This window comes from Oryza glaberrima, chromosome 11, assembly GCF_000147395.1.
Source record: "Oryza glaberrima chromosome 11, OglaRS2, whole genome shotgun sequence".
Classification (NCBI taxonomy): Eukaryota; Viridiplantae; Streptophyta; class Magnoliopsida; order Poales; family Poaceae; genus Oryza; species Oryza glaberrima.
The window spans coordinates 10362501-10423947 of NC_068336.1; the positions used below are offsets into that span (position 1 = coordinate 10362501).

At 42.9% G+C, this 61447-nt stretch overlaps 4 protein-coding genes across 6 annotated transcripts; all 4 read left to right on the forward strand.

The window, feature by feature from the left end:
* Positions 1 to 3984: 3984 nt before the first annotated feature.
* On the forward strand, positions 3985 to 4366 carry LOC127755173 (uncharacterized). Its single transcript, XM_052280834.1, has 2 exons — positions 3985 to 4245; positions 4346 to 4366. The coding sequence occupies exons 1-2, from the start codon at positions 3985 to 3987 to the stop codon at positions 4364 to 4366; spliced, it is 282 nt and encodes a 93-aa protein (XP_052136794.1).
* Positions 4367 to 6724: 2358 nt separating this feature from the next.
* Positions 6725 to 8472, forward strand: LOC127755679 (protein FAR1-RELATED SEQUENCE 5-like). Its single transcript, XM_052281359.1, has 3 exons — positions 6725 to 7191; positions 7889 to 8279; positions 8377 to 8472. Exons 1-3 carry the CDS (start codon positions 6725 to 6727, stop codon positions 8470 to 8472), a joined length of 954 nt encoding a protein of 317 aa, XP_052137319.1.
* An 8591-nt stretch (positions 8473 to 17063) lies between these two features.
* LOC127755169 (AP2-like ethylene-responsive transcription factor BBM1) lies at positions 17064 to 22011 on the forward strand. The gene is made up of 8 exons (XM_052280828.1): positions 17064 to 17474; positions 19347 to 19429; positions 19562 to 19570; positions 19674 to 19762; positions 19872 to 19945; positions 20027 to 20077; positions 20382 to 20458; positions 20932 to 22011. Exons 1-8 carry the CDS (start codon positions 17140 to 17142, stop codon positions 21783 to 21785), a joined length of 1572 nt encoding a protein of 523 aa, XP_052136788.1. The 5' UTR covers positions 17064 to 17139; the 3' UTR covers positions 21786 to 22011.
* Positions 22012 to 55001: 32990 nt separating this feature from the next.
* LOC127755171 (uncharacterized) lies at positions 55002 to 60741 on the forward strand. 3 transcript variants are annotated; one of them, XM_052280830.1, is made up of 6 exons: positions 55002 to 55129; positions 56463 to 57706; positions 57938 to 58432; positions 58654 to 58787; positions 59894 to 60064; positions 60394 to 60741. In XM_052280830.1, exon 2 carries the CDS (start codon positions 56463 to 56465, stop codon positions 57699 to 57701), a length of 1239 nt encoding a protein of 412 aa, XP_052136790.1. In that variant the 5' UTR covers positions 55002 to 55129; the 3' UTR covers positions 57702 to 57706; positions 57938 to 58432; positions 58654 to 58787; positions 59894 to 60064; positions 60394 to 60741. The 3 variants fall into 3 exon arrangements, with proteins under 3 accessions (XP_052136790.1, XP_052136791.1, XP_052136789.1); XM_052280831.1 differs by having other exon boundaries at positions 58140 to 58432; XM_052280829.1 differs by having other exon boundaries at positions 56463 to 58432.
* Positions 60742 to 61447: the final 706 nt, after the last annotated feature.

A 61447-nucleotide genomic window follows, 5' to 3' on the forward strand; every position in this document is an offset into this window, starting at 1 on the left:
GAGCTACCATTGGTACTGACCACCCTCCCTTGGTTTTTGCTGCTCGCCATATCTCTTCACTTTGTTATTTACTTTCCTATTTTTATGTTTGTAGCCATCTGAGACAAAGGGTCCTAACCTCACACGCTGTAGCGCCGCTCTAGTGGTGCAGGCTTGTAGAGCGCTATCTACCGTACACCATGAGAAATTGGAGGAGATTGGACTTGATGCGGTAGCGTACAAGTCTCTTGAAAGCCTTGAGCAGCCAGACCTAATACAATGGCTCATGGACAGGACTGATCCCGACACAATGTGCATTTCAATAGATGATGACAGGAAGATACCGATCACCTCTCGCACCGTGAGGCTTGTCCTGGGGACCCTGCTCGGTGGAAATGACATTGTACTCCCATCCCACAAGGTTGTGCGAACCGTTCACAAAAGCATCACCGATGAACTGGGAATTCATAAGAAGGCTAGGTTATCAACAAAACAGTTGATTGAGGTGATCAAGAGCCAGAAAGATGACTCCCGGGCCATTTGATATTTCATCATGGTACTTATGTCAAAGCTCCTAGTTCCAACTACCGATTTTTATGTGCCCAAGGGCGATGTCTGGGTCGCCTCCGACCTCGACCGGGTCACTGCTATTGACTGGTCCAAGGCTGTGTTTCGGGCTGTAAACGACAGCATCAGGTATTGGCGCCAAAACCCGGCATCGTCAATAGCTTCTTTTGTCGTATTCCTCGTAGTAAGCCCTTCCGTTGACATTTCCTTTTTTTATCAAATATTTCTTTACCACCAAATTGTTATTTCAATGCTAATCGCTGGTCTGTTTGCTATTTGTCAACTTTTTTTCTAACTTTGTGCCAACGTACACAGGTTTTATATCTGGACAACATACTGCCACCAAGAGACATTGGGCTGGATTTAACCTTCACCCCACGTATACAGATATTTACCAAGGACATCGTGGATAAGCTCGTTGCTGCTGATCAGGAAGCAAGCGGGGACGGCACGCCGCCTTTTGGCAACCTCCCCGTACGTGTTGTCCCCCCTCTTATTTTATTGATATTTTTTAGCTCAATAGTATGTAGTATAACTACAGTGTGTAGTACAACATCATCTAAAACTCGAGAACAAGGGTCACCATTCTATGGTTTTGCATGTCTTAATTTAAAATATTCGATGTTCTGTATATGTCAGTGTTCCACACACACACACCCGTTTATCGTTGACAATCCCGACAATACTTTTTTTTTGTTCGCCGCTAACCCCATGATTGTCCCTCGCAGCTGCAAGCGTTGGAGAGTACTTGCTACGCCAACAAGCCTGCCGGCAGGGCAAAGGGGCCGATGGTAGAAGATATCATGGCACCGGCATACAACTTCCCCAATATGTCTACTATCCTCGGGCCACACCTCGCGGGGCTGCCCAGCGACCAGAGGCTCGTATTGTTGGAGTCCCTAGCCGAGTATGACAGGCAGGCCAAAGAGAGTGCACTGGAGATCGAGCGCCAATTCAGGCTCGTTGTTGACAAGCAGCACATGCTATGTCAGAGTGTCATTGATGTGTTGCAAGCAAACCGAGCAGCACAACCCCCACCCGTTGTGCCCCAGGCTGCTCAATGCCAAGAAGCCAGTCGTAGGCAGAGTGACGTGCAATTCACTAGCGCCGAAATCAATCCCAACGATAGCGAGGACCAGCAGCAGCAGCAGCATCACGGGTGCAACGGTTCACCGAGTGTGTTCGATCAACACACTATTCACCCTAACGCACCCACGCATGTGAGCCCAAGCATGGAAATTGTGCCCTACATCCCTCCTGTGCGTCTAGAGGTTGCAGATCAGCCCCATCTTGGTAGTGCTCACTCACCGGATCTGACACAGCGGTCACCAATCCCCACGGACAGTGCACCACTCACATCTGAGGAAGTTTCAGCTCAATATTCGGCGCCAGACACTGCGGAAGAGCCACTAGCCATCGAGGTTGGGGGTGTGATCGGTAATGTCCCGGGTGTGTCAACCGCCATACAGACGGAAGATGCTCCTCGCGCCGTTGATCAAGAATCACACGGGACGGAGGTAACAACTGAGCTACCCCACGCCGACGACACCACGCATTGTAAGGATAAATCGTTACCCCTTTATGTCGTTATACTTTCATCAGCAAAGTGATATACTTGTAGTAACATTTCATAACTTCATAGCCTCGCAAATTACACCCGTTGAGCCCACACTGGCACTGTCACTTGTACTCCCACCAGACACGGACATGACCGACACACAAGTGTACGATAAGATCGAGGAGATTTGCAAGGTGGAGGGGGCTCCTACACTGTCAGAGGTTGAACTCCCAACCATCCATTTTTAATGAGTTCACTTGTGCTTCATAGCATTAATTCCTATTCACATAGTTGGGTTTTCCTCTGCACACATTTTTATATGCACCAGCTGGAGCATGTACACTTAGGGTATATCTGCTAGTGTACAATATAACAAATAGTAGAGTAATAAATTATAGTTAGGCGGTCATTTCTTAACTCCACTGACCAAGCAATAACTCAGCAAGTGGTTCAAACAAATACTCTTATTACATATGGATGAGTACTCAACAAGTTTTCACTGTCAGTTAAGTTATAACTATTTCATTTAGTTCATTTATTCTATTAGGATCAACACAAGGGTAAATCTGCTAGTGTACATTTAAGCAAAATTGTAGAGTAAACAAATAACTCCAACTTAAAAAACTCTGTTGTAGACTTATCCCAATGACACAACCGATAGTTAACTCATTACCGAAATGCCCTTTTTCCACCCATGTTTTCAACTATCTGTCTTTTTTTTGTCACATATAAAAGGAGCAGTCAACAATTGTAATGTGATATGCATGTGGAGTCATACAGTGATTCACAGAAAGATGGAAGTTAACATTTGCCTTAGTTCGACCGACAACTACACTGGGTTAACCTTGTTTTTTCCACCTAAAACACTTATTTCTTTCTGCCAGCTATTGGCCGAGACCAATGAGGACACCGATGACGCAAATTCAACACCATGGTCTCAGCCAAAGCGGTTTATTCAAAAGCCTGCAAGATTTGTTTCGCCGGTGGTTGTTGGCCCAAGTATCATGCCATCTGACGTGTCACTGAGCGTCCAGCTCAGGGACTTCTTACTGACCAATGGTGGTTGTATGGACATGTCGGTGTTCATCACCACATTGATTATGTACTTATGGTGCATCATGTTTTAATCCGTTCCCCCCTCCTTTTTTTGGCTTGCTTTCATTTTACGGGGGTTACGTGTTATTTTTTCCTGGTATGCTTGCAGCGTGAAATTGCTAGATATTGACAGCTCCGTTGCGTATGGAAACGATGAACTCAAATCGTTCTCGAACGGGAACCTAACAGAGTGGCTATTCATAGACGCGTTCAGCTCGATTCTCTTCAAGGATGACATGAGGAACATGCCAGATACATTTGGAAAAAGGATTTTCTTTCCGACTTCTGTCTCGGTAACGTGATTTTACGTCAAGCTAAATTGTTTTCCTTCTCTATTCTGTACGGTGCAGCAACATTACTGTTTTCTTCTCCTGTTTTCACAAGATTTTACTCTTTTGGGTCACAACAACAAATGGCCTCACATTTTTTTTGCAGTATCTCCTGAACAGCAACTTTATCAAAATAAATGGAGAGACACATGATTTCTCCCCCGATGCTTTGGCCGAAAACTTGCGCGACTACATCCAAAACGTTCAGACGACGAAGGCTCAGATGGTAACCCCCCTCTTCTTCATTAGTTAGGATTTAGTTTTCGCATCAAGCCTAATGCCATGTATATTTTCCCCCACTGCATAGAGCATCTCTTGAACCCAGCAAATATATTTTGCAATTTTCCGTGCATTTTTACTTTTCAATCCCTGGATGGACAGATAATAGTACCCGTGCTCCACCACAACCACTGGTCTCTGTATGCAATCAACATTGCACACGGGCGGGTTGACATTATGGATTCGAACAACTACAATTTGATTGGAACACTGGAGAGCGACCACCACTGTGCGTTGTCCAAACGCATCGTCAAGCGTCTGAGCAATGCGCTGCATGAGGTAGCACCTAAGAGTTTCTGCAGGTTCGGCGGATTCAGGAAGAACATGATGAAGTGCCCAAAAGTGCAAATCTGCTCCAACGACTGTGTCTTTTACATCATGCGGTTCATGGAGGCTTACGACGGCAACAGGGAGTCTATCGAGACTTTTTCCATCCCGGTAACTACATCAATCACACCCTAGCATCGGTGTAGTGACACATTCATCGCTCAGTTTCACATTATTATATACCAATTCACGATCAACATTCTTTTCGCAGACCGACTCGTCGCTTGTCTGATCAAGCATCCTCCACCAGCTGATGTTCAGCAAGTACAAACAAGCCGCGCCTCTTCATCCTGACATCGAGGAGTTCCGCTGTTCCGATGTTGTCAATCCTGCCACCTAAAAAAATAGTTGTGCTTTTTACCATTTTGGAAAAACTTTCTTCATTGGGATACAGGATGTGTCTTATGCTACAATCTCATGTCTTCAGGCTTTACCACAGTTTACAACTAGTGTGGTACCAATTCATTTTCAGGATACAAGACATGAGATTGTTGTTGGTCATTGTACAGTTCGATCCTTTTGGTCAGAATGACAACCCTCATATATATTATCTCCTGGCATGTCTTTTGTGCAATATGCTGTCATGTATGTTTCTAACTGCCTACTTCTTTCCAAATTCCTAATAAAGCAAACAACATAATTTTTGCGTTTACTCCTTTTGGAGATTTTTTTTAACTTGCTCAGCACAACAAACATGGGTCTATTTGTCGGCAGCAACGTTCATTGTTTTCACCAGAGTCCGGACACACAAGTTACTTTTTAACTGAACAGTTAACAAGTAGACAGTCTGGGACAGGATCAAAATTAGATATCCTACGTGACTAGAGTTAAAAATTAACTTAGCCGTCCAGCACGCCTCGTGTCTATACACATTTGGAAGGTTATTATGCGAAGAGTTAAATAGTTACCCATCCAAAAAGGGCGTAGCATACATCGATGGACTAGCAGAATCTAAGTTAAAAATTTACCCGGTAAAACCATACCAATAACCGAGATCGTCCGGACCCTATGATGAGTTAAAAATTTACTTATTGCTCGAGCAGGGAGCATCCCGTACAACAAACCGTCCAATGCTATGGGCAAGTAGTTACATAATATCTCGCCATCCCCCTCCTGACCGATGATATGATGAGATTAAAAAATGGTTACAAAATCCTATGTGTTATTACTCATACGTATGCATGGGACTAAAGCTAAAAAACAACTCAATAAGCACAACCCACCCAATTAATCACGCAGTAATATAACGCGGCTTCCGTACATAAGTAAATATTTAACTCTCATTGTTACTCGTAGCATCATCTATAATATAACTTTATTCAAATCTACACCATGAAGGTCTCATGTCACATGATTTAAATACAATGTAGTTAAATTATAACTCATTACATCGTAGCAGCGTCCATTATCGCCACATTGTTTGTTACAGAACGTTTCATTCGGTAAAAAAAAAAGAGAAACGGGCTGAGCATTAATCGGACAAGCCGTTATCATATAATTAACCCACGATCCGTTATTTTTGAAAAAAACACCCGAACAACTAGGCGTGCAACACATGCATATCCGTCATTATCGCCACTGCTTACATCCAAGGCGTAACACTACACACAAATAAAAAAAAAAGAATCAGCAACCAAGCTAGCTTCAAGTTAGTGGGGGCTCTCGGAGCACATCCTTCCAGTCACTCCTTTATCTTTCTTGGCTGCTCATGGCATCGCCGGAGATCACCAGCGCCACGTCGTCTTGTCTGCCAGCCACTCGCTCATCAACGGGTTGCCCTCCGGCGAGCCCTCCACACCAACAATGTACCCCAACGCGCCAAGCAGGAGATGTTCCCTCTCGATGGATGCCGCCATGCTTGGATGATAACGACATTGCAACCCCCACGCCGAATAGGGTCTACAGCCATGTAAGTTCCACTACTTCAATCCCACTTTATTCTATGGTGAATATTTTCGACGTCTAGTTTGTGATAGTGTTGCACCAACAACACATTCTTTCGAGCCACGATTATTTTTCTTTTCGTTGCTATCACCGTGTGACGATACTAAGTACTCCCACTAAAAATAGACCATTTTGATATTTTATATATGGTTGCCAATATTTATGAATCACATTCACCGATTTTTTCTTTAAGGACAAGCAGTTCTCATCGCCTTCAATAGTTAAAAACTAACTCAACTCCTATTCCTCGAACAACTAGGTTCAACAAACATCTATGTACGATAACTTCGATCTATAAGTAATTGTTTATCTCTAAACCTACCACTCCTGCTACGTAATTTGGTTGTTTTATATCACTAACTTCATGAATACGTAAGTTATTTTTTAACTATCACAATGATCTCGAACGCACGTTTCTGTTTTATTAACCAAATGAATCCCATACCTAAGGAATACACTAGCAACTGGATACAAGCCATTTTTTAACTGGCAATCCACGTGTTATACTCAGCAGCCACAATAATTTTAGAAATGGTTTCTAATCTTTCATAATGTTTCCACTATTTCGTCGATAATCAATTAACAAAACTTATCTTTGCTATAACAGGGTCCTAGCGTGCCACCGCATATGGTGCCCACCGAAGGCATGGCTTTCCCTACATACGACGACGCATACAACTTCTACCAGAGATATGCATGTCACGCTGGATTTGACATCAAGAAGAGCCGCATGCACAAAGCGTTTCGCGAGGTGTGTTGTACGAGGGAGGGCAAGCACGTGTCGAAGGTCAACAATGGTGATAGACAGTGGAGGAGACCGTCCAAGAAAATGGGGTGCAAGGCTTATGTGAAGCTGAGGCACAACTACGACGGCGGCGCGCTCTCATCGGTGGTGTATGATGTGGTCGAGCTACAGCACAACCACCCTCTAACACCGTCCCCTTCGGCGGTAAAGCACATGCGTGCACATAAGAACCGCGATGACACATTTATGCAATTTATGGACACTATGCAAGAAAGTCACGTGCCGCAAAGTTGTATCATGGGCGTTCTATTTGATCTCCATGGAGGCCAAGAAAATATCCCTTTCACTTCCCACGACGTTGAGAACAGGTGATTTTTTCAAATTATTCCATTTTTTTAATTTGTGATGTTGCTTTCATGAAAGTTTCTTTTCGTGCATTCTTGCACGAAGACACAAATGTGGGTTATAATTAGGACGTTTCCATCTGACCGATGCATGAAAGCAGCCAATGTCCGGAAGGAAAATGCGGATGACATCAACAAGTTTTGGAGTTTTTCAGCGAGTGCACGTTGCAAAACCCTAAGTTCTACTGGGACGCCCAACTCGATGAAAATGGTGTCATTAAGAACTTGTTTTGGAGTCATGCTAGCAGCCAGGATGAATTTGCTGACTTTGGATACGCGGTAACATTTGACACCACTTACAAAACTAATATTTACGAAATGCCCCTTGCAATGTTTGTTGGTGCAAACCACCATATGCAGAGCACACTCTTCGGATGTGCCTTGCTCAGAGACGAAAAGGCAGTCATTTGAGTGGTTATTCAACACCTTCAACAAGTGCATGGCTAATTTCCCGGCTCCGCACTGCATCCTAACAGGCAAGTCTATCTACAAATAACTCCCTATTGCCATCCACCATTAATTTTTTCCGTGTCTCCAATTTATCTACACTTCCTGTACGATAGTTTTTCCACCATTTATAACTTTTTTTTTCAGATCAGGATCCTGCTATGGCAGTCGCTGTCGGGCGGTGCTTCCTTGGGATAATACACTGACTCTGTAGGTGGCATATCCTCAACCGCCACTCTGACCCGTTGAACACCATTTTTGCACGGGACGCTCAAATTGAACCAGACATGATGTTGTGCATCAACCAAACCTACACTCCTTATGAGTTTGAAACATCATGGGATCAATTCATAAAGAGGTATGATTTGGAGGGCTGTCCCACCATGAAAGCTTTATATGATATCAGGGACAAGTGGGTGCCTGCGTTCTCCAGGAAGGAATACTGCGAGAGGATGACGTCGACGCAGCGAAGCGAGAGCATGAACAAGTTGGTGAAGCACAAGTTTGTTGACCACCAAACCACGCTGCACCGTTTTGCTCGGAGAATATTGGAGGTTATAACTGACAGGAAGGAGAAGGAGGCTGCTGAGACAAGAGCATGGTCGGTTAGTGATATTTTTACTATGGGAAACGGTCTGACATCAATCGTATAATTCTACTAAATTTTAACTCACACCAACTAATTATATTTTTGTTGTACAGGGGAAGCCGGTGTTGGCTGTACGGTGGCCATTTGTTATACAGATGTCGAGACTTTACACCAGGGCCGCTTTCAGATTGTTCGAGGACGCGCTTTAGGACAGCACCGACTTCAGGATCACACAAGACGACAATTTCCGCAACGGGTGGTTAGTGTCACACACCAAACTATCCGAAAAACACAACTGGTGTTAGAAGCAATTCAAGCTTATTGCAGATGTGGACGCAGGGGTATTTACATGCGAGTGCAAACAATGGGAGCATACAGGTATTTTTACAGTAGAAACTCGATATCGATGTTTTACGTATGTCTAACACTTTCAGCATTCCGTTATCACACGTCGCAATACGCTGGTTTAAATGCTCTCTCCTTTTTTTTGGATGTAATTTAGGCATGTTCTGCACACACATGCTCTGGGCATTTGTTCATGTACAACTTGAGAAGATACCCGCTGCCTACATCCTAAAGAGGTACACAATGAAAGCAAAGAGCGACGTGCCCTTTGTTAGGCAGGATCGAGAGACAACTGGACCAGATGGTGTTCAAGAAAGTTACAGGACAAATATGATGATGATTGAAGTGTTTGGAGTGGCTAGGGCGGCGTGCAAATCGAAGGTAGCGTTCAACAGGGCTATGGCTGTTTTGAAGGGATTGCGCAGCCATGTATAGGAGATACCGCGTGACTCTATTGCGATTGTTGACACCAATACGCAGAATGGCGTCGCTGGACGAGTTGAAAACGCCGAAATAAGCAGGGAGCCCCCTCCCCCCAAGGTCAAGAACAAAAGGAAGGACCCGTGACCCGGATGAGGAAGTTCAACTTGGAGCCAAGGGCAAAAAGATGTGCACACGGGAATGTGGGTGGTGCCATCTAAGGGATGGGCATTACGCGAATACATGTCTGATGAACCCAACAAATTTCAACAAGGTCATGAAGGCCGCTAATAGGGGTAAGGGAAAGAGGGGCAGGCCACGAGGATCCGGCAGGGGTAGAGGCCGTGGTACCAATGCTGGATGCAAAGTTAGTACTGTAGTCCCTAGAACAACAAGGAGATCAACCAGGGAGGGTCCATCGCTGCGAAGATGTTTGGACAACGAGTGGGCTGAAGATGCGGCTGAATCTGCTAGGTATACAGATGACGATCAAACAAATGCAGACGATGATATCGGGAGTTATGAAAGCGATTCCGCATGATTACAGAATAGACACTTCAATTTTATATAACACAGTCTATATGATACTTGTCTTTTTTTTCATCTATGAAACCATATTTTAAATTCAACAGTGACTAGTTCCATCCTTATTTAATTATATCCATTTTCATTGTTCATCGTCGTATGTTCAGTTTGATCAATGTGGTTCTGGAAACTAAAGTTAAAAACCCATAGCGTGTTTGCGCACGATCGACACCAAAACCGAAGTAATTTTTCAACTTACATACTTGATCAAATCACTCGAGTTCATCTTACAAGAGAACAAGTTAAATTTTAACTCCTTTTTATATATTTTTTCAATACCATGTTGATCACACTCACATATGGACTCTGTGAGTTAAAATATAACTGGCATACCACAACTGACCATATGTGATATTTTTAAAACTCACCCACTGAATCAACTCAGCCAAACCAACAAACATATCATGACTAAACAATTCATTCTTTATTATCTTTTAAAAAGCGGCAGACATATCACCAACATCTAAAAACTTTAACCCTTTTGGACTATGGGTAATGTAATCATAAAAACATATGGTCTATCATATGTAATAGTTTGTTGCAAAAAATAAATAGACATATCAAAACTAATCACGTTTATGGCGCTTGAACCGGGTTGCTGGTGACTGAGCATCATATGAAAGTTGTAAATGTCCTCTTGTATAATATCAAGGTCACCGTCGTCGTCGATGAAAGCTGGGTGCAGAATAATCTTGTTGTTGGGGTCTTCCGGCGGATTTAGATCGTCGACGTCCGAAGGGGGTAAGGGCATGGGGTAGACATGTACCCCAAGTCCTCCGCGTAGATCATGCCATCATCTTCCATCGATGGCGACAGCGGGTAAGGGGGTGGCGACAGTGGAGGAGGGCTTGTCACCCTAAACTCTTCGGGGAGATTACTCTCATGCTCATCCTGTTGCGGCGTGGCATTGGTGGTGGGGTTGTGAGTGGGAACGACAAAATATGTCTTCATGGATTTGGTCTCTTGTTTATCACCCATGGTTGTATTGGCTGCGTAATACAGATGATGAGCTGAGCAGTTTATATAGGGGGAATTATCAGGATGGTTGATTCCTACATATCAGGGAAAACAATCTCAATGATTTTTTTAGCGATTCTTGTTTGCATTCATGCGCGATATTTCTGGAGTAACGTGTGCATGGATAAACAACCATAATGCCACCACAGCATAGCGTCGTAAAGTTATTAAATAACTATATGTACGTCATGTCATGTAAAAAACTAACTTCTATGCAATTGACATTACAAACAATAACAAACCAAAAATAAATAAAACCCGCAAGAAAAAATTAACCTCGGGTACGTCTTTCAGCATCAATAGGCTCATTCCAGTTATTTTTTTAACTTTGCCAATGTTTATTCAAATTCTCCCCATTCCTATCGTACTCCTGAAACAAAGACAAATTATTAACTCCTTACATGCGACATCGAAAGGCAAAACAATTCTCTCAATCAGTTAAAGTATAACTACTCACATTCGGAACGTCTTCATCACCTTTCGGTCTATGCAAGTTAATTTTTAACTATTTGATATCAAATGCATAATCAGCCACCACAACTGAATTTAACCTAAACATGACTCTATCCTACGGGGGAACCACGGTAAAAATTTAACTTTTTATCTGTATCATCTTAACTCATCACCATTATTCAAAACAATTAAATTTTTACAATCACATTCGATCTCCCTTTGACACAGGCGGACTGCAGGTATCGTTTGCGCCACAATTTCCGTCAGTTAATTTTTAACTCCCTACTAGGTTGGTTTGGTTTTGGTGGGCTGACATTCCTCGTTTGTGTGTGGCGCCATTTAAACCGTGGCGCGGAGTGCCTGTGTGTGCCGCTGGGTAGCGCCACCGTGTATATATATATATATACATACACACACGTATATAGACATATCTAGAGGAGGTAAATCAATGGATACGGGTACGCCTGGTTGAAGCAGCCCCTACACTTCTATGGGTTGTTCCAGCCTCTGCTCAGTATTCCGCAATACTATCGCACAATCCTCTAGAATAGTCAGGCCATACTCTTCTAGATTGAACTTGGCCTCGCGATCGAAGTAAAGGGTCTTCCTTTGTGGTGATAAATTGCCTACTTAACTCAGTTGTTAGAGTATTGCTTTCATACGGCGGGAGTCGTTGGTTCAAATCCAATAGTAGGTAGGTAGGACGGGGGGGTCGCCGGTTGTTGGCCTCTCCCGGTCCTTTCGCGTGGTGCTTCGGTGCCGAAGTGTTCGGTGGTGGCGATAGAGATGCTGAGGATTAAGCAACCCCCACTCACTCATCATAAGGACCTGTAGTCCATTGTAGATTCCAGTCGAGAAGACCAGGAAAAGAGAAGGATAAAGAATGTCATATATCTCAGGAGCTAGATCACTTCCCGATTTTCTCGATACCAGGGAGTACAGATCCATAATAGACATATCAAGATTATTGTGCGTCAAGTAACATCAAAAGTGTTGGTCCCCTTTTCTCTCTTATTGAATTAACTAATTCATTTCCTTTTGACTTTTGTTGGATTTTTGGATATTTTTTTGGTGTTGATTTGGCACTATTCAACAAGAATAAAAGAAAAATTTCGATAAATTCCTTTTTTTTAATTATGAGAACCAATCCCATCGGCGCTCTAACAAAAATACTTGTATGCACCAAAAACCTCGGGTTCCGTGGGGTAAATCCATTAAAAAAGGAGAAATTTTAGCGGAGGGGGCTGCTACGGTTAGTGGGGAACTTGCTTTAGGAAAAAACGTATTAGTAGCTTATATGCCATGGGAAGAGAAGTATGCTCATTATAAAGAATAGACTTCTCATCCCCCAATGCTGACACATCCTCTGAGCTCTAATATGTCTCAGTAACACACTCATCAATCACATCAATGGTGAAACACAGGTCTGGACAGTGAGACGGGGTGTGGCATACCTTCCCAAAAGCATACGGGATCCTATCTTTGAAAAAGCAAAGCGTCGGCTAGTTCTATTCTAACCTGACTGACTTCCTCACCACCACCGCTTACGGCTATTTCACGCTTATTTCATTCGTAGGGCCAAAAGCGGCATACCCTCTGAGTTGTGAGTAAGCGGAACCATTCTGTTTTTGTTTTTCTTCAGATTCTGACCGGTAGTAATTTGCCTATGATTTTTCCAACTGATATGTCGATAGTGGGATGTAGGCTTAAGTTGTTTTGGTAATTTTTCACTACGTCTTATGTCTTATATAGATGTCGTGATATAAATAACTATACTCATCCGAGCCACAGGAACATGTACATACGAAATACGAGAATTTCCACCTTGTATATATACGTATGTGTGTGTGTGTGTGTATATATATATATATATATATATATATATATATATATATATATATATATATATATATATATATATATATATATATATATGAATGTGGTAAACGCTAGAAAGTCTTACAATATGAAACGGAGCGACATTTGCACTGGCTATTTATTATTGTATACTTTATGCATATTTTTTTAAGTATTAATAATAAAATATTTCACTTGATTAATATATAATTCAAGAAGTGTATATTTTATAATATGTTTATTTGCTTTTTGGGTGAATACAGTCTATTTTTGGTTTTTTAAGAAATACGTAATATATGCTGTATATATCTATTTTTTTCAAAAAAGTATGGTAGATATATGAGTACCCTTAAATTTGTATTTGGGATTTTTTTTATCAGAAATGAAGCATATGCACATATGGATATAATCATCTAAAACTTTGCAGGGTGTTTTGATCGATACGAAAATACTAAGGTAGACAAAAAGGATTCAAAACACGTATCTGATGTTAAACATGGCATGGATCGAATTTTGGTAGTTTTATAATGGCACTGTTTAATTTAGACAAATTATAATAAAATTCTTTAAAACGGATAAATTTATATTAGTATAGATCGAATTAAGTTTTATTATTTTCTATTATTTTAGGATAGGAAAATATTCACAGGGTGTATTTTTGACTGATACGTTAAGCAGGTACGGGGAATTTAACTATTTGCTGGCCACTTTTAGGTGTGACACTTATCTAAATACCCCTATTAGATTTGCGCTTAATAATTTACCACTTAAGAGAGATGATTTGTTAACTATTTGCTACTTTTGCCTATGTAGTGTGCCATCGTGGCGTGCCCGCGTGCAACGTGGACCCCACCCCATCAGCCCTTCACCTCTCTTCCTCTCCGGCCTCCGACGAGGTGAACAAGGGCCCGATCCATCATGGCGGCGACGGCACACTGCATCATCCTAGTCGCCGCCTTCCTCGTTGCGGCGCCGCGCGTTCGCTCAAAGCCAAGGAAGGCGTGGGGGAGGTCAACACCAACGCCATCGTCGACCTCAACACCACCAACTTCAACGCCTTCCTCAATGCCTCGCCCGAGCCGTGGCCGTTGTCTGCGCTGACTCTCCACTGCCACCGCCAAGAGGAGGGCTGCCGCCACTGAACAGAGGGCCACTAGAGTAGAGCCGGCGAGTGCGGGCACGGCGAGTCCCAAGCTGACGGTCGCGGGGCCGACAGGCGCTGAGCCAAAGGGTGAGGGGCCGGCGAGCGCATGAGCCAATGGGCACAGGGTCAGTGGGGGTCATGGGGCCGATGCGGAGCTGACAGAAGCAGGGCGAGCGGTTGCCGAGCCGACGAGCGCATCGACGAAGCGGGAACGGCGGGTGTCGATGGCGCAGGCCTTGACGGAGATGCAGCCACCCTTTCCTCGTTCACCTCGGACACCGCTGTTGACGGCGCCGCATCGCTGGCCTGCTTCCAGCGGCCGAGATCTGAAGGAGGCTGTAGAGGGAGAAGAAGGAAAGGGGAGGGGCTGACGGGTGGGATCCACATTGCTTTCCACACGGGCATGCCACATAGATAAAAGTGACAAATAGTTAAAAAATTATCTCTCTCTCCAGTAGCAAATTATTAAGCGTGAATCTAAGATGGATATTTGTATAACTGTTTCCCAACATGTACGGTTTGCGAGTTGCGACGCAATGTGGCCAGAATACCAGACCAGACAAGTGAATCATTTGATTCTAGGGTTGTGTTTAGTTCCTTATAAAGTTAGAAGTTTGGGTTGAAATTGGTACGATGTGACTGAAAAATTGTGTATATGACAGGTTGATGTGATGGAAAAAGTTGGAAGTTTAGATCCAGCCTAGATAGCCGTCGGTCGTCCATCCGGAGTGGTGGGCCCCACGTTCAGGCTAGCTTCGGCCAGCGGAGGGCATTTTGGCCGCCGCCGACGCTTCGGCCGGCGTATCAACGGCCTCGCGGTAAAAGAGGTGGCCCAATTCAATTTCGTCTTCTCAACTTTACTGAGCAACTCCTCTCCACCCGTCCCAACTACTCTTCCTTTGTTTCTAACAACAATTTTCAAAGAAGAAATCAGTTGAGAAATAACTAGAATTTCGTATTCTTCGTATGTTTTTGTTCAAGAGTTGGGATTGATCGAGTTGAGTTAAAATGAATGTTTGGTCTAAAGACATGTGAAATAAGATGATTTTTAACTCTTTAATTTTCTCTCTTGCTCACGTTTGAGCCATCCCTTAAAAGTAGAATCATCTTATCCCTCATGCCAAACGAATATACTAGCAGTATGGGTCTAACCCATCTCATTTTATTCCCAAACCAAACATATATGATTAGTTACATCATTTTAAATATAAGGCGTAACCTTTTTTTCTTATGTTTTATAATACGAGGCGTGCATATTTTTAATCTTATTGAATATATGTATTATATTTATTAGAGTGATCTAAGCGTGGAGGTAATAATAATTTTTTTTGTCTTTGCATTAGGTAGACTGATAGTCTGCTTATATTTTGTGATGAAGGCAGTATAATTCATTGGCTTAATTAGATTAAAGCAAGAATTGACACTATCCATTTTTGGAATTAAATTAGCAAGATACTAATTTAACATACTCCAAAATATGCACAACTTCAAATTTATTAATTATGAAGTTTTAAAATATTATAATCTGGAAAACTAAAGCGTAGGCTCGAAGTTTAGTACAACTATGTATATACTAATTTTGGATTCAAACTTTATTTTTTTTCTATCAAAAGATTAAGACTCCACACCAAATACAACAAACTTTATAATTAAAATAATTTAAATAACTCATGAAATACAATAACTGCAAATGGAGTACAAATTTGTATTTATTATTAATTTGAGAAAACAACTAAAACTTAAGATTTGATGAATTTATTACTAATTTGAGAAAACAACTAAAATTAAGATTTGATGAATACATTTTTTACTCGTTAATCATAAATTTCAGAACTGTTATATTATAGGAAACTACGTACTCTCTTGGTCCTAACAAAGATTATTGTTAAACTCGGTTTTTGACTTCTAGTTTACTTTTTAATTTTGCGTCTATGTATTCTTATAATCTAAATATAATCTAAACTATTTAAGCTGAAATTAAGAAAATACAGCTACGAAGCTCCCAAAACATGCTCCGATGCCCGTAGTTTGCGTTGGCCGGTGAAGCAATTAAGGTGGAGTTTGGATATAGGGACTTATCTCTGTATTTGGACACTAATTTAAAGTATTAAATATAGACTACTTATAAAACTAATTACATAAATAAAAGTTAATTTGCGAGACAAATTTTTTAAGCCTATTTAATCTACAATTAGAAAATGTTTAATGTAGCATCATATAGGCTAATCATGGATTAATTAGGCTCAATAAATTTATCTCCTGAATTAGTCTAAGATTATAGATGAGTTTTATTAATAATCTATATTTAATATTTATAATTAGTATCAAAACATATGATGTGATAGGCACTTAAAAAAAGTTTTAGTCCCACCTATAAGCACCTTGCATGGCATGCACTTCAACCTAAAATCGATGTCAATTTTACTTTTAAAAAAACTTGTACTAAAATCAAAGCAGCACGGCGTGTCGCAGGGGCATCAGTAATAATCACCATCCCGCTCGTGTGCGCGCGTTCATACCGCATGCATTTGCATGCACACACACGCGTAGCACTAGTACTCTCTCTCTCTCTCTCTGTGTTGATAACCCCAATACAAATGCAGTGCTTCTCTCTCTACCTCTGCTATTTGCTGAGACTAGAAAGGAAGAGTCTATCTAGGGCTTGCTGCCCATAAAGACGACAAGAACCACCTCTCTCTCTCTCTCACTGTCCACATCTCTCCAACAAGAGAAGAAATACTTTACACACTTGCAGCAACTCTTCCCCAGATGGCCTCCATCACCAACTGGCTCGGCTTCTCCTCCTCCTCCTTCTCCGGCGCCGGCGCCGACCCCGTCCTGCCCCACCCGCCGCTGCAAGGCAAGACCAGCCATCTCATGCACCGTGGCTCAAATCTTTTCCCTTTTCATCATCTTTTTTTCTCTGTATTTTGATTGATGGGAAAATTGATTGTGTTGATGTGCAGAGTGGGGGAGCGCGTATGAGGGCGGCGGCACGGTGGCGGCCGCCGGCGGGGAGGAGACGGCGGCGCCGAAGCTGGAGGACTTCCTCGGCATGCAGGTGCAGCAGGAGACGGCCGCCGCGGCGGCGGGGCACGGCCGTGGAGGCAGCTCGTCGGTCGTTGGGCTGTCCATGATCAAGAACTGGCTACGCAGCCAGCCGCCGCCCGCGGTGGTTGGGGGAGAAGACGCTATGATGGCGCTCGCGGTGTCGACGTCGGCGTCGCCGCCGGTGGACGCGACGGCGCCGGCCTGCATTTCGCCGGATGGGATGGGGTCGAAGGCGGCCGACGGCGGCGGCGCGGCCGAGGCGGCGGCGGCGGCGCAGAGGATGAAGGCGGCCATGGACACGTTCGGGCAGCGGACGTCCATCTACCGGGGTGTCACCAAGTAGGTCGTCTCTCACCATGTATCTTGGTCTCTGTTTTGTGCAGAAAATTAATTGATTAGATTAATCGTTTTGAGCTTTGTAGGGATTGCATTCTTGCTTGTAGTGTTTCTGGTGTGATTTCTTGGATTGCGTGCACTTTAGTTAATTTGGATTGTGATCTTGGGTTGTTCCTCTTGTCGATTGATTCATCGGATTGCTCATTCGATTGGTTTTTCGATGCATTACTGTACTATTATATTTTTTTTCGCTGTGTTTTTTGCATTGTGATATAATAGTATTTGAGTTTTAATGCACATAAGGTGTATATTACATGTTCTTCATTTCTTTCTAGTACGCATCGATTTAGCCCTGACATTTTATCATGAATTTTGCCGAACGTATGTATAGGTATATCATATAGGAGTATGATCGTACTGGGGTTTTTTATTTGATTTGTTATTAGTATTCTTTTTGCCCTATTATTTCACTGTTCATCACCAACTCTATCAGTATTATTGGAGTGACAACTGACAAGATTTTTTGTTTCTCCTTTTTTGTCTTTTGTATCTTTCCCCTTTGTTTACAACTGGCAAGTAATTGCCGCAGATATGCTCTAGCTGCTTATTATATTTGAAGAATATTAGAAAATCTGAGTTCTATAGCTCTAGCTTTTTCTTATTTCTACAGTACGTGTATGCTAGTAATTCATATATATAAGACTTTCGGCCTTATACAAAAGTTCAGTTGCTTGCTTGGATACTTATCTATTCTGAATTTTATCTCAGTAATATTTGCCTTTTCCTGGAACAGATAGTACGAGGCCTTGTTTAGTTTCCTCAATATTCTCAACTTTCCATCACATTATATCACATCAAAAATTTTTCTACACACATAAAATTTTAACTTTTTTTTTAAAACTTTCAACTTACTTCAAACTTTCAACTTTTATCAGGAACTTCTTTATGCTTTCATACTCTGCTACTACTCTCTCCGGTTCCATATTAATTGATGTTTTGAACAAAGTTGAAGTCAAACTTTTATAACTTTAACCATCAATAACTTTAAAAATATTTAGTTTAAAGGAACTAGAACAACATATATAGATTTGTCTTTTAAAATACTATAATAAAAATAAACATGTATTTATTTATTTATTATATATATTATAATAGAAAAGTAAAATTAAAGATGTATCTTATAGACCGTGATATTGTTCAAAACGTCAATTAAAAAAAGAATAGGAGGGAGAGCATATACGAGTTCTCCAGTTGGTGATATTCATTTATCGCGATCAACGATTTAACTAATACACGGGGCCTTTTTTTGTTTAATTGCGGGAGTTGTGCACCTTCATTTGATTTGACTGAACCATTAATGTCTTTCTTGTAAATTGTGTTTTAGCCTCATCATTGTATGCATGTCATATTTATCGGCTCAAGAAGACAAGAACCGCTGCTGTTCTCGTGTTTGACTGGATTAATTAACTGACTAGTATACGTTACCCACTCCAACTAGTACTGTAGTACACTACACTCCCTTTCTCTCAAAGAAACAAAAAAAACAAGTGCACTTCCATAATTTAAAATTTAAGTTAAAGGAGTGCATATATTTTGAGACGAAAGAAGTATTGTTTGTAGTAATATTTGCAAACCATTATACTTCAATAGATTACCAGTAGTTGCTTGTCAGTTGTCACTACTAGTGGTGCTATAGCTTTCATGTTTCCAATTTTCTGGTTAATCAATTTAGTTCTATGATGAATCAAACTGGCCAGGACATCGCATTAAATATCACATATTACTCGTTATTGCTAGTTGTAGTTATATACGGCCCTTATGTTAAATCAATAACCTTTTAAACCTAACTTTGTATCTTTTGTTCCTATTCATTAGGCACAGGTGGACAGGAAGGTATGAAGCCCATCTTTGGGATAACAGCTGCAGAAGAGAAGGTCAGACTCGCAAAGGCAGACAAGGTAAACATCCACATATATATGCTTATTTTTCTACGAACAATTTGCTTCTAATTTGCTGCTTAATTAACTAATTACATTGTTTTCTGTTGTTGCATTGGTTAACTTGGGACTATTTTGTTTTGGATTCCACAGTATATCTTGGTAAGTATATATTTAAGTTTGTTTACGCAAATATATTCGTCATGTTTTCATTTGCGCGTAGTATGTGTAAATTAAATGAGTGGCATATATGCAATCAATGCAGGAGGATATGATAAGGAAGAAAAAGCTGCTAGGGCTTATGATTTGGCTGCCCTTAAATACTGGGGCACTACAACGACGACGAATTTTCCAGTACAAATAATTATTTCTTTCTTAAAATGCAATGCATGTCAACCTTTAATCATATATATAAATATACATGTTTATTAGTATATGATATATTGTCATTGCTGTTAATTAGGTAAGCAACTACGAAAAAGAGTTGGATGAAATGAAGCACATGAATAGGCAGGAATTTGTTGCATCCCTTAGAAGGTACGTGCAATTACAAATTTATACAGAGTAGCATAATGGTTTCTACATTGGTTAAGCTTCACATAAGATAATTTAATGCAGAAAAAGCAGTGGATTTTCACGTGGTGCTTCCATATATCGTGGTGTTACAAGGTACATAGTTTTTTATTGGAGTCGTTTTCTTTTACCTTGTGCACTGTCTAATTTTTCCTGTTGTTATATTTGTCTTAAGAAAAACTTTAGTTTAACAATTTATTAATTTAATATAATTTGTGTTGATCTGTTAATTTTCTAACTGTGCTCATTGAAACTTTTTTAAACTGTTGCACCAAATCTTACATTTGCAAGTGTTGACATCGAACTTTTAAGAATCCCGTGTCAATGAACTTCAAAGCCATTTTCTATATTATATTACATGCCGTTGCTTTGCTAATAGTGAATCAAATATGTGAAACAGACACCATCAGCATGGAAGGTGGCAAGCAAGGATAGGACGGGTGGCAGGAAACAAGGATCTGTATTTGGGCACATTTGGTAAGTCACAAACCTAATATTTTAAGCATCAACCAAATCCATCATCTCTAATGTCCTAAAAAAAGGAAGCAAGAATGAAAAGCACAAAGCAAGCTGCTGGAACATCTTTTCTTTTGTTTTCTTCACATACTCCCTCCATACTCGTAGGTCGTTTAGGACAATGTTTAAGTCAAACCTTGGGAATATAAATTATGAATAACTCTCAAGTTGTTGAGTTTGAAAATGTAAAAATTATATGAATAGATTTGTCTTGAAAAATACTTTCATAATAGTATACATATATCACTTTTCAATAAATATTTTTATATAAACAAGAAGTCAAAGTTGTGTTTTGGAGACCGTGTCGCTGTTCAAAACGACTTCCTTTACGAGTATGGATGGAGTATGTCTCACATCACTGATCACTCAGACCCTTAATTATGATTAAAAATCATTTCAAAGCTGATACTGAGATTAATTAACAAACCTTGCAGGCACCCAAGAGGAAGCTGCAGAGGCATATGATATCGCTGCAATCAAATTCCGTGGTCTCAATGCTGTGACAAACTTTGACATGAGCCGGTACGATGTCAAGAGCATCATTGAAAGCAGCAATCTCCCAATTGGTACTGGAACCACCCGGCGATTGAAGGACTCCTCTGATCACACTGATAATGTCATGGACATCAATGTCAATACCGAACCCAATAATGTGGTATCATCCCACTTCACCAATGGGGTTGGCAACTATGGTTCGCAGCATTATGGTTACAATGGATGGTCGCCAATTAGCATGCAGCCGATCCCCTCGCAGTACGCCAACGGCCAGCCCAGGGCATGGTTGAAACAAGAGCAGGACAGCTCTGTGGTTACAGCGGCGCAGAACCTGCACAACCTACATCATTTTAGTTCCTTGGGCTACACCCACAACTTCTTCCAGCAATCTGATGTTCCAGACGTCACAGGTTTCGTTGATGCGCCTTCGAGGTCCAGTGACTCATACTCCTTCAGGTACAATGGAACAAATGGCTTTCATGGTCTCCCGGGTGGAATCAGCTATGCTATGCCGGTTGCGACAGCGGTGGACCAAGGTCAGGGCATCCATGGCTATGGAGAAGATGGTGTGGCAGGCATTGACACCACACATAACCTGTATGGCAGCCGTAATGTGTACTACCTTTCCGAGGGTTCGCTTGTTGCCGATGTCGAAAAAGAAGGCGACTATGGCCAATCTGTGGGGGGCAACAGCTGGGTTTTGCCGACACCGGAGTCAGAGATGGTGGAGAAGGCTGACAATGTGACGGTTTGCCATGGGATGCCTCTGTTCTCAGTCTGGAATGATGCTTAGCTGGGTGGAGAATTAGCTATAGTAGTTACTGAAAAGGTGATATTAACAGTTGTTGGGCAGATTGATTAACTGGGGGATATATAGTAGTCATACAAAGTCTTGCATGCTTGCTGATTTTGTATTGCTTTCTTATCACCACCATGCATGCAATCTATAGTTTTGCCTTTAGCTAGAAATATTAGCTCTAAATATCTCATGGAGATATGAATTTTATGCTGATGTTACTTAGGGCTCTTGATTATATATATGAGCTGATAATTCAGCCATTATCATCTCTTGCTTTCTGAGCTAGGTGATGTATAAATTTTCGTATGGAAGAGGTTAATGTTGCAGTACTGTTGATAATTCAGTCAGCAGGTTAAATTAAAGCTAAGTGTAACTATTGTGCTGGATCGACTTTGTTTCTTTTTCAAGATTTTACAATGTTGCACTTCGCCTGATGAGTTTCCAGGTTTTATTATTAGCTATTTGCTCTTTGATGAGATTGAGAATAACAGTTGGGGACTTTGATCGAGCACTAGTAGTAGTTTTTCTTGAAACCGTAGGAATTTATGCTGGTCGCTGCTCCATTTGGAATGTGGAATAGTTTCAGGAATGAGCAACCTAGCTAATGGAGTTCAGTGAATGCACATACTATTTGAAGGAAAAAAAATCCTGTTTAATTAAACAGTTCCATTTGCTGTATATATATGTATAGCATGATGAAAATTTGAGTTCTTTTTTTGGGCTTGTCTTAAATTAGTTACATACTACTATACAGTTGACCTGTGAAATTCAGGAGCTAGAGCTAAATTGGTTGAATCTCCAATTGTTGTTAGGATATGCCAAATTAAGCATTGCATGCATGTGGTGTACTAGTGCTCATACAAAGTCAAATTAAACCTACGCACGGTTGCTTCACCTGCAATGCACGGTGCATTGTCTTGATCCTTTCTCCGTGAACAATATAGTAATAGTTATCTAGCTGATGGTAATGTGTTCAGTTTGGACTGGTAAATTTCCCGAATTCACAGTCAAAGTTGTACGGTGTACCAGCTGGACGGTAATTCTAAAACAGGCCGGTCGTCTGTGCAGGTTACTGCTCAGTTGGTGTTTGTTTTATTCATACCAAGCACACCCATATATTACGGTTCTCAAAATGTTCTCGCGATACCTCATCAGAAGATTATTGTCATACATTGTATCCCCTGATGCAGCTGCTAGCTAGATACGCGCGTTCACAGCATATACATGTGTTGATTAATCAAAATAGATTCGCAATAGCTTTATGAAAATCAGATGGTTCACGATGCAAAGAATCCTGTGGTTGTCGCGTGTCGCGTTGTACTTTACTTCCTTTTTCGCTTAGCTCTGTTTTGGGGAAAACAACAACATAATAGCTGTCCCGATGAATGCAGTAGTTATGAAAACGAGTTAACTGTTGGAAGCTCGATCGTGAAGATCATTTCTAAAAGTTTTAAATATTTATGAAAAAATTATTAGAGATAGGTGTAGATATAAAATACATTATCACCAAATCTTTTAAATTCAAACTCAACTTCGTTTTGCAAATTGATCACCAACTAACTTTTCCGTTTCTCTCCTGGAGCTGGCGATCACGGTCGTCATCGCAGCTTCTGCCATCACTGTTGCCGTCCGGCAATGGTGTCTACATGAGGAATTATAGAGGAAACGGCCGGCGTCGACGGCTCACCTTGGCCCTGGGCTGGGCTGCGTCCTCGCCTCGGTCCAGGTCACCGAATGAGTCCAAGAAACAAAGGGATGCACAAGCTCGGTTCAAGTGCAAAACTGGTGGACTTGGCGGCTTCTTCTGCGAATCGGCCTAAGGCTTATGTGCCTTCTAGGTTGCCAACGGGTATTAGAGACCCACTTCTCTAAGCGAAATTGCAACAAATATCGGTACAACTCTTTGTTTGGTGGAGAAAATGAGAAGAAGAAAAGGGATACAAGTTCTAAAAGGGTTCTAGAACTTGTGAAAAATCTATTTGTTGTATTTTGGTATTTTTCTGATCTATTACATCGACCCTCTCATAGAGTATATATAGGAGTACATAGGAGACAGAGACTTGGAGTACAATACAAGTAAGAGTAGATTTATCTCTAGGATTCTATCTCTAGAACTCTATCTTATCTCTAAGATTCTATCTCTAGGATATATCTTATCTCTATAATTTGTATTTAACTCTTATATTTAACTAACATATTATACTTCTAACATTCTCCCTCAGTCGTAACGGGAGCTAAACGAACAATTACGACTGGATTTGAAATCTTCTATTTCTTCATCTTTTTCAAGTCACCATCATCGATTGCATCTCTAATGGACGGTCCTCCACTTGGTGCTTGCATCCACTTATGTGTCGTCCCTTGACTCTCCTCTATTCCCTCCCGCAGTCATAACAGGAGTGTCATGGATGATAGCGATGACACGGACGCTTTGACTGGAGTTTCCGTCAATGATTTTTATTGTAGTCTTGTAGACATTTGTCGATGTAGTCGATCATGAAGTAATAGATCAGAGAAATATCAAAATACAACAAATAGATTTTTTATATAGTATCAGAGCTATAGATCCTTTGGTTCCATCCATCATCTGTCCGCGCTGCCCCGGGGAGACGAGATCAATTCATGTGCTCTCCCTGGGGCACCGCATTCATCGCGTAGCTTAGCTAGCTTTGCCGGCCTATTATCTACAGAAGCAGCGCCGGAGCGGCTCGTTGACGAGGCCGCCGAGAAGCATCTCATCGGCCGCGCGCCAATTCCATTAATTAGCATTAGATTAGATTAGTTCCTTCATTAGCCACATAAAAGCGATCCTCTTGACCTGAAGAAGCAACTACAACCAGCATCAGATCAAGCGCCAAGCCACCAAGCCATCCGCGTCGACCATCACACGTTTGTTATCATCCGCCGACACTGCATCACCAGTGATCTTCAAAACCACCAGTAATCTTCATCAACTTGCCGCCACCAACTCGTTCATATAGATGGACACCTCGCGTCCTCTGACAGATTAATCTGCAAGACGCTCCTCTACGATGGCAACGACCGCATCACCGATGACAGCATCGATCACATCATCTACGACGACAACGGCTGCATCAACATGGCATCACTATTGTGATGACTGCTACACGACGCAGAAGGACCAACCAAAGTGGTGGCCTCATCGCCAACGACGTTCTCTGACATATGTAAGATGTCCTCAATAGCATCCTCTGACATCTATAAGGTGCAAGATGCTAACAATTGCAGTTTCGTCTTCACACCATGACGTAAATTTTTTTCGCCTTCGGCTATATGCGGCTACACCGACAACCACGGCTACTTTATGATCAGCTACATCAACGAACGTCTACAACAAAAATCATTGACGGAAACTCCAGTCAAAAGCGTCCGTGTCGTCGCTATCGTCTATGACACTACCGCTATAACTGCGGGAGGGAATAGAGGAGAGTAAGAGACAACACAAAAGGGGACGCAGGCACCAGGTGGAGGACCGTCCATCTGTTGATGTAAAAACACGAGGCCTGGGAGATCTGCTTAACTCCAGTGCAGGTCCAAAAGCTTGCCTTTAAGTGTATGAGCGTGCCAGTTGATTTGATCCTACAATCAACAAAAAACAAAGACAAAGAAACCGCGGTTAAATCCATAAACGATAGCCGATCGGCTAGTTGCCGATGGCATATCATTTATCCTCGAGCCGATGTCATATGTGGATCGATCGACAGTCATGAATAAATAAGAAAGAACTAAATCTACTCGATCGGCTGTAGATATCAGCAATATATAATCCTTATGTCGATATATACTTACATCAAGTGATTGGGATAGATCGGTCGCCATGCCGAGACAGTATAAATCACTTAGATCGAAATATATAATAACAATGAGACTATATATGTTCATAGCATAGCCGATCAGATAGATCTAGCATGTATCGGCTAATACTCCGATACCACTCTATATTAGGATATTAAAGCAAGTAGAATGTACCAAGCAAAAGCCTAATATACTTAAATGCAACAAGATCTTAATATAAAGGGCAGATTTAACATGTCAATCAAGTACATAAGATCAATGTAGTTAAATCATGTAAGATCGGCTGAAACCCCGATGCTACCCTAATCGGCAACCAAAGACATGCTAGAGATTGAGATTCTAATCACGACTCATAAGATCAAATTCAACTGATGCGGCTATAAGTATGAAAAGAGGGACTATATCTAGACAATCAAGCCGTTGGATGTTTCATAAGGTGGTAGATATCCTATATGATCTAAGTCAACGTCAATATATAACCTAATCGGCCGCCTTCTAGTGACGGACGTTAGCCGATTGTAGGATAAATAGCGATATTGCCAGAGATTATATAAGATATATGATAACTCGACGAATTACATAAACAAGATTAGAGTATCATAAAGATGGAAGCACTAATCACAAGAACGCAAGCCGCCATAACAAGTTTTACCTCTTGTTGAAGATCGAAACCGATGCAGCTCAATCCGAAAGCAAGAACTCGTCGAAACAAAACAAAAGTAAAAGGGTGGCGATGCGCCGAGATTGTATTGAACGTGTGTTAGTTTGATTACATGGGGCTCGGGGTCTATTTATACCCGAGATTACAAAATATGTCCATATCGGACACGACTCTTATCTCTGACAAACTCTAAGATACCATAAGTCTTTGCGGCAGACTTTTGCCCAAACATATCTCTAAGGAAATTACATAAAATATCCTAATTAATACTCCCTCCGTCTACTTTTGATCATCATATTTCATCTTGGCACACAGACCAAGTATAAGTAATTCTACTTATCATCCATTTAAACATGCTACTAGTTATTCCTCGTAAACAAGCGATTCATTAATATTTACATTTCTCGATGCCCATGCAGCCAATCTTGTGTGGAAGAATGGAGAGTGACGCATTAAATCCAAGAAAGCCATTAAGAGGATAGGTTGTTGGATTGAAATATGACTATCAAAAATAAAATTTTCAGATTTGGAAATAGGACTATCAAAAGTAGGTGGAGGGCGTAGATACAATTGCCTTCTCAGAACTCTATCCATGCGTGGCAATCCTCATGAAGCTTATTAACTCAACCCGACAACGTATGCCTTGTCATATTGTCGGATTCGGCTCGATCGGCTAACCCTGTCTAACTCGGACTCTGCCGATCCTGGTCGCAGCTGATTCGGACTTCAGTTGATCCTACTCTGTCTCCGGAGCGATCTCCATCTTGAATTCCACTTCGATTTCATCTCCATCTCCGATACTTGGATTACCAAATTTGGTTGTTAACACATGCCTCCCAAGTCCGGAATATTGGATAATGTTTCGGATTTGCTATACATCGACTCTGAGAGAAATCCACACTTGCCGTTTTCCGACCGTTACTTAGTGCTTTAAATACTAACCGTTATCCCCGAGAAGTTTCACACCATTTCCTCTGTTTTCACCGCTGAAGCAAACTCCGTCCTCTCTCTCTTCGGCAATCCCCTTGGTGCGCAAGGCGATCTCCTCTCCAGCCAAATTTCTGCCCGTGGCGATGTCGACCTCCGTCAGCCCGTCCATCGCGCCATCAGCCGAGTATGCTGAGGTATGTGCCCATCGGCTAGATCCATTTTCCCCGCGCAATAGATCGGTTTTCTTCATCTCATCTTGTTTTCTTCTTCTCTATTCCTTTTGGATTCGTAGCATCTTTCCAATCTAGTCGCAGTTCCAAGTCTGTCGCATGAGAATCACTATTTCCTTGGTCCGATCGGCGATCTTGACCCCACTGATTTCATCATTGCCGAAAACAACAGAATCCCTTTCAGATTGGCCAACCCTAACCTAGGTCATTGGAAAAACACCTTCAAATCTTGGCCATCTCTCGAGAAAACCTCCCCTGAGAAAAGCTGGACCACATGTTATAAGCGCATATCGGCTAGCAAGCAGACACACTGGGATGAAATTGGACTCGGCCAAGCACTCGCCCTCACTATAGCAAATTCGGCTAAAGACGAACCCTTGATGGCTGCTGCCACCTATTTCTGGTCCAATACTATCAACGCCTTTTTGTTCAACCATGGGCCGATGACCCCAACTCTGATCGATATCATCATGATCACTGGATTAGATGTGACCTCATCGACTAATCCTATGAGTTTGAACACCAAGAATCAATTCGATTTCAAGACCAAGAGCATATGTGGTTGGTCTGGTTATGTGGCGGCATATATGGGCAAAGGGCCAGTCACCTCTCGAGAGCATGTAGCATTTCTGCTGATGTGGCTGGAGAAATTTCTCTTCTGTGGATCAAGTTGTGGCCCTACAACCAACTAACAGTTTGTAGCCGAAGCCTTAGAATCAAAAAGACAATTCCCCTTAGGCAAAATCCTCATCGGCTATCTGTACCAAATGTTGAACAATGCATCAGCCAAGATAGCTGTCGGCTCGGTGGTTGGAGCAGGTGGACCATGGTGGCTACTGCAAACTTGGCTAAATCTGATAGTCATGAAGGCTGTCAATCCGCCATCCGTGATAGAAGCAGAATTCCCAAGACTGGAGCCGATCACAGAAGACGATGGAGAAGAACGCATCACAGATGCATGTCTTATGGAGAGTATGCCTCCACACCAGCCGATGCAGGAGCAAAATTAACAGCCGAATTGCTCAAGGACCGGTTCTGTAGCTTTTATGAAGGCTTTCAGAAAGATGCTCGGGTCTGGTTCCCCTATGAAGACTCAGTACATCTGGATCTCCCATCAGATTTTAGATTTGAAGACATCAATCATGAGAGATACCAAAAATCCAGAGAAGTCTTCTCGGCTGCAATCAGCCTATGCATCCTTCCTGTCGACATTCATCAAGAGAGTAACATTCATGTCTCCTATGAATTCTATCATCCGATGAGCTCGGCCAGGCAATTTGGAATGGGCCAACTCCCAATCGGCTTGTTCTTTGCTGACAAAATTCAATGCTGAGGAGAGATTTCATCAACCCTGATGATGGATCGGCTGCTCAACATTCTAGGACCTCCTTTAGGCAGCATTGAGAACATAGAGCTGGCAAGGTTTAGAAGCAGAAACTTTGACAGATAGTGGGGAGAATGGAAGCAACTTATCTTCCATCAGCCAGCCTCCATGTACATGACAGATCTGTTTCCTGATGTTGTCCCTCAGGTACATCTTCACTTTGCTTATTTTGCCTGCACAATTCGTTAGCCGATTTAAACCTTGACTAACTTTTCTTTTATCTTGCAGACAACAGAATCTTCCCCTCCACACCAAAGCAACAATGGCAGCGATATAGAATATGCTCCAGGCCTCTTGCCAAATGGTGGTGGATTAACACCTCCAGTCATTGGCTACCATGCCCCCAAGACCTCAAGCCTACTTCAAGGTCATATGAGAGAACCAGCCGATGTTGGCATGAAAAGAAAGCCTAAGATACCAGCAATTGATCCATCGACCCTGACTCCTAAGAAAAAGGCCAAGAAGCAAAAACCCAAGCCAGCTGATGATCTGCCTGCCTTAGATCCATCCATCGAGCAAGCCTTGGATGAATAAGAGATTGAAGAGGATGTTGACAAAGCTGTAGCCAAAGTAAGTGATACAGAAAGAACTCCATCGACTTCACCTAAGCAAACTCCTCCGACTCCTTCTGCTCCAGCTCATTTCTCCAGGGTAAACAGCTCTCCTTGATTTCCTTTTACAACTATTTTATTCATAGTCGATTGCTCATAGATTTTATAGTTGCAGAAAAAGAAAAACTATTGTGAGGAAGAAATCGGCAGCAACAACTCTCAAACCAGCTCCACCAGTAAGATTTTCTCATAAAAATCCTTTCACTAATCGATCATAACCGATTTTACTTAACACTTGTCCTTTTGCAGCCTCCTCCTCCTCCTTCTTCCCCTGTACAATAAACATCAAGTGATCGAACTCCATCGGCTACAGGAAGTCATCATGTCGAGGAAGAGGAACAACCAGTCGCTCCTGCTATCCCAGTAAGTCTCTTTTAGCACAAAGACTTAGATCGGCTATATCTGTTTGATGTATAACTATCTTCAAATTACTCTTTTGCAGGCCTTAGCCGATCTGTTCTCCTTTGATATCAAAGATTTTGATGAAGAGACAGAAGATGATCCCACCAGCAAAGCTCTAGCTCCCTTGTCTGATGATGTGAAGAAAACTCTTGAAGATATTTCTCATCGGCTAGAGGCATCATCACTAGATAGGTTGGTGGTAGACTGTGGGTCGATCAGAACTCGGCTACATGAAATTCAAGCTCTGATCCCGGATAAGCTAACCAATGTTCTCACTCCAGCTGTCTACCTTGAACAACATCAATTCAAGCTGGAGAAGGCCAAGCAAAGACTAGCCGAACGTCGGGAGTGCTAGGACATCGAAGCCACAATCCAGGTCAATCGGCAGCTTGTTCATAAAGAGAAGGCCAAGCTTGATCAGCTATCTGAGGACCCAATCAAGTCCAATATTGATCGGCTTGAAGCTCGTAAAATTGAGAGCTCTTGGCACAACTTCAAGAATGCAACTCCGAATTGGATTTCGAACACAAAAAGCTAGCTGATCTCCCACAAGCTGTTGAAGAACAAAAGGCAAGGCTGAAATCGGCTATCAAGAATGTCGCTGATCTGACCAAGTCTTTGAAAGTCATCCCTGGAACCGATGCTCAAGATGCCCAAGCCATTGAAGAAGTAGAACAAATTAGGCAAAGAGCTATATCGGCTATCCAGCGTTATTTGTCTATGTGATTCTCTATGTAATAGACCTTAGGAAATTTTTGTAATCGGCTAAGATACTGTGATACTTTATTTAACTGTCTTGATGATCCTTTGTGCCGATTAACATAACTTTTGAATTTGTTCAAAATTTTTCACATTTTACCTCAATTTTGTATATATGTGCCACCCTAATTTTACAATGTCGAAGGCATTGATAAAATTATAAGTTGAACTATTACAATATCGGCCATTGTACATCGGCAAAACACAACCGATTACAATATGAAAACAACTAAGGGTGATATAACAATATCGACCATTGTACATCGGCAAAACACAACTGATTACAATATGAAAACAACTAAGGGCGATATAACAATATCGGCCATTTTAAGGCGATGTGAATACATCGGCTATCATGTATCGGCAACACCAGCCGATCATGCATTAACCCCAACACTTGGGTAATACTTCTTCAAGTATTTTCCATTGAGTGCTCATCCATAAACTTGTCCATCGAGTCCTTGCAACATGTAAGCTCCTTTAGATACAACCTTATAAATCTGAAACGGTCCTTCCCAATTCGGTGACCACTTGCCGAATTTGTTATCTCGAGTCCCTATCAGCAAAATCAATTTCCAAACAAGTTCACCTTTAGAAAAAAGACTTAGGCACCACCTTCTTGTTATAATGTCGAGTGACACGTTCCTTATCCTTGGTAACCTTTGCAAGGGCTCTCAATCTTGATTGAACCAAATCTTCCCCATCAAACATAAGATTATAATACTCATCGGCTGTCAAATCATTTTGCAACTCCGTTCTTCTTGAGCCGATTCTAACTTCCCATGGTAAAACAGCCTCGTGCCCATAAACAAGCTTATAAGGAGGGACTTAGATCGAACCATGACAAGCCATACAATAGGACCACAATGCTTCGGCCAACCGAGTATGCCACTGCCGTGGATAATCAGAAATCTTTCTCTTAATTAATTCGATCAAACTCTTGTTAGATGTCTCGGCCTGCCCATTAGCTTGTGCATAATATGGTGAGGAATTCAACAACTTGATACCCATGCTATCGGCAAACTGAACAAATTCATCGGACACAAAGATCGAGCCTTGATCGGTTGTAATGGTTTGAGGAATACCAAATCGATAGATTATATGCTCTTGAACAAATTGTATGGCATCCGCAGAATTAACTTTCTTCAAAGGAATAGCCTCTACCCACTTGGTAAAATAATCGGTTGCCACCAATATAAACTTGTGTCCTTTACTCGATGGTGGATTAATCATTCCGATCATATCAATTCCCCAACCTCTGAATGGCCATGGTTTTATGATTGGATTCATAGTCAATGCTGGTGCCCTTTGAATTGCTCCAAACTTTTGGCAATCTTGACATCTTTTGTAATACTTGAAACAATCCTCTAGCATTGTCGGCCAAAAATATCCGGCACGTCGAAGCAACCACTTCATCTTATGAGCCGATTGATGAGTTCCACAAATTCCTTCATGCACCTCGCCAATTGCAACCTTGGCCTGATCGACACTCAAACATTTAAGCAGTACTCCATCAATCGTCCGATAATATAGCTCGTCGTCCAACAAGGTATACTTCAAAGCCTTATAACGCAATTTCCGAGATGCCGATTGGGATGGATTTTGCAAATAATGATGCACATCATACCTCCAATCATCGGATGTTAACGTTGCAACCTCTACTTTGACATCCTTAACCATCAGCTTATATCCGATGCCCCTTGGGCCAAATCATTAGCTTCAACATTCTGTTCTCGAGATAGATGCTTCAAAGTCACCAGCCAAAACTCTTTCATCAACTCTCGGCATTTCTCATTGTACACCATTAATGTATCATTTTTGCATTCGTATTTTCCTGCCATTTGACTAATCACCAGCAAAGAATCACCCATAATCTCGACAGCATCGGCTTCAACCTCCTTAAGCAATTGCAATCCTTTGAGAACCGCTTCATACTCAGCTTGATTGTTGGTCGCATAAGTTTTAATAGTATAAGCAAACTCAAAACTTGCCCCCCGAGGAGAAATTATAACCAAGCCGATACCACAACCATGAGTGCATACTGATCCATCGAAAAAAAAGTCCAGGGCACAATCTCAACCGAGCCGATTGAATCATCACGATGATCAACAATAAAATCGGCTATAGCTTGCCCCTTAATTGCCTTCGGTGACTCATACCAAAGATCAAATTCTGTTAAGGAAAATATCCACTTTCCAACCCTTCCTTTCAAAATCGGAGCAGATAACATGTACTTAACCACATCGGCTTTGCATATTAAAATGCATTCATTGGACAATAGATAATGCCTTAACCTTGTACAAGAAAAATACAAGCACAAGCACAACCTTTCCACAGGAGAATATCTCGTTTCTGTCACGCCCGGAAAAATTGCCTTTTCCTGAACGCTAGTGTATTAATCCCCGTCCCAGGAAAAGCCGGGGTACACCATACAAACATGATACAAAAGACACATCTTTATTATATCGATAATATTTACATTATAACAAAGGCACTTAAGGCCTGACAAACAGAAATAAACAGCAGCGGACTAGCGGGCCTACGGCTCCATCTTCACAGGCGCTCAACTGGGGTATAAGCTAGGACTCCACCTAAGACTTCTTCTCCAAAGCTTCTCTTACTGAAGGGGGTGAAGATAGAGCAAGAATGAGTACAACCACAGTACTCAGCAAGCCACACCGGCAGATGCATCATTAATGCAAGGGGGTACAAGGGGATAATAATAGGGGTTAGGTTTTGCAGTAAACAGCATTTAAAAGTCACTTAGTTTCCCAAAGCCATTTTATAAAGACGATTATAGAGCTACACAGTATTATTAATCAAGGCCGTTAACCCGCACGAACCTGCCTTAACCCAAGGCCTACAATGATTCAGACTGAACTGGCAACCCGACCTGGGTCCTAGCTCGTCCCAAGCCAACCCAGGCCAGCCATTCCACATTTTAGTTGTTAAGCAAGTTTTAAGAATTAAAACGCTAACTTGGGTACATTGCTAGGCTTGCCCATAACCGAGGGCGCGGCTATTCGAATAGATTATACTCTGATCAGAGGTGTACATCTTTACCCACAAGATACGTCTTCCCCACGTGTAACCACGCGCCACATACCACCACGGCATACGGACGGAAGACGTGATATAGTTCCCAACCCATCCTAGCCATAAACAAGAGTACCGACCCAACCCTGGCTACGGCCGGGATTCCCGAGACAAGTAACCAAGGTTGAGCCCCTAGCAGCAGGACACCGGCCATGTGCCATGACATCTCGACTACCGGGCCGCAGCTCGTGTAGCCTTCATTTGTCCTAGAGATGTCCATCGAACCCCGACTTCATCCATCTCCATCCGTGTACCTTTGTTTATAACCAGACTGAGCCACAAACTAAGCCTTACCCACTAGACATGTGGAAGTACGGTAGTGCTTTGCAACAGAGCCCGAGCTTAATCCTTATAGTACCCGAGGTACGACTAACAAAACCCAACCATGCACCTCGAGCCCAGCCTAAAACCATTTTGGGGGTTTTGAATAGAGGGGGAGGTGTTTGTCCAATTCCAACATAAGTCAACCATTCCATAGTGTCCAAATGATATGAGAATTCCCAAAGTCTAAAGTTATAAAACCACCTAATGTTGCCTAATTAATCAGCGAAACATCTACTAAATTCATACTAGTGGAACCATGATTAGAGTACCCACTAGTTGGGGTTTTGTTTATCCTAGGGTGAACAAGGTAATAATAACAATAGCAATAATAATAAGGTCATAACAAAGGTAAATAGGCTTGGTTAAATAAAACAGTGATAACGCGGGAATTTAAATAAAGCGATAATGCGTTAATTTAAATCAAAATAATTTTATAAATTGGGATTCTCAAGGATGATGCGACTTGCCTTGCTCAGAGAGAACGGCCTTCCGAACCTTCAGCGACGACCGCGAACCACGCTTCGGGAACCTCCGGAACGACAGAAGCTACGCGAAGCACACAAGCAAAGCTACAAGCCTATAAAGAAGCAATAACAATACATAAAAAGAAAGCATAGGGTTCTTTAGGTTATTACAAACATTAGGAGACTTGAACGGGTCGATTCAGAGTTCGTATGACCAAGACATGGTCATCCGAAGTTTAATGCTGTTATATGGAGATTTGCAGATTATTATAATTAAGCTTTGCAACTATAAAACATGTGTAAGCGCTAGCCTGGAAAAGATAGGAAGGCTGCGCTTGTTGACATGCGGACCCCACATGTCAACCTAAAGGACCACGGTAGACCAAGTGCACAGAGACGGTCCACGGGTCGACGGAAGCGGACCCCGTGCGTCAACCGAGGCAAGGGGCCGACAAACAGACTCCACTAGACACGTGGAAACCATGCAGCTACTGAGCGGGCACACAAACACGGCCACCACACGCACAAGCGAACGACTACCGACATTGGTACACGGGTACCGGGGTCGACAACCGCACAACGGGCACGGGCGACACCGAAAAGACGAGGACGGGGGCAGCGAGAGGACGGATCCTTACCACCACACGACGAGGCGTGGGAACGACGACGACGAACGGGCACAGCGGAGACGACTCGGGGACGACGGAGGCGGACGGCGAGGGAACGACTTCTGTGGCGATCCTTGCACGAACGCGAGACGCGGCCGGCGCAACGCTTGACGACGCGGAGCCGAGGACGAAGATGACGACGGGGCTGCAGTCGCTCACTTGACGGAACACGGACGACGGACGAGAACGGCTTGATGGAGGGAAGAACGCCACGATGACCAGGAACGATGAGAGGACGACGATGGGAACCGGTGAGGAGGCGACGACGAACGCCGGCGGGGTTCGGGTGGAGGGGAGGCGAGGCCGAGGGCGACCTTGCCGCTGTGATGCCGGAGATGGAGGAGGCACGGCCGACCGGTGCACAAGCGAGGAGGAACGGGCGGCCAAATGACTCCGGCGAGGCGGGTGGAGGGGTTGGCGGCGACTTGCAGCGGTTTCCGGGCAAAATAGAGGAGCAGCCGGAGGAGAGGACGACGATGCGACATCGATGGAGGAAACGGCGACGTCGGCTGGCTCACCAGCGAGGAACAGTAGCCGCCCGGAGGAGGGGAGGTACTGGACGCCGACGAGGAGACCACTCCGGCGAGCTTCGGGCGAGGAGGAGGTGAGGCCGAAGATGAGGACGGCGTCGCGGAGCCGAGGGAGGTGGTGGCGACGTCGGCCGGTGCATAGGCGAGGTGGCACAGGCGGCTGGAGGCGGCCGGCGCCGGGGAAAGAGAAGCAGGAGGCGGGGAGAGGTGGTGTGGCCGCAGGGAGACGCAGGAGGAGGCTAAAACAGGAGAACGGAGGATGGGGATTCCATTTTATAGGTGAGGGGAGGGAGCCGGCCACGGGAGGAGCGAAACGGAGGCGGGAATGGTGGCCGGCGGCCATGGAAAGCGGCCGAGGAAGGCGCGGCCGTTCCGGGCGGTGGAGGGCACGAATCCATGGAGAATTAAGGGGGAACTGAAGAGGAAGGAAAGGGGATTAATTCCCCCTAATCAATTTTGGAATCCCATGCTTGAATCACGCGGATTTGAGGGAGGAATGGCGCTAGGGTTCATGGGAGAGAGAGGAAAGAGGCCGGCGGCTGAAGGTCGGGGATGCGCCTGACAGGCGGGACCCACGCGGGAGGCGCGGTCAATGCGCGTGTGGCGCGCGTGCGTGGGAGGGGAGCGGCTCAGCTTGGGCCGGGGCAGGCCCAGGCGGGAGGAGGAGAGGAGGGAGGGGCGGCCCGAGAGAAGGAAGGGAGGGGGAGGGAGCTGGGCCGAGGGGAGAGGAGGCCCGAGAGAGAAGGGAAAAGGGAGGGAGGACAGAGGGACTTTGGGCTGGACTCGGACCAAAGGACGAAGGAGGATTATTTTTAGGTTTTTCTTTTTAATAAACTTTGATAAAGGTTGTTGTTGCTTAATAAAAAATTCCGTTGCTCTGAAAATTCAAGTAAAATTTGAGGGCTCCTTTTAGACCAAGGAGAATTTAACAAAAATTCTCCGGGCCACATTCGAATTTTTCTTGTACGCATTTTAAGGTTTGCCAATTTCTTTTCGAATTTTAATTAATTATATTATTCCTTTTAGAGAGTGATTTTTATTTCGGGATGAATTTATCAGGACGTGATAGTTTCTGCATCCAAGAGCCGACGACTTAAATAGAACACAACTCTCTCTTTCCCCTAGAGCTCTTGAATCAAGACCGAGCCAATTGATTTCTCACTGGCTGATAGAGATAATCAAAACTGAAGGAGAGCTAAGATACTCCTTAATACTATCCAAAGACTTCTGCTGCTCTTCCCCCCAAGTAAACTCTTGATCGGTTTCAATCTCAACAATGGTGTAAAAGGTTCTAACCGTCTAGACAAATTAGAGATAAAACTTCTAACAAAATTTATCTTCCCGATCATCTCCTGCAATTCTGTCTTGTTCTCCGGAGGCTGAATCTTCTTGATCGCATTAACGCTCCTTTGAGTTATCTCAATCCCCCTTTCATGAACAAGAAATCCCAAAATTGGCCAGCTGATACGCCAAAAGCACACTTTGTCGGATTTATCTTTAGGCCATATTTCCTAGTCCTCTCAAAAACCTTCCTTAAATTGGCTATGTGGTCCTCTATTTCCTTGGACTTAACAACCACATCATCAATATAGACTTCAACCAACCAGCCAATTAAGTCATGGTATATGTAATTCATGGCCCGTTGATATGTAGCTCCAGCACTTTTAGGCCGAAAGTCATCACAACCCACTCAAACAAGCCGATTGCACCAGGACATCTAAATGCTGTCTTATGGATATCTTCTTTTACCATAAAGATCTGATTGTACCCTGCATTACCATCCATAAAACTCAAAATCTCGTGCCCTAAAGCAGCATCAACTAGCTGATCGGCTACTGGCGTTGGATATTCATCCTTTGGGGTAGCTTTGTTTAAGTCTCGGAAATCAATGCACACCCTGACTTTGCCGTTTTTCTTGATAACAGGAACTATGCTGGAAACCCACTCGGCATATCGACAAGGACGAATAAAACCAGCGTTATACAAACGTTTAATCTCAGCCTTAACAGGTTCAAGCATATCGGCTTTGCATCTTCTCGGAGGCTGCTGGTGCGGTCTAACCCCCAGTTTGATAGGTAGCCGATGTTCAACAATCGATCGGCTGAGTCCTGGTATCTCATAATACTTCCAAGCGAAGCAATCTCTGAATTCTTTTAAAGGCTCTATCAACTTGGTTCTAAATTCCGAAGATAAATTCTTACTGATAAATGTCGGCCTTGGTTGATCACCTGGACCTATATCAATTTCTTCGAAATCATCGGCCGACATGAAACCCTGTCATTGCTTGTCATCGGGATCATCTAATGTGTCCATAGTGTAGATGTTTGAACCCTCCACGACGCCCTCAAAATAATAGCTTGGGTTCTCCATCTTCAATTGGCTGTATATCACAATCGGACACCTTTAGAAAATCTCCTTCCCAAACCTTTCCAGACAAGCAATCAATACCATCCATCTCCCAAAGAGCTAAATCGGCATTGGCAACGTTAACTGACCTATCGGCTGGAACGATTTCAATCTTGTCGCCTTGCCATTGAATCAAGCATTGATGGATGGTTGAAGAAATACAACAATTAGCATGAATCCAATCCCTTCCAAGCAACAAGCTGTAGGAACCATTCCCATCGATGACAAAAAATGTTGTAAGGATGGTCTTGTTGCCGACTGTCAGCTCTACATTTAAAACCCCTTTGGTTTCTGATGGATTGCCACCAAAGTCTTTGAGCACCATGTTTGTCTTGATGAGGTCTTCAGCATTCCTGCCTAGCTTCCTGAATGTGGCGTATGGCATTAAATTCACAGCAACCCCACCATCAACCATCATCTTGGACATCGGCTTACCATTGACATAGCCGTTTATATACAATGGTTTAAGATGCCGATTCTATGTCCCCTATGGTTTCTCAAACGCTGCTTGTTCTGGTGACAAAACCAATCTAGCCGATGCTTCCTCAACTTCATCAACATAGGCTTGTCTGGCTCCAAATTTTGTAGGGAGTGTGAACCATGTTAACCGATGCAGTCACAACACTCTTCCCCTTAGCCAATCTTTTTGCTTCATCGGCTTTGGGTTCATTGGCTACAGCAGCTGGATTCTTAACATGCCACTCTTGCCTCGTCTTTGCTTTCTTCAGCCGATGGTTAATTTCTTGGTCAACCTCCTGAAAGCGTTCTTTATTCCTCAACCTTTGAACCCTTCTCTTTTGATCCTTTGTAAAGATACCAGAAGTACACCATTGAGTTTTCCTGCCCTTAGCTCGACGAATTACATAAACAAGATTAGAGTATCATAAAGATGGAAGCACTAATCCCGAAAACGCAAGCCGCCATAACAAGTTTTACCTCTTGTTGAAGATCGAAACCGATGCAGCTCAACCCGAAAGCAAGAACTCATCGAAACAAAACAAAAGTAAAAGGGTGGTGATGCACCGAGATTGTATTGAACGTGTGTTAGTTTGATTACATGGGGCTTGGGGTCTGTTTATACTCGAGATTACAAAATATATCCATATCGGACACAACTCTTATCTCTAACAAACACTAAGATACCATAAGTCTTTGCGGCAGACTTTTGCCCAAACATATCTCTAAGGAAATTACATAAAATATCCTAATTAATAGATACAATTGCCTTCTCAGGACTCTATCCATGCATGGCAATCCTCATGAAGCTTATTAACTCAACCCGACAACGTATGCCTTGTCATATTGTCGGATTCGGCTCGATCGGCTAACCCTGTCCAACTCGGACTCTGTCGATCCTGGTTGCAGCCGATTCGGACTTCAGCCAATCCTACTCTGTCTCCGGAGCGATCTCCATCTCGAATTCCACTTCGATTCCATCTCCATCTCCGATACTTGGATTACCAAATTTGGTCGCTAACACCATCAGAGATGCAATCGATGATGGTGAGTCGAAGGAGATGAAGAAATAGAAGATTTAAAATCCAGTCGCTGTCGTTCGCTTCACTCCCGTTATGACTAAGGGGGAACGTTAGAAGTATAATATGTTAGTTAGAGATAAGAGTTAAATACAAATATAGAGATAAGATATATCCTAGAGATAGAATCCTAGAGATAAGAATAGAGTCCTACGGATAAATCTGCTCTTACTTGTATTGTACTCTAAGTGTCTATCCCCTATCTACTCCTATATATACCCTATGAGAGGATCGATATAATAGATGAGAAAACACCAAAATACAACAAATAGAATTTTCCACATGGTATCAGAGACTTGGAGTATAATACAAGTAAGAGTAGATTTATCTCTAGGATTCTATCTCTAGGACTTTATCTTATCTCTAGGATTCTATCTCTAGGATATATCTTATCTCTATAATTTGTATTTGACTCTTATCTCTAACTAACATATTATACTTCTAACAGAACTAACACTACATGATATGCAACCTTTGCCGACAGTGATTTTACCGTCGGTAATCCCCGAAAACCGTAGGGAATGCTGTAGCCGACTGTTTACGGTCGAGAATTATCGGTCGGGAATAGGGATGGCAATTGTGCCCGTTTGCCCGTTTACCCGCGGGTAAAAACCCTATTAGGGTTGGGTTTGTTCTCCACTTTATACCCATGGGTATCTTATTGGGTCAAAAGCTATGCCCGATGGGTAAATGGGCATGGGTATGGGTAATCACTACCCATGCCCGCTTTGCCCGTTTACCCGCGAAATCTAACTTACATGTAGGCTAGGAGCAAAATCCACTAGAATACATAAGCCACGTTCTTTGTTTTCTACGGTTTCCCTTTTATTTCCCTTATTATTTCTCTCCTCTTACTCTATCGCCGCCAGAGGAGAGACACGACACCGAGGCGGAGAATATTTGATGTTTTAAGTTCGATTCGAACTTAGTAGCTTGTAGACTTTTTGTTCCACTGCTTTTGTTGTGGCGGGTAAACGGGCGCGCCCGCGGGCATAAGGCGCCCGCGGGCAATAGGCATGGGCAACCATCCTTACCCGTCATGTAGTAATGGGTATACCCATGGGCACAAATAATCTCACGGGCATGGGTATGGGTAGGCACTACCCGTGCCCGTCGCGCCCGATTGCCATCCCTAGTCGGGAATGAGTCTATCAGGGATTTGTCAACTCGCCAACGGTGATACTATGTACCGTTGGCCATTACATTTCCAACGAAATATTGCCGACCGTAAACCCGTCGGGGTTTCATGGATCTCCGTTATGTCCTCTGTAACGGATTTCAGAATTCCGTACAGGATAATTGAATTCCTGACCGATTGCAAACTCTTGGCAATATTTATAAAACTAATGGTTAATAATTGATAACACTATTAACATGTTATATCACATTAACCCAATATTATTCACAAAAGATTGTAACCTTGCTTGTCATACGAGAAGCATTTTTTTGGCAGTTTTTAGTAATGCAGTTTGATAGTAAATATCAACAGGATTCATGATCAAGCAGACATTGTGAGTTTTCCACTACTTGATCAGTATAGTAAAATTGGCCAAACATCTGGTTTAATACGAATAGTTTTCTTAATTGTAGCACCCATATTTTATGTGCTTTTATTTAAAAGTTTGTCATTTAAAATTCATGTGAAACCCTAGGTCAAATTCAAATTCAAATCCCTCCAAAAATCTCCTCAAAATTCAATTCCAAATCCCTGGGAAAATGTGAAAGCTCACTGTGCATTTGGGCCTCCTCTTCCTTTTCTTTTCCCGGCCCAACTTCCCTCCATCCCTCCTCTTTTCTCCCCCCTGAGCAGGCCGGGCCAGCCCAGCCCACTACTGCTCATTGTCTTCCTCCCCAGACCAGCCACAAGCATGCACGCCAAGTGTTCGACGAAATGCCAACCCGAGAAGCCGCACCACTTTCGCCTCGTGACCGAGCCGCCCTCCCGTGCTCCGCGCGTCGCGCCAACGGCCGCGCTACGTCGCGCCAAGCCCGACATCGCTCCAGTTTCTCTCCGGGAAACATGGCGAAGTCCCGTCGCCCATCGCGTCGACGCCAACCGATAACGGCCGCCACCTCACCCTCGGCAACCTCTATCCCTAGGCCTAGTCATCCTCGGTTTGCCCTTATCCGTTCGCCATTGCTTCGTAAGGAAGGAGCTTATCCGGTAAGCCCCGTCTCTCTCTCTCTCTCTCTCTCTCTCTCTCTCTCTCTCTCTCGCGTCGAGTCACCACCGCCGCATGCGTCATCCCTCTCTAGCCCTACCGTCCCAAATCCCGGCCGTAGCCGCCATCGGCTGCGCGTCACCCACGTATCGCCGCCAATCCCGCTCTCCGCACGTCACTTCATGTCGCATCGCCGTCGTTTTGCCATCGAGTCGCCACCGGTGCGTGACACCACTCCGTCACATCGCCGTCCCCTCCTTCCAAGAATCCCGCCGAGCTACTAGCCAGCTACCCCCGGCTTCCCCGCGTCTAGACCGCCAGCTCGACACCGCGTCACCCGCCTATAAAAGGAGGCAAACCGGAGCTCCAATTCCTTCACACCGACGCCATCCCCATCTCTCTCTCCTCTCGTTTTTCTTCTGTGCCGCCGCCTCTAGCCTCCCGGGCCGCTGCGCTCCTTCTTTCCTAGTGCCGCCGTCACCGGCGGAGCTCTGCCAGAGGTCGCCGCCACCTCCCCCGGCCGCCGGTCACGGAGCCAAGCCTCGCCGCTATGACGCGTCGTTGTCCCGAGCCGAGCAGCGTGTGGAGGAGGAAGAAGACCTCTCCAGCAGCTGACAGCCGGGCCCCACACCCTTTTCTCTCATTCAGTCGCTGACATGTGGCCCCCTCCCTTTGCTGTTAGCCTAGCGGAATATTCCCTTGCCGTCCAATAAATAAAATTCCAGAAAATCCTTTTTATCTCTGAAAATTCCTAGGAAATTAACTGTAACTCCGATTGACCCCATTCAAGTTCCTAAATTTTTCTAAAATTGAGATCTATACAGTGGCACTATTGTTTCTCTGGTTTGAGCTTGTTTTATTGCCTTTTCTTAATTAGCTTTGTTTTCGTGTTTAGAGCCCGAGTTCGAGAAAGCTCCGGACGCCGCTTTCGAGGGAGAAGACCCCAACCCTGTGCAAGGCAAGCCTCTTTGATCACATTGCCCTTATATTTTCAATGATATGTTGTTTGCAAAAAAAATGCATTGCTTAGTATACACGATTAACATGTTTAGGCCTCGGATTGTTTATACAACCGATGGACCAACCTATTAGTTGCACTTATATTACATAGATTGATGTTTCCATACCTTTGATAGCTCCACAAATGTTTGCGCCGGTATCGTTATACGATTACCGAGGTAGTTTTGTTTAGCCATGCTTACGTTGTTTGCCGTGTGGGAAACTTGGGTTATTCCAAATACTTGTTTAAAAATCCGGTACGTTGTACCAAGGAGTTGTGAAATAAAATGTGTTGTGAAAGTGGTGATGATGCGGAGTCAAGCCTTTGTGGTTTGGCCACGTATTGTCGTTAAGAAACGATTCCTTTGGGAAATCCATCCAAACACGTTACAGTTTATGGGATGCCTCTGGCTAAGTAAATTGTTATCACATGAGAGTTGGTGTGCCAATGGTTGTGGAATGCCGAGGATGAGGAGACGAAGTTTTACACATTTATTGCTCATCATGGGTGTCTTTTTGCCTCTATTGTGGCGTGGTACCAGTAGGAGTGGGAGACATCCTCGGTATTTCCTGAGTGGATGACGGTTGTCCTTGCCTGATACTCGGCTATGGATCTTAGCACAACTAAGTGGCATGCGATTTTCATGGGTTAGCTTTGGAAAGGCCTTATCACGAACTTCCGTTACCGACGGGTAAACGATGTCAGTTTTGTGTCATGTGGGTAAAGCGTGTAACCTCTGCAGAGATTGATGAACTGTTCGAACAGCCGTGCCCACGGTCAAGGGCGAGTGTAAGGTGTTTCTCATAGTGTAGATTTGTTTGACAAAGGTTTATGGAAAAGTAATTATTGGGAAGGGTAACGTTTCCAGAGTCCGCCTGTGTGGCATTCGGCTAACCTGTGTGGTTAGGAACGGGTCTGTGTGACCTGGGGTGTCGTCCAACACCGCTGTGTTGTTAAGGCCAAGATGGTGTTGATGTGCTGAGATAACTGTGTGGATTAGTGTTATTGTGAAAGTGAAAAGAAACTAATAGAGGAAACAAATTAACTTTTGTTTGTTAATCTTGTGACAAGTTGTTGCAAAGCAACTTGTGGAATGGGTCGAGGCGTGAGCCTCCTCCTGACAACTAAAACTTGATTCACTCATTAGGAGTTTTGTGAAATAAATCACTTTGCCAAAAAGGCAGCTTTCGCAAATAAAACCTTAGCCTCCTTATTTAAACCAAACATGTCATTCTTTCCCCTGGCTTGCTGAGTATGTTAAGTACTCACCCTTGCCCCTTACAATAATCTATAGAGTTCGAAGATGAAGACATCATCCTGACCGCCGAGGAGTATCTCCAGGAGCAAGCCGAGTATGAAGACTTCTAGATGTTTCGTGCCTAGCCCTAAGCCTTGCCTATGGAATAAGTTAGTTGCCTAGGCCTAGTGCGTAGTTGCGTAGTTGCTTAGTCGCTTAGTCTCTTCATGCTGTTCGTTTCTGCGCCGTCGCTTTTATGGTTTTCTGTAGTGTTGTGTTGCTCATCTATGGGCCTGTCCATGATGACAACTTATGTAAGGACTACTATCCAGTGATGTAATAAAGCTGTTTACTTTGATTCTACATTTATTTTGTGTATACCAGCTAGTGTATCCTGGGACTGGTACTATCTCACAGGTAATGCATAGCACCCCGGTGTGAGTTAGCTGTGTTTATGGCCAACGAATGTCGGGGCGTTACATTAATGAATCTCAAGCTAATCAATTCGAATGAATTACAAGAATAAGAATTCAGCTATTCATATTATCATCATGATCATCACCATAGTACTCTCCAATATCATCATCATGATCAGCACCATAGTCTCTAAATCATCATGAGCAAAACCACCATCTCCATGATTTGATTCATACGCTTTTCTTTTTGAGGAGCTTGATACACCATACATTAAGCTTGATGGTGACTGTCCATTCATAGACAAAATTAACCCATATTATAATGGCAAGTTAACTTCTATAGTACCGTCAATACACAAACATTTAACCGAGATTATAATGAAAGAAATTGGTGGTAGAGCACATATATGTTAGTATTTTGCTGCATGAAAAACTGTGATTCATATCATCAACTCATAACATGTATAGACTACAGAAACTGATGGAATCATCAGGGAGCATCCAAGTCAATGGGAACATTTGAATTTGCAAGTATAAAGTTCATTGAAAGCAGTACAAAATTGCAGTGAATTGCTTTGATAGATAATTTCATATTTAGTACAAAATTGCAATGAATTGCTTTGATCGATAATTTCATCATAATTCCTTTATTCCCAGATCTATTTATTTACTATTCTTCTCCCATGATCAGACATGTATAAAGTAAGTGTTCTTTGTCCATTCTTCAGGCTCCTATGGCCTCAGTCAGCATGTTGTATCATCCAAGAAAGCACAGGTTAAATAGCAGGGATCAGCTCTAAAAGTCATTGTAGAGTTGATATATTTTAAAAGATTTAGTACGTTGGGTGTACCTAATATTATCAAAATTGCTTTGATTCCTCTAATACTAAGCTTAAAGAATCAAGTTTTATGAGTTAAGGTTATAAAATAAATAAATAAATAAATGATTGGTTATGACTGTGAGGTTAAATGATTTCGATTGGTATCCTAGGATAGGGTGTTCCATACTTCATATGTAGACAAATCCTTATTTGAGAAGGTGAAAAATAAAAAAGAGCAGAATTAACACATACAAGCAAAAGTTGATGTTCTTGTAAGGTCTATTTGTCCAGGTTTCCTTAGGTGTTGATAAATTGAAACCTTCTAAGAGGACACAATGGTTGAAGATTGGAACTCACAAGAATCTTACCACTAGTTTGTGGGTTTGGAAGCAATCTTTTCCTGGACTTGATAGAATCAACATCATTTGGGCTTATCAAACTATATCCCATTGCAAATCTCCCATGAGGCAGTCCTAGATAACAAGAGAAACTAACCCAAAAAACAACAGGAGAAACTAACTCAAAAAATAGTAGTTTTCTCACAGCAGAGCCCTCTTGCCCCGTCATGTTCCATTCGGTGTTGATGATGCCATGCTCCTGCCTGCCCAGGATCAACTACATTTTTCGTCTTCTAGAAAATTTGTTCAAAAGGCAATAATTATTACAATACTATAATTTTGTTAGCATCAAATTAAAGGCATTAAGGAAAGAAATACTATATGGTACTATAAGATTTTGAAGCACAACTATATTTATTCACTCGCTTAGGGCCTCATGCTGTATATACTGTTGAGTCATTGTAACAAAGAAAACGTTGTTTACAGGCGGACTTCAGGATATAATCAAACTAAATAGGAAAGAAAAAGTATAGTTTCAGTATCAACAACACTACTGTGTTGAGCTTAATTGATGGCCAATAAATTAGTTGTAGGAAATTTGTGGTTTTCCATTCACAAAGAGTTAACAAATTCAACATATACAGTTCAACTGTTCAATAGTCCATGTTACATATACTTTGAAAGTCTGAAGGCCGAGGCAACTTCTTTTTCAGTCTGAACTCCGTTGCACTTACTGAAGAGTAATTACTCAGTTTGGTAAGAACTATGATATTCAACTCAAGAAAGGATTAGCAGTTAGTAGCACATAACCACATAGTTTGATTCTGTACAGTCCATCATGTCACGTGTTCTGCGTTCCAAAATATGCAGGTGAAAACAGTGCAATCTGAACTAAAACAAAACTTGATTGAGCTATATGGTCCTAAGGCTCATGAAGCGCTATGGTCCCATACCATCTCATCCAAATTCAGTTAACTTTAGCTTTTTTTTTAGTTGAGCCACTGATAAATTTTGTTAGGAAAAATTACTAAAATTCTTGATACAATATGTAATATGTAAACAAGGATCTGTAGGACGAAAATTAAACGAGACCAATTATTGATGCAGGCTTACAAACATTAATAGTTTATTTTCTCCTTTTAAAATTCAGTAATAGCATTAGTTTTAACGCTCGTTAAAATTCAGGAAACAAGTACTATATGGTACAATAAGTTTCTAAAGTGCAAATACCTTAATTCATTTGGAATGGCAGAGGTAGTGATCTTCTTTCAATACACCGATTCGTCAAGGAGATTTTCCGATGAAAATTTTCAAACCGCTGGGCACAAATCGTGTAATAAGGCATGCTCAAATTTCTCTTAGTCCACCCCCATCTAATCAGCAGCTAGTTAGATCCCCTATTTTTTTTTTGTTTGAGTTTTGCTGCAGCGCCAAATTCCTAGGCCACCTAGTTAATTTTGTGGTTTGAATTTTGCTGTGATTTTATTCCTAGGCCACCTAGTTTTGTGGTTTGAATTTCGCTGCAACTCTAGATTTGACACAGGTCAACGGCAGACCAGTGTTGGTCAACACTGTCACGTAGATTGCACGTCAGCGAAGCCGCTCTTCAATACCATCAAGGGAGTCAAATTGCACCGGTTTTAACAGTTTAGGGGTCAAAGATATCTGGTTTGGCGGTTAAAGGTCACGCGGATTAGATTCAGGTCACTTTTAAGGGAGTAAAATTGGACTTATTCTTATCTACGTTTGTTTGTCTCGTCTGATCATCTCCCATCCACCGTCGCTGCAAGGGAAGGAACACAAGGATGATCTACCACAAGTGGTCGCTGCTCTCCTCCACCGTCCTCATCTGGGGCGGCGTCACTACCGCTGGCCTCACCGGCCTCTTCCTCTTCAACGCCAAGGTTTACCTGCGCAACCCCACTCCCTCCCCCCATCCCCATGTCATCCATCCGTGCTCGCTCCGTAGCGCTTTCCCTCCCTTGCTACATTTGTCTACTTGTTGGATGAGCGTGGATCCGGTGGCTTCATGTGGTGGCTGGGCCGGGCGTTCATGTGCCGACCCTGTTAATAACTCGCTAGGTTTGCGGCGGAAATTTTCTTTTCTTTTCTTTTCTTTAGGATACTGAGATAATATATGATGCATTTTCTAGTTTCTGATTGTAAGGATGATATAGTTAAGGACAATAATGTGGGTGATTACAGTATCTTTTGGCTCCTGGAATGCTCGACTTCGACTGTTTCTTGTTATTCGGAAGATTGTCGCACACTTGCACCTTCTGATTTTTTGCACACCAAATTGTTCATTTCAATGCTTGCAAGAAGAGTAGTAGTTATCCTTGGTGCATCTCGTACTTCATTGTCATCTTTTAACACTCTTAGCTCGTGACTTCTTATTTCTTTAGGTAATATAAGAATTCTAAACACCAGATTGTTCTATACTACTACCTCTGTCCTATAACCTAGTACGGGATATAACATATCCTATTACTACGAATTTAGACATATACGTATCCAGATTCGTAGTTCTAAGATATGTCAAATATCATACTAGATTAACTTGTTCTGGGACAGAGGAAGTACAATTTATGGATTTACTCCTCATTTATGTCAGCTATTTTCTCTTTGAGGTGTCTCAGATTTTTGGTCAAGTGACAACTTCACTTTCTTGTTAGTCTGTTGATGTTAGCCATGTAATCTCAATACTTAATCTTGTTTTATTATTTTTATGGAAAACTTGACAATTCACTGCAAACCAAAGTATGTGGACAGTAAGAACCATGACAGTTATTAGATGTCCATGAGGACTCAATTAATTTGAAACAGTAGACGGTAGGAGATCTACCGGATATATTAGAAGAAGAGAGTTGATCCTGTTTATAAGGAAAACCAGGCCCAAAAACTATACAACTGCACAGTTTGCTAAAGGGAAACCGGCAAAACCTTACACAGAAGACACAAAAAGCCTGTGAAAAAACTACGAACCATAGTAGACACCGAGGGAAGAGCAAGACCTTCAAGGCGAAGCCTCCAAGGAGGTAAACAACGATAGAGGCTGATGCCGACACCCGCCCAACTGGGCTGGGTTTTCACCCGAAAGGGGAGGGAGTCCACAAGGCAACACCTCCAAGGAGGAAACGGCGCCCGCAGATGTCGATGTCGCCGATCCTGTGACCAGACTAGGCTTTCACCTAAGAATCCCTCAAAAGGTGTAGAGCCTCTAAGAAGCCAGAGCCGGAGTGTTTAGAGTTATCGTTGCCCGGCTCATCGACTGAATCCGATGCAGCAGCTCTGACTCCACCTAAACACAAAGACTCTAGCAACAAAGAGGACAAGCACCCTGCTCAACACTCGGCACTACGACAGGTTTACACAGACATAGGGCACTTGAAACACGACGAGGCCCAAGAGCCCTGACTACAGACAGACCAAACCACCAACACAGACAAACACAACACCTCAGCCACCGAAAGGCGCCACAGCCAGGTCTGGAAGCAGACAGCCAAAAGAAGGGAGGAGCACCAAGGATGAAGGAGGCTTAGGCCACCTTGAGAGGAACTGATAGCTAAGACAGGGCAACAAAGACGTCGGTGTCTTCCATGAATCCGGCAAGGGTCTCCAAGCTTCGCGAGACAAACCAAACAACTGAACAACCACCTTCAACTAAACCACCAGCGCAGAGAGAGGTGTGTTGGGGGTGAGCAGAAGAGCAATTGAGAAGAAACCTTGGCGAGGGGAAGGAATGGAGGGGCTGGGGCGCCGGCACAAGCACACGCCCCTTTCTTTCACAGAGAGCAAAGGAGGAAGGGAGGAAGGGAAGAAGATAGGGGGGGCGGCGGCCTCAGCAACCGCCGGAGACAGAAGAGGCCGAAGACCAGAGTCGCCGGCGCCCCGGAAGGCCGACACACCACCGACCACCGAAGCCGGTAGGCGCCGCATCGCCACCACGCGAGCGCCGGCGAACTCCGCCGCCTGCGCGCCGGCAGCCGCACTGCCGCACATTCCCACCGCCACAGGAGTGCCTAGCGCCGCCGGGACCCCGCCGCCTGGTGGGAGGGGGGAGAGAGAGACGGAGGTGGTCTGAGGGGATGGGGGTGGGGAGGCCTCCGGAGCCGGAAACCGCCGCACTTGCCGAGCTGCCATGCGCCAGGGCACAGCGCCGACCCGGTGCCGACCCAACGCAGCATAGGCTCGCGACTGCCGGCCACCACGCCGCCACGCGAGCGCCGCCAGCCGCCGCCGTCGTCAGCCACCACGTTGCCACGCGCCGCAGAGACTCCGACGACCGCACCCCCTCCTCGAAGCGCCGCCCGACGCCGCCGTCTTCGGATCCGGCGACGGCGGGCCCAGATTTGCCGCCGCCCAGCCTGGAGATCACGCCGCCGCCGGCGGACGCTGCGCCCCCCGCGCAGAGACAGGGCGCCGCCGCGAGAAAGGACGCGCCGCCGCCATCCTCGTTCACCAACCAGTTTTGCCGGTGGCGATCTCCGGCGGCGGCGAGGGGGGAGGGAGGGGAAAGGTGGGGCGGCGGTGGGGCTAGGGTTTCACCCTCCGGTCGCCTGTGCGGGGGCGACGCGGGGGGACGCAGATCTGTTCACCAGTTATGCTTTCCGTAAAATAATGTTCTGGAATGAGGACTCAATTAATAGTTGGGAACACTTGTTTCTTATCGTCCAGCTTGAATTAGTCTTGTTTTCAATATCCAAAGTCCGTCAATATGTTTCAGAATTTGGTTTCCCTTGGTGACCAACCTGTAAATGCCAAGTTGCCTACAGCCACCTGTTCTTGGGCTGCCTTCTAGAACTGATCCAAGTGTGACTGCACTTTTGTCACAAGAAATCCAAGCATGCCTGATCTAAGTTCCTTGTTTTTTTCAGTCTCTTTTTGTTTGGATGACAAACAGCTATACAATTCTTGTGTGAGTTTGTTTGTTTAGTTTGGATGTCAACAACTATCCGATTAATGTGTTTACAGTTATGGGAGTATAACCATTTCTTGCATTCTGGCAGGAGAAATTCCAGAACTATCTTTCCGTTGAAGGTCAAAGGCTTAGGCAGCAGGACGGAGTGGCGATGGGCAAGAACTAATGAAAGCCATGGTATTTATCTCTCTGTACCAGACCAAATTTTATTCTCCTAGAGCTATCCCTCCAATGGCTTTCCCTCTAAGCTATCTCCAATAAATCTTGATGCTCATGGCTGAAACTTGGAATGAGCTTTAGCTCTAGTTTTTGGCTGCTGCGCAGCATTTGTGTAAAACGATTGACGATTTCGCTTTAACCTCTGATAGCCCTTGTTTTATCATAGCTTTTAACTTCGTTTTGATCAACTTGTGTGACATGTCGATGTCCAACTTGTGTTTTGGGTGCACTGAATGAATAAAGGTGGTTTCATTTGATGGGACATGTAAATATGTATAAAGGGGGTGTTTAGATCAGGAGTTTAAAGTTTTGGCGTGTCACATCGGGTATTATATAGGGTGTCACATGAGGTATTCGGGCACTAATAAAAAACTAATTGCAGAATCCGTTAGTAAACCGCGAGACGAATTTATTAAGCCTAATTAATCTGTCATTAGCAAATATTTACTGTAGCACCACACTGTCAAATCATGAAGCAATTAGGCTTAAAAGATTCGTCTTGCAAATTAGTCGCAATCTATGCAATTAGTTATTTTTTTAGCTTATATTTAATTTTTTATACATGTGTTCAAACGTTCGATGTGACATGGTGAAAAATTTTATAGTGGGATCTAAACAAGGCCGAAGTTCTAGTCGGCACCTCCTATGTGCATTGTGCTATAATGGGAAGTCGTCCAACAAGCGCCGTCCGGGTAAATTGAAACGTTTTTCACGGGCAGCTTACATCATCTGCTGTCTAGTGTATTTATAGTTTACACGGGGCAGCTCTTTAAAGCGTGGTAACGATAAAGATCCACCTAGGAAATTAATGGTGAGGGCTTGTGAAAATTGTTTTTTTCTATGCTACCCCTCTTCTCTCGACGAGACATCGAGTAAACTCGAGTCCCTTGCATACTTCTCCTAGAGCAAGATGACGGCATCCCCTTCATGCTATCACAGATGAGGTGCATGCTGGATCTTTCGTACATCCTGCCACAGACAAGCTCCACGCCACCCTCTTCCACCATTTAATTGTGCACACTTTGACAATAATTTCTGGTTTGAAAGTTTTGTAACTAGGTTTAAAAGTATTTTTTTAAAAAAAATGAGTTTGTAACGATCAGATTTGAGTTGAAAGTTTAATGTTGTGAATAGAAAGTTTGAAAATTTGATTTGAAATGTTAGGTTTTGAAACAAAGTATTAACAGCTGTCAATGAAAGTTCTATATTTCGAATATAAACTTTTGATTGGATGTAGAAGTTTCAGGGTGCTATTTGTAAGTTTCCAGAGTTTGAGTTGAAATTGTGCGTGTAGAAAAAGAAAAATGTTGGTTGAAACTTCTAAGATTTCTTTCGAATTGCTACACGCAAGGCGTTAGAAAAAAGGGTTAATTAGATTCATACTATTAAAAATTTACTGATTTTAAAATATGCCATTACTATTTATGTTTTGTAACGATGCCACTGTAATTTGCTTTAAATCTTAGTGGTGTCACTGAGATACGTATTTTACATGTATTAGACAAAAATACCCTTATCTTCTACCTCTCTCTCTTCCCATCTTCTACCCCTCTCTCTCTCCACTGCGCTGCTGCGGCGGCCGCATCGCTGCTGCAGCTGCCACCGCCGCGCCGCCGCTGCTGCAGCCTGCAGCTGCCGCCGCCGCGCCGTCGCTGCTGCGCTCGCCGCAAAGCTGCCGCGTCGCTGCTGCAGCTGCCACCGCCGTGCCGTCGCTGCTGTAGCCTGCAGCTGCCGCTGCCGCGCCGTCGCTGCTGCGCTCGTTGCCGAACCGCCGCGTCGCTGCTGCAGCCTGCAGCTGCCGCCGCCGCGCCGTCGCTGCTGCGCTCGCCGCAAAGCTGCCGCGTCGCTGCTGCAGCTGCCACCGCCGTGCCGTCGCTGCTGTAGCCTGCAGCTGCCGCTGCCGCGCCGTCGCTGCTGCGCTCGTCGCCGAGCCGCCGCGCCGCTGCTGCAGCCTGCAGCTGCCGCCGCCGCGTCGCCGCACGCCGCTGCTGTTGCTGCCGCCGTCTCGCCGCTCACTCCGCCGCCATCCCCGCCACATGCTGCTCGCTCATGCTGCCGCCGCGCGCGCTCCTTCTGCTGCTCGCGCCGCCGCCGCGTCGCTACTGCAGCTGGCGCCGTCGCTGCTACCGCCGCCGCCGAGCCGCGCGCCGCTCACCGCCGCGCGCACATCGCCGCTGCTGCGCTCGCCGCCGCTGCCGCCGACGCGCCACTGAGAAGAAAGAGAGGAGGAAGGTGAAAGAGAGAGGAGGAAGGAGAAAGGGGAAGAAGGAAGAAGGGAAAGGTGGTAGTTTGATCCAATTTTTCTTGGAAATGCATCTAAGAGTCAAGTAGTGGTATCTTTTGAATATATATAAAATTATATTGGTATATTTCTAAATATATAAATACTAATGATATATTTTAAAACTGGTAAATTTTTAATAGCATGTATTTAATTAACCCTAGAAAAAAAGTTTGCATTGGGGATTCTGAACAATTTGAACCTGAAACATCATAGATGGATGTGCGGGTACCCTGATATGGCCATTCACCCATGGCCGTTGTATTTGCTTAACAATAATGACACATTGTGTCACATCATCGAAAAACACCTCGTTTTTTTTAAGGATGGGATATAGATTATTTTAAAAGTTGAGGAACCAACTTTAATTGGTTTCACATCTAAAGGATCAAAACTAAACCAAAACCATAATTAAGAAATCAAAATGAACCTTTTCCTTATATCAAATATAGGCATATACTTCCTCTCAAAAATTGCAGGCATATACCACCCATGTAATCATTCACTCTAAGCATCACGGTTTTTCTTTTATTACTGAATAATGAAGCCCATGCCACAGTGATATAAGTAATAAAATCATAGCATCGTAATGCCTTATTTAATTCTCATAAAAATTTAGGTTTTTATCAGATGATTAGAGCCGAGGTCATGGGATAAAGCCGTTTGCAATTACAATGCATTGATATAAATGATACAAGAATATTAATTCGTGTATATGCGCTAGCAGTCGAACTCACATGTGTGGTTTTGACCGCGCCACAACTGTAGGGTGAGGGTTAGTGTTTCAGGGGTAGGTGGGGGAGGAAGGCCATGATGATGGGAAGTGAGGGATCGGGTTTAGAGGGATAGCATTAGAGGCGGTGGACCGACAGTGGGCAGTGCACAAAGATGGACAATGAGCTAGTGTTGGTGGCTGGGCAAAGCGGGGTGAAGAGGAGGATGAGGCCGGGCAGATAGGGCTCGCTGGCACCGACGTGCCAGCGAGGCCAGCCAACTACACATGACCAAGATAGGGGATGAGTATAAAAAGAATTGACATAGTTTCCGGATGATCTTGTCAGAGTAAGCTCGCAGAACGAGAAGGAGGGGCTTCGTTGGGGAGAGGTCTTCGCCAAAGAAAAGCCGCTCGGCTACATTTTGTTCTTCTTTAGAGGAGTTCATGTTCACCGGAGGAACAGGGACTCACAAGAACTTATCCTATCTTACTATAAAGTTATAACCCACTAAATTCTAAAGCTCAACATGCAAAGATGCCACATCATCATCCACTAACAATTATTACATTTAAACATCATGCAAGCATGTTATATTATATATAATTTTATAATTTATTAAATTTTAGAGTTTTAAGATATAAGCATATTAAATCATCATCCCATATAATTCATATAATATTTCAATATATCTCTTCATCATTTTTTATAATATCATATATACCTATATGATTCATCCTCACTTAGTGTTATTTTTCTCTTCTCCCATTAAATCATATCACATCAATTGTTTTTAGTCTTAGATGATTAATTTATAGTCCAAAGTATCTCTCTCTTTCTTCTTTCATAAAACCATATCATCTTACTTTTACATTTGAATCATCATTCTATATACTATTTAAATTTAAATTATTATAAACTATATTAACTTATTAACTTATGTAAGTTTATGTAGTTTAGCTATCTTACACATTATTTTTATTTGTTATAATTATATTGAACTTCCGCAGTAACGTGCGAGGTTTTAGCTAGTTTTATTAATCCCTATTAGGTGACATTCTAATCCTATTCAATCCACTTTAAACCGAACAAAACAAGACCTAAAGAGCAAGGATCGAGCTCGCCGAAGGGGCTGTGTTGCCGTTCGTACGGTGTAGAGGAAGAGAACGAATACGATACGGTGAGGGGAAGATGGGATAAGGCATCCGAGGAGGGACCCAGTGGGGCTCACCCGCCGCGCCACGTGCAGTTTACACGTCTCTTCGCTTCACCCACGCGTCTTCTTCTTCTTCTCCTTCCTCTTCCGCATCGCCTCTTCCTCCTCCCCCTCCCTCCCCCCTCTCGCGCGGAAGAACGGAACGGAACGGAACACCAGCCGCTGCTCCGGCAAGCGCTCGCCGCCGGCGAGGCAAAGGTATGCGCCACACGCTCTCTGTACCTACCACTCGTTGTCGTTTTCCTCCTCTCGCGGGGGGTGTTTTCTTTGCTTGCCCGCGCCCACCGGTGGATGGCTTAATTTAGCTTTTCCGCTCTGTGCGCGAGGAGGATCTACCTGCTAGCTAGACGGATTCCTTACCCCCCGTGTGATTGATCGATGAGGGGCTTTACGCTGATGCGGTGAATCGAACCGCACCGCTCTCCGTCATGGGCTTTGGAGGCTGGAAATCCAACCACCGATGGATGCGTTGGGGGAGAAAAGGAAATTGGGGAATTTGGTACTAGGAGAGCTTCCTTGCTGTAGAGAGGAAGCTAGCTAGCTTAGACTTGTTGAGAAATTAGTGGAGAGTGAGTTCGTGAGTGGTTTTATTGCGCGTTGCAAGGGAAATGGAAAGAGGGTGTCTGATGAAGCATGCGTTAGAGGTGCACAAAGTAGAGATTCACATCGTTGCTGAAGAGTATAGGCTACTAGTTTGATGTATGCTCCGCGTTGCTAGGAGACATCTCGCGAAGCAAAATTTGGAGAAATGAGCGCACTGAAACTAGGAGGTTGATTTTTTTTTTTTAACAATAGTGTAGTCAAAGTGATGTTGGATGGTTGATGTTTAAATGCTGAACAAATGAATATGCGTACATCCATTCAAATTAAGCTCGCCATTGTAAGACTAAAACACGACAAAATGACAGAAAGCGGATGACAACAATTTAGGAAGGAAAAAGGTTAAGCACTGCATTACGTTACATATGGAAATATTTACTTGTTAATTTTCATTAGTTTGCAAACAATCTGTAGATCCTAACACATGTATTATATATGCGATCAAATTACAGGCTTTAAATTGATGCCGCTGTGACTAAATAAGTTTTATTCAGTTGTACATCTCTGATATCCATTCTTCAGTGAGATAAGCACTCCTTTTGATAATTTTCTTTTTTCTATAATCTCTAATGGTTATAAAAGAAATCCGTTAGAAACAACACATCATTACTAATAGTTCCTAACCTTCTTGACAAAGTCAGATGATTTTCCTTTAGAACCATCTGACGTCACATAATCGCAAATGGTTTCCATATACACCTGTTTACGGTAGTAATGCCAGTTATGTTTTGACTTGCTCATGTGTGCTGCCGTGCTGCACCTAGTGAACCTATAGGCACTGTATTTTTGTGGCAAGAAGGATTTTTTTTTCATGAATGTTATGCAAGTCTTTTTTTTTTGGTCAACTTGCTTCACTTAAGCAGTTGACTAATTCCTCATTAGCCTTAATGTTTTCGCTTGGATGTGCTAACAATTTTAATCAACTTCGTAGATGGAGAACACTCAATTTAGCCGTCCAAAGGCGGTACCCTATAATGACTCCTGGGAGATACCCAATTCTGACTATATTCTCTTGTATCTCAATGACAAACAAACTGGGAAGATCACTTGCATGGTATGTGGGAAAGAAGGACACTACACTTGTGAGTGCCCCATGAAGAATAAAGAAAAATATGTCATATGTACTCTTTGTGGCAAGGTTGGCCACTGTCACTTATGGTGCTGCCATCAGAATGAGAGTGAGAGGCGTGCTTGCCGTCGTTGTGGAGAAAAAGGACACTATGATAATTGGCATCACCTAGGTTGCTCCAGCTGTGAGAAGCATCATCCACTCGGGAGATGTCCTATGGGAAAAATTACATGTTTTCTTTGTGAAGGCAATGGACATGTCCCTGTTCAATGTCACTTGAGTCCAATGCTCACTGCAATAACTCAGAATCAACGAGAGAGTTTCCGAGCTACTCTGAGACAAGCATTGAGAGAAACAAGCAACACAGCAGTCACACCAATTACATTGACCAGAGAATTAGAGCCATATAATGATAAGAATGGAGGCCAACCTAAAGGGGACAATGAAATGGTGCCCAGGGTCTTAGGCTTCAATCAAGGAGAGGAAGGCCATTCTGCTTTGAGGAACCCTAACAGATGCCATGTACCATCCTCTGACAAGGCTAACGTTGCTGCAGATAAGGCACCAAACCAATCTTTAGGAGTAACCTGCTTCAACTGTGAGGGCAAAGGTCACTATTCAAATAAATGTCCTCAAAAGCAAAAGCAACATGGAGTCAGATCAACCAATGCTGCAGCTATGAAAGATAAGACACCGAACCTAACAGGAGTGACCTGCTTCGACTGTGGTGACAGAGGTCACTTTTCTTATACATGTCCTCAAAATCTACTAGAAGTCATGTTGACTGCAGAACTAGAGCCACATGATGATACCTATGAACGCCAACCTAAAGCGGATAATGGAACAGTACCAACTGTCCTAAGCCTGAATTGTGGTGAGGCAAGCCATTGTGGTAGGAATAATCCCATGAAAAGTCTGGGATCATCCTCTGATAAGATCAATTCTACAGCTATGACATATAAGGCACCAAAACGAGTGTTAGGTGTAATCTGCTTCAACTGTCATGAGGAAGGTCATTATGCAAATAGATGTCCTCAAAAGCAACAGGGAATCAACTCAGGTACTTCCCAATCCCCAATAAAGCGGCAGAGGAAGGAATGACTGATGTAAGTTGATATCGAGCAAACTTGTCTTAACATAGATGTTGATAAAAAAGAACTAATAATATATTGTTCCGTGAAATTGTAATGGATGAAAGATTTATCAGATATTCAAAGGAGGTTGTGGTTGTAGAGCCATAACCATCTTTGGTATTGTAGAATTTGATATTGAATAATATCAAGTGATCCGTGTGTTGCAATGAAATTGCTTGAACAAAATTTCTCGGCCTATCTCAGGTTTTGATCTGTAAGCTTTCCATAGTTACTGGAGGTTGTTTTGTATGGTCGTGTGGTTTCTCTCAGGATGGAAATATTCTTGAGCAATCTGCCCAACAAATCTGCATCATCAGAAAAATTGTTTCTTCATCCAGATTTTATGAGATGTCCATTCCTGAAAAATATCAATGGTGCTACAATTTTATTTCTTCTGCATTGCCAGTGTGCTTGTGGCCTTTGGTGACTACATCGATCAAGTTTCAAAGCACATTTGTTCCTTGATAATATATGCCATTATGTTCGGTTGCAAGGAGGCAAGGGTCCATTTTCTGAGGATGGAGCGTTTGCAAATTGGCATTCAGGTTTTTCTATGGGGAAGGGACGGAACCTCATGAAGATCATATATGTGTGATAAGAGCTGCAACAAGATGACCAATGTCAAGCCTGAACATGGTTCACCATTTAATCTACTGGTTGGCTGAGCTTCTACAAGATGTCTATCAGCATTCTATAGATGTTTGTTCCCTTCCCTTCCTTTTACTGTACTACCTGGAACTAAATATCGCATTCTTTCCTGCCAGCTTTGTAATTGATTTGCTAAAACAAATGGAATCATATTTTATTATTTTAAATTGTGTTATTGTGATTATCTTTTGAAAAAATAGGTGCTTGTATAGCTGCATAGCTAAGTCTATTGATCTGATAAGTTCTCATTTTTTTCTGCATATTATTTTCAGTACAAAAGGAGTTAATCCACTGAGCAATGAGTGGCTGGAAGATGGGCAGTGCCTGCTAGCGAACAGCTAGAAAATGTACTGGCTCTTGGCACACCAACTGCAAGTGAGCCGTTGGTGCACCAACTGCAAGTAAAGTATGACATACAATTTCACTTTTCACCCTTTGATTTAATATGTTTCACATACTTAGTATAGGAGAACTTATCCCACAATTTGTATTGTTTTATTTAAAATGTGATTTTTACTGATGTCATCAGCGAGCCATGTTGTAGGACCTTTTGATACTTATAATGTGTTAATTACTGTGCACTGAACATTTATGTTGTTATGCTATATACATGCATTTTGAAATAGTCACTGAACATGGATGATATTTTTTTATAATTCTTACTAATAGCTGGAAGTCTTGTTCCTGATATAGTTAAAGTTAGCAAGCATGTATAGCTGTGCATGTACACTGCATTATTTATGCAAACTTATTAAGGCAAAACAGTGTCAGGTCAATATGAGCTTCATTCAAATGTCGAAGGCGGTGGCATTGTGGTTATCTAGTTTTGATTCGGGTCCTCTTGCCTATAAAGTGCAAGTCAACCATATATTTTAGTCATTTCTATTTTTGCTAGTACAAAAACACCAATCAGAACCATGGTTTTGCATATTTGGTTCACACGTCTAGTCTGCATCCCTCTGTTGCCAAATGTTAAACGAACAGACTGATGATCTATACATTCTTTAAGATGTATCCTAGAAGTTGGAAAAAAACACTAATAATATCGTGTTCCATAAAACTGTAATGGATTAAAGATTTAACAGCATTATGTTCAAAGGAAGCCTCATGGCTATAGAGTTGTATCCGTCACCAGTATTGTAGAAGTTGTTTTTGAAATCTCAGGCTATCTGTGTCGCAATAATTGTTTGAACACTCTCAGGCTATCTCATGTTTTGATTGGAAGGTTTCCAGTAAGTTGCTGGAGGTTGTTTGGTATGGTTTGTCTCAGGTTAGAAATATTCTTCAGCAGCCTTTTCTTAGTGAATCTGCATCAACAGAGAAATTGGTTGGTAATTTCGTTGGATGTCTATTCCTGAATCCTGAAAAACATTGATGGCACTGCAATTTTCATTCTTTTGTACTGTCACTACCAATAAGTTCTGGTTCTTGTGGGCTTTTGGCCTTTGGTGACTGCAGTGATGAAGGTCAAAAGTAAATTTGTTCATTGAAAATCTATGCTATTATGTGCAGTCCCAAGAAAGCAAGGGTCCATTTTCGAGGATGGAGCGCGTTGCTAATTGGCATTCAGGTTTTTCTATGACAAGGGATGGAGGTTCCATCATGAAATAGTTTGCATGTCAGGATGGTCATATGTGTGATAAGAACTGCAACGAGCACATTAATGTCAAGCATTGTTTAAATGTTTGTCCCCTTCCCTCCCTTTTACTGCTTCTCTTATTTTTGAATATGCTGATATGTTTATGAACCACTCTGATTTATTACCATCGTAAAGCCACGCAACTTCTATTGTTCCTTTTTCTCTCTTCCATCTAATCTCAAGAATGTTTTACTAATAACTGGAACCAAATATGATCATTTTCCTACAGCTTTGTGATTGCTTTAGTACACCAAAACGGAACCATATGTTATTATTTCAAATTGTGTGATTGCAATTATCTGTTGTGCGTTTGCAACTCCATTGCTAAGTCTATCTAATCAGCCCTTGATGTTTTTCTATGTATTCTTTTCAGCATAAAGGAGGTAAGCCATTGTCGCATGAGGCTCTGTGCAACGAGTTGCTGGAAGATGGCAATGCCTGCTTGCCTGATATTAGCGAACAACTAGAAAATGCACTGGCCCTTGGCAGACCAACTGCAAGTGAACTAAAGAGTTGCATTTCACCCTTTGATTTAATGTGATTTGCATACTTTGGTAATAGGAAATTTATCTCATAAATCGTTTTGTTTAAGATAAAATGCGATTTAGTGAAGTTATGACTTGTGAGAGAGCCATGTTGTAGGGCATTTTGGATTATTTGCGATGTGTTAATTACCGTTCATTTTATTATGTTATACATGTATTTTGAAATATTCACATAACATTTGTGTTGTCATGTTTTATACTACATGCGCACTGAAATATTCACAGAACATGGATGCTAATTTCTCGTATGTATCTCTAATTCTTCCTGGTATCGTGGAAACCAGCAAGCATGTGTAGCTGAAGTTTGGTATCAAGTGTTTGTGCTATTATTCGGATAATCTTGATGGTTGATCATTTATTAGGGTATGTACAGTGGATTATTTCTGCAAACTTATTAAGGCAGAATAGTTTCAGGTAATATGTAAGCTTCATTAAAATATCAAAGGCAGTGGCAAATGGGAATCAGGCAATATGTAAGCTTCATTCAAATATCAAGGGCAGTGACATTGTGGCACCCCTCTGGTAGTGGTAAGGTTATGTTTAGTTTCCTTCAAACTTTCAACTTTTTCGTTACATCAAATATTTGGACACACATGCATGGAACATTAAATATGGATAAAAAAACCAATTGCACCGTTTGCATGTAAATTGCGAGACGAATCTGAGCCTAATTATGCCTATTATGCCATGATTTGACAATGTGGTGCACAGTAAACATTTGCTAATAGCGGATTAATTCTCGCTGTTTACAGGAGGAATCTGTAATTTGTTTTGTTATTAGTCTACGTTTAATACTTCAAATGTGTGTCTGTATATGTTAAATTTTTTTTTTTGCCAAAACAACTGAACACGGCCTAAGTCATAATAGTCATAATGTAGTAT

Bases quoted from the DNA above. Each gene is read 5' to 3' on its own strand.
- LOC127755173 (XM_052280834.1), top strand. From the start codon at position 3,985: ATGGATTCGAACAACTACAATTTGATTGGAACACTGGAGAGCGACCAC. The intron at 4,246-4,345 runs GTAACTACATCA...TTCTTTTCGCAG, and splicing joins TCGAGACTTTTTCCATCCCG to ACCGACTCGTCGCTTGTCTG.
- LOC127755679 (XM_052281359.1), top strand. From the start codon at position 6,725: ATGGCTTTCCCTACATACGACGACGCATACAACTTCTACCAGAGATAT. The intron at 7,192-7,888 runs GTGATTTTTTCA...CTGACTCTGTAG, and splicing joins TCCCACGACGTTGAGAACAG to GTGGCATATCCTCAACCGCC. The intron at 8,280-8,376 runs GTTAGTGATATT...TTTGTTGTACAG, and splicing joins CTGAGACAAGAGCATGGTCG to GGGAAGCCGGTGTTGGCTGT.
- LOC127755169 (XM_052280828.1), top strand. From the start codon at position 17,140: ATGCAGGTGCAGCAGGAGACGGCCGCCGCGGCGGCGGGGCACGGCCGT. The intron at 20,078-20,381 runs GTACATAGTTTT...TATGTGAAACAG, and splicing joins ATATATCGTGGTGTTACAAG to ACACCATCAGCATGGAAGGT. The intron at 20,459-20,931 runs GTAAGTCACAAA...CAAACCTTGCAG, and splicing joins TCTGTATTTGGGCACATTTG to GCACCCAAGAGGAAGCTGCA.
- LOC127755171 (XM_052280829.1), top strand. From the start codon at position 56,463: ATGGAGAACACTCAATTTAGCCGTCCAAAGGCGGTACCCTATAATGAC.